The 72,089-nt window shown below is 41.4% G+C and overlaps 1 protein-coding gene across 3 annotated transcripts; it reads right to left on the bottom strand.

Annotated features, from left to right (window-relative positions):
• Positions 1–38,584: 38,584 nt before the first annotated feature.
• ZC3H12A (zinc finger CCCH-type containing 12A) lies at positions 38,585–64,704 on the bottom strand. Of its 3 annotated transcripts, none has more exons than XM_069756891.1 (6): positions 64,579–64,704; positions 59,077–59,646; positions 48,916–49,055; positions 47,391–47,625; positions 46,541–46,647; positions 38,585–41,757 (listed from the first exon to the last, which is right to left on the bottom strand). In XM_069756891.1, exons 2-6 carry the CDS (start codon positions 59,598–59,600, stop codon positions 40,832–40,834), a joined length of 1,932 nt encoding a protein of 643 aa, XP_069612992.1. In that variant the 5' UTR covers positions 59,601–59,646; positions 64,579–64,704; the 3' UTR covers positions 38,585–40,831. The 3 variants fall into 3 exon arrangements, with proteins under 3 accessions (XP_069612992.1, XP_069612994.1, XP_069612993.1); XM_069756893.1 differs by having other exon boundaries at positions 64,498–64,618; XM_069756892.1 differs by lacking the exon at positions 64,579–64,704 and adding an exon at positions 60,815–60,918.
• Between the last annotated feature and the right edge of the window lie 7,385 nt (positions 64,705–72,089).

The raw sequence follows: 72,089 nt of genomic DNA, 5'->3' as shown, positions 1-72,089 counted from the left end.
TGGCATTAACCCTTCATTACCCCATATCCCACCGCTACACGGGAATGGGAAGAGAGTGGCCAAGTGCCAGAATAGGCGCATCTTCCAGATGTGCCTGTTCTGGGGTGGCTGGGGGCAGATATTTTTAGCCAGGGGGGGGCCAATAACCGTGGACCCTCTCCAGGCTATTAATATCTGCCCTCAGTCACTGGCTTTACTACTCTGGCGGAGAAAATTGCGCGGGAGCCCACGCCAATTTTTTCCGCCAGTTAACCCTTTATTTTAAGAGCTAGAACGGCCAAATTTTGCAGATACACACTACTGACATTAGTAGTGTGGAATCTGCAAAAAAAATGGAGAGAAGACATGGTTTACTGTATGTAAACCATGTCTCAAATCATGTCGGGTTTTATGAAGGAGAAAGAAAAAGCCGGTAATTGAATTACCGGCTTTCAAGCTGTATAGCGCTGGAATAAATATTAATATATATACATATATGTGTCTCACTGACATATATATATATATATACCTATTCTATGTGTACACATTTATTATATCTATTGGACTGGAAGCTGTCAGTGTGATTTTACTGTACACCGCACTGAATTACCGGCTTTTCTCTCTAACAGCGCTGCGTATTTCTCGCAAGTCACACTGCTTGTCCGTGTGTAATCCGTATTTTTCACGCTTCCATAGACTTTCATTGGCGTATTTCTTGCGCAGTACGGTGACAAACGCAGCATGCTGCGATTTTGTACGGCCGTAGAAAGCCGTATAATACTGATCAGTAAAATACGGCAAATAGGAGCAGGGGCATAGAGAATAATTGTGCCGTATTTTTTGCGAGTTTTACGGACGTAGATTCTGCGCTCTTACGTCCGTAAAACTCGCATGTGTGACGGCGGCCTTATAGTGGAACACTCAGGAACCTCTTGGCTTAAGACTAATGAGTCAATTGAACAAGGAGTACTATTAACAAGTCTATATTACACAAATAAGTGTAGGTGCAGCACATAAGCAACAGTTCAGGAAAACACAGCAAACAGGGAGATACTAAAAGTAGTTCATATGCAGTACTGCTGCAGTCAGAGGCTCTTGGGAGAGGCATATGCTGGGGGATGCTGATCAGAAGACACAGTTCACAACACAGCTGGCAGTCTCTGAATAAGGTCGGAGTCACACTATAGTTGAACACGGACGAGTGCTATGCGATAAAAAATCGCATAGCACTCGGACCAGTATTCCTCTATGGGGCAGCTCCCATCACCGTTTATTTCCTCGGCTATTTTCAATGTGCGAGTGAAATCGCAGCATGCTGCGAGATTGTCACCGACACTTGGCCAAGTCTTGGCTCACTCGCACCCATATAATCCTATGGGTGAGAGTGAGACAATGCACATCACTCGGATATGATCCGAGTGATGTGCGTTATACGCTGACTCCAGCAATGGAGGAGATGGAGAAATTCATTTCTCCGCCTCCTACGCAGCTGTGCTCTAATCCTCTCTGTGCGAGAAGCTTGGAGCACAGACGCATGACACTCGGCTCCGGCTCGCAGCAGAGCAGGAGCCAAGGGTCGTTAGCATATCGCATCCGATGCTTTCGCATCCGATGCAATACGCTCGTCTGACGCCGGCTTAAGAATCCCAAAAGCAATGCAGAGCAACAAGTCTTTAGGAACTCCAAAACAGTCAAACATACTGCCACTGCGCACAGACAAGATTAGCTGAAGCAGGCTGAGCTTACGTGTCCTTTGCAGGCAGGATGAGGCAGATGCAGAGAAACTCTTGTAGCATGAGAACCACTGAGAGCTGGGAAGGTTTGCTGGAAGGGATGAAGCTGAACCGGATTCTCTGGAGAGAATTAGTCTCTTGCAACACAGAGCCAGGAATTCAAGCAGAATACACAAGCTTGGCTGGAGGGCAAACTCGGGTTGTAAAGACAGAGAAGGCAGACCACATGAGCACGAATGAGGGAGCAGACGCCATCTTGAAAAAGGGCTATAAAGCACAAAAGATGAACTTGAAATCCAGAGTCCTGACAGTGGCAGTGATTGTGTTGGCGGTGTGCAAGGGATCATGAAATGCTCTTTTGGTTCACAATACTAATGGGTGGGTCTCCTACACTGGTAAAGTATGTGCACTTATTTCAAGGGATGGCAAAAATGAGGAGGAAGCACTCTTTTACCCCTTTGAAGAGACATAGTGGAGGGTCTCAAAAAACCTTTTTCCCCCTTATTAAATAGAGGGTACCTTAGACTGGTAATGCCCATGCACTAAGTGCATGGACTGAAAAGCATTTACCCATGGGGAGTATACATATATATAAAAGAATGTTCGAGGTAGGCCTCTAAAAATTGTTAATGCGTGCATCATAAACAAGATTAAAAAAATTATAGCAAGGGTAGCATGATCATACTGTTGATATGGTGGTGGAAGAGGAGGAGGACGACACAAGAAAATGAAATCCTGAAGCTTATACCCATATTTGGGTGGGAAGGGGTGCATGGGAACACGCCAGAAAAAAAAACTGCATTTGAGTTTATGTTCTGCTGCTGTCATGCAGTGATGTACAGAAGTCTTGCCCAATTCAGCCCTTGTTCATTTTGATAAGAGTCAGTCTGTCAGCATTTTCAGTTGACAGACAGATGCACATATCAGTTAGAATACCTCTGGCAACACTAAAAACTTGCTCTGATAAAATGCTGGGCAGGACCTCCAAGATGTAGAGAGAAAATTCATGCCACGTGTCTATCTTGGATACCCATTAGTTGGCACAGAGGAATCATGGAGGATGCTGTTATGGTTGGCCAGGTACTCCTTTAACATCTTCCAACACTTTTCCCTCCTTGTCAGAGTACCTCGTGCATTAGGGCCTGGGGGATAGGAGGGCCTGAGAAAACTGTCCCATTGTGACCTTTAAATGTGTTCCCCTGCCTCTGCTGCATCTGATGTGAGTCTCCCTCATCTCCACTCATTTGTTGTCTAAGGAACTGTGACCTTTGCCGCCAGCATTGTCAGATGGAAATTTTTAAATAATTCTTCAACTAAGGCCTTCTGGTACTGCAACACTTTTTTAGACCTCTCTGCCATGGAAAGGAGAGATGTAAAGCTCTCCTTGTAGTGTGGGTCTAGAAGGGTGAACAATCAGTATATAATGTAGGCCAAAATGCATACAATGCGAAGGTCAAATGAAAGGCAGCAGCACATAAACTCAGCTATGTGTGCCAGACCATCAACAGCCAAGACTTCTCTGTCCCCACCAAGAGGACAACTGTCCATGTTGTTCTCCTCTTCCTCCTCCTCCTCATCCTTGGGACAAGGACGTGGTTGCTGACAGTAGTTGCAAATGTGTAATGATAAGAACAGGGTGAGAGGAATCTTCGCCTCCGTCATTGACAGGGGCTTGACGTGCACATAGTACAGGGGAAAGGCAGTGGCATCACCCGCAGACACTGTTTCTGAAACCTGTCATTCAGCCCCAGTAGTTGAGTGCTTTGCTTGGATGTGCCTTAGCATGCTGGTGGTGGTCAGGCTGGTAGTTGTGCTGTCCCTGCTGATGTTGGCATGGCAGAAAAGGCAAATGACCTACTGGACTGTATCTAAAGAAGCGCCAGACTCAGGAACACTTGATAATGATGGACTATATGGTGGTATAATGTGAGTACACATACAGGTTAGCTTCACCCGGTATGAAGGAAGCGAACCCTGTTACGTCACAGGGCTGCGATACTGCACAGGACGCGCAAGCAAGGCGACACAGAACACTGCCCAAGAACCAGGGTAATAGTCCCTCTAGATCTCTTGCGCTTGACACCGCTAAAGCGGTGCCAGGGAAACAACTAAAGTAAATATTTACCGCACAGGAGTGCGTGCAGCACCATTCTGGCGGACGCCACTAACCACCCTAACTAGGGCCAGGAAAGCGCACTATCTGCGCACGGCGCCGCCCTGTCGGTCGCTGCTAACTGGATTCAGCAACTTGTGCAATTGTGCAGGATAGCACTGTCAGGCGCTAGGTAGCTCTAAAGAGAAGGAGATCCAGCTCAACGAAATAGTGAAAAATCCATAATTTATTTCACTTAAAATATAGTGAAAGGACAAAACATCAGCATACAGAAAAAATTATAAAAACAAGGTCAACGCGTTTCCGGTGACTAAGCACCCTTAATCATGATACCTGGTACAAGACATGTCTATACTTTTATACTAGTATCCGGTTATCACTCCAGTGTTGCAATTGGTAGAATTGTCTAATCAAGCAAAAATAGGCACACATGGTAATGAAAGCAAGACAAGCTTGATGGAAAGACAAAAACAAATGTTTTGGCTAAACATAAATGCAGAAAAAACAGAAATAACACAAAATACAGGAACTATATGAAAAAATAAAAAAACAAAATGACATTACAATAATCATTAAATAAATCCAAGAATATGATAGAAAAATAATATAATAGTATGTACAGTGTCATATGTCATGAACCCACATAACAATATAGAAAAAAAACTAATATTAGCAGGAATCTCCCAAACAGGGAGCTGTAACAGCCAAAATAGGTTGGAGCAAATAGGTGAAAGCACAGCTGCAGATGCCGTGACAATGTAACAGCGGCCAGCAAGCAAGGGAAAAAAAAAAAAAAAGAAAAAAAAAAAAGGCTATCCTTAAGTAGACACAAACTCATATGAGTTCTGGAAAAAATGAGACATACATGTAAATCTTATAATAAATAAAACTACAAAATTCCCTGGTACCTTAAAAAATAGTGAGCTCACAGACAACCATGGATGGAAAAACAGAAAAATCAATGGCAGGAATCTCCCAAACAGGGAGCTGTAACAGCCAAAATAGGTTGGAGCAAGTAAGTGAACGCACAGCTGCAGACGCCGTGACAATGTAACAGCGGCCAGCAAGCAAGGGGAAACAAGGGGAAACAGAAGGACAAATTGATAGCTGTTAGCCTCACAAAAGAGTCATTAATTATACGGGAAATATGAACTACAAATTTAGTTACTAGATGTCAGAAAAGCAACTTCATTGTTTGTAAACCCTCAGAATACTAATAGAAGAGCATGAGATCTTTCCTTTTGTTTAAACCATGTGGAATTCTTGTTCCGAGTTTAAAGATCCACCATGATTCCCTGTTTCTCAGGGTCACCTCGATGTCTCCTCCTCTAAATGGTTTATGAATTTTTTCAATCGCATAAATTTTGAGTGACTCAAGGTTAGATTGATGATAATTAATAAAATGTTGTGAAGCTTGTGAAGTATTCCTATTAGCACTAATATTTTCAACATCGTAAATATGTTCACGAATACGTGTTTTTAAAGACCGTATGGTACTCCCCACGTATTTAAGATGGCATGCCATGCATTCCATAATGTATACCACATTTTTGGTGTTACAGTTCATGAAAGTCTTGATGGGATAAACATTTTGATTACTGGCATCAGTGAAATTGTAGCATTTGCTCGAAAATTTGCAAGTTTTACATGCCATCGCACCACATTTGAAAAAGCCTTTTGTGCTGAGCCAATGAGAAGGTTGTGCAGGGTGGGCATGAAGAGAACTCGGAGATAAACTAGAGCCTAAAGAGGGGGCTCTTCTAGACACAATTCTGTAGCCATTACTCAAAATTTGAGCTATATCAGCATCTTCCTTAAGAATAGTCAAATTATTAGTCAATATTTTTCTAATTGCATTAAATTGATTACTGTACTGGAAGACCACAGTGATTGGATTTTGAGGAGATAAACTTTGGTTTTGTTTACTATGAAAACGAGGTCGTCGAGCGACAATTTTTTCTGCTCTTTTTAAATGCCAGTCACTGTAGCCTCTCTGCACAAGTCTGTCCTTTATACCCTCAATCTCTTGGGAATAATCTTCCAATGTGCTACAATTACGTTTAGCTCTTACCATCTCCCCTATAGGGATACTTTTGATAGTATGTTTAGGATGGTGACTATTTGCACGCAAAATTGTATTCCCTGCTGTGGTTTTCCGGAAAGTGGAGGTAACAATCGGGGTATTAGGTATCCCCTTTAATTTTAAATCTAGAAACTCTATACACGTGTGGTCTTGGCGTGAAATAAATTTGAGATTGAATGGATTATAATTTAAATAGTTTGTTAAATCCTGTACGGTAGATACATCAGAACTCCAGATAAATATCAGGTCATCAATGTATCTACCGTACCATCGTATACAGTCTTTAAATGGATTCTCATCATTATATATGTAAGATTCTTCCCACCAACTCATAACCAGATTAGCAATGGAAGGTGAATATTTGGCACCCATTGAGACACCACTGGTTTGCATGAAATATACTTGGTTAAAGCAGAAAAAATTTGTAGTCATGAGAAAAGAAGTGACCTTTATGACATAAGACTGTAAATCTACGGAAAAATCACTATACTTCTGCATGTGAAATTTAAGAGCAAATATCGCCACTTCATGTGGTATAGAGGTATATAACGAGGTGACATCTGAAGTGATCCAAGAGAAATTAGACTGCCATATAAACCCCTCCATGAAATTCAGGACATCAGTACTATCCCTAAGGTGCCCAGGTGTTCTCTGGACGAGAGGCTGGAGGAGCAGATCTAACCACTCTCCCAGCCTCTCACCCAGAGACCCAATACCCGACACGATCGGCCTCATGGGTGGTGGGTATAAGTTTTTGTGGGTCTTAGGTAAGGCATACAGAATTGGAGTTACTGGATTACCTACCCTGAGATAGTCACTTTCTTTTTTGTTAAAAAAACCCAAACTGAACCCTTCATCTATAAGATTGAAAATTCTGTTCTGTATTAGTGCAGTGGGGTTAGTAGACAGGCGCTTGTACACAGTCAGATCTGTAAGCATATCATTGACCCAGGTGATGTAATTAGCCTTATCCATTACAACAACTAACCCACCCTTGTCAGAGTTTTTAATGACAAGGTCATCATTATTTTGTAGTTCCTGTAGTGCCTTCTGTAACCTAGGTTTAAGATTACTACTGTGCAAGCGTTTATTCCGCACACTTTCAGAAAGGCTCCTCAACTGAGACTCTATCACATTTTGGAATCTGTCCATGGCAGGTTTACGTGCCTGAACAGGATAATAGTTAGGATTAGGCACTTTAATTATATTTTTGGGAATGAATGAATCTACATTAGCCTCTAAACTTTCTTCCTGTAAATCTGATAGACACATGAGTGACAGTTGGTCTGAAAAATCGAGAGACCTAAAATCATTACTTTGGGGGTTGATGTTACATTTTTTCTCTGTTGAATCATCCTTGAAATGCAATTTGAGAGCAATATTTCTAATGAATCTGTTCACATCACAAATTGTAGAAAAAAGATCAAAATTGCAACTTGGTACAAAGTTAAGACCATGTGATAAGAGTTCTAGTTGGTCATCTGTAAGAACCAACGTTAGGACATTTTAATGTTGTTAACATGTCTTCCTTTTCCCTTACAGATGACCAACTAGAACTCTTATCACATGGTCTTAACTTTGTACCAAGTTGCAATATTGATCTTTTTTTACAATTTGTGATGTGAACAGATTCATTAGAAATATTGCTCTCAAATTGCATTTCAAGGATGATTCAACAGAGAAAAAATGTAACATCAACCCCCAAAGTAATGATTTTAGGTCTCTCGATTTTTCAGACCAACTGTCACTCATGTGTCTATCAGATTTACAGGAAGAAAGTTTAGAGGCTAATGTAGATTCATTCATTCCCAAAAATATAATTAAAGTGCCTAATCCTAACTATTATCCTGTTCAGGCACGTAAACCTGCCATGGACAGATTCCAAAATGTGATAGAGTCTCAGTTGAGGAGCCTTTCTGAAAGTGTGCGGAATAAACGCTTGCACAGTAGTAATCTTAAACCTAGGTTACAGAAGGCACTACAGGAACTACAAAATAATGATGACCTTGTCATTAAAAACTCTGACAAGGGTGGGTCAGTTGTTGTAATGGATAAGGCTAATTACATCACCTGGGTCAATGATATGCTTACAGATCTGACTGTGTACAAGCGCCTGTCTACTAACCCCACTGCACTAATACAGAACAGAATTTTCAATCTTATAGATGAAGGGTTCAGTTTGGGTTTTTTTAACAAAAAAGAAAGTGACTATCTCAGGGTAGCTAATCCAGTAACTCCAATTCTGTATGCCTTACCTAAGACCCACAAAAACTTATACCCACCACCCATGAGGCCGATCGTGTCGGGTATTGGGTCTCTGGGTGAGAGGCTGGGAGAGTGGTTAGATCTGCTCCTCCAGCCTCTCGTCCAGAGAACACCTGGGCACCTTAGGGATAGTACTGATGTCCTGAATTTCATGGAGGGGTTTATATGGCAGTCTAATTTCTCTTGGATCACTTCAGATGTCACCTCGTTATATACCTCTATACCACATGAAGTGGCGATATTTGCTCTTAAATTTCACATGCAGAAGTATAGTGATTTTTCCGTAGATTTACAGTCTTATGTCATAAAGGTCACTTCTTTTCTCATGACTACAAATTTTTTCTGCTTTAACCAAGTATATTTCATGCAAACCAGTGGTGTCTCAATGGGTGCCAAATATTCACCTTCCATTGCTAATCTGGTTATGAGTTGGTGGGAAGAATCTTACATATATAATGATGAGAATCCATTTAAAGACTGTATACGATGGTACGGTAGATACATTGATGACCTGATATTTATCTGGAGTTCTGATGTATCTACCGTACAGGATTTAACAAACTATTTAAATTATAATCCATTCAATCTCAAATTTATTTCACGCCAAGACCACACGTGTATAGAGTTTCTAGATTTAAAATTAAAGGGGATACCTAATAACCCGATTGTTACCTCCACTTTCCGGAAAACCACAGCAGGGAATACAATTTTGCGTGCAAATAGTCACCATCCTAAACATACTATCAAAAGTATCCCTATAGGGGAGATGGTAAGAGCTAAACGTAATTGTAGCACATTGGAAGATTATTCCCAAGAGATTGAGGGTATAAAGGACAGACTTGTGCAGAGAGGCTACAGTGACTGGCATTTAAAAAGAGCAGAAAAAATTGTCGCTCGACGACCTCGTTTTCATAGTAAACAAAACCAAAGTTTATCTCCTCAAAATCCAATCACTGTGGTCTTCCAGTACAGTAATCAATTTAATGCAATTAGAAAAATATTGACTAATAATTTGACTATTCTTAAGGAAGATGCTGATATAGCTCAAATTTTGAGTAATGGCTACAGAATTGTGTCTAGAAGAGCCCCCTCTTTAGGCTCTAGTTTATCTCCGAGTTCTCTTCATGCCCACCCTGCACAACCTTCTCATTGGCTCAGCACAAAAGGCTTTTTCAAATGTGGTGCGATGGCATGTAAAACTTGCAAATTTTCGAGCAAATTCGAGAAGAGGGGACGGGAAGAAAAACATTAGACTCGAACAAAGACGACCCAGGAAAACATACTCTGAAGGGAGGTAAGAACATTTCTAAAACAATCCACAGTGAGGAGATTGGAAGAAAACAAAATCCTCTAAACTGCATGCTCGCAAACGCCAGAAGCCTGACAAACAAGATGGAAGAACTAGAAGCAGAAATATCTACAGGTAACTTTGACATAGTCGGAATAACCGAGACATGGTTAGATGAAAGCTATGACTGGGCAGTCAACTTACAGGGTTACAGTCTGTTTAGAAAGGATCGTAAAAATCGGAGAGGAGGAGGGGTTTGTCTCTATGTAAAGTCTTGTCTAAAGTCCACTGTAAGGGAGGATATTAGCGAAGGGAATGAGGATGTCGAGTCCATATGGGTTGAAATTCATGGAGGGAAAAATGGTAACAAAATTCTCATTGGGGTCTGTTACAAACCCCCAAATATAACAGAAAGCATGGAAAGTCTACTTCTAAAGCAGATAGATGAAGCTGCAACCCATAATGAGGTCCTGGTTATGGGGGACTTTAACTACCCGGATATTAACTGGGAAACAGAAACCTGTGAAACCCATAAAGGCAACAGGTTTCTGCTAATAACCAAGAAAAATTATCTTTCACAATTGGTGCAGAATCCAACCAGAGGAGCAGCACTTTTAGACCTAATACTATCTAATAGACCTGACAGAATAACAAATCTACAGGTGGTTGGGCATTTAGGAAATAGCGACCACAATATTGTGCAGTTTCACCTGTCTTTCACTAGGGGGACTTGTCAGGGAGTCACAAAAACATTGAACTTTAGGAAGGCAAAGTTTGAACAGCTTAGAGATGCCCTTAATCTGGTAGACTGGGACAATATCCTCAGAAATAAGAATACAGATAATAAATGGGAAATGTTTAAGAACATCCTAAATAGGCAGTGTAAGCGGTTTATACCTTGTGGGAATAAAAGGACTAGAAATAGGAAAAACCCAATGTGGCTAAACAAAGAAGTAAGACAGGCAATTAACAGTAAAAAGAAAGCATTTGCACTACTAAAGCAGGATGGCACCATTGAAGCTCTAAAAAACTATAGGGAGAAAAATACTTTATCTAAAAAACTAATTAAAGCTGCCAAAAAGGAAACAGAGAAGCACATTGCTAAGGAGAGTAATACTAATCCCAAACTGTTCTTCAACTATATCAATAGTAAAAGAATAAAAACTGAAAATGTAGGCCCCTTAAAAAAATAGTGAGGAAAGAATGGTTGTAGATGACGAGGAAAAAGCTAACATATTAAACACCTTCTTCTCCACGGTATTCACGGTGGAAAATGAAATGCTAGGTGAAATCCCAAGAAACAATGAAAACCCTATATTAAGGGTCACCAATCTAACCCAAGAAGAGGTGCGAAACCGGCTAAATAAGATTAAAATAGATAAATCTCCGGGTCCGGATGGCATACACCCACGAGTACTAAGAGAACTAAGTAATGTAATAGATAAACCATTATTTCTTATTTTTAGTGACTCTATAGCGACAGGGTCTGTTCCGCAGGACTGGCGCATAGCAAATGTGGTGCCAATATTCAAAAAGGGCTCTAAAAGTGAACCTGGAAATTATAGGCCAGTAAGTCTAACCTCTATTGTTGGTAAAATATTTGAAGGGTTTCTGAGGGATGTTATTCTGGATTATCTCAATGAGAATAACTGTTTAACTCCATATCAGCATGGGTTTATGAGAAATCGCTCCTGTCAAACCAATCTAATCAGTTTTTATGAAGAGGTAAGCTATAGGCTGGACCACGGTGAGTCATTGGACGTGGTATATCTCGATTTTTCCAAAGCGTTTGATACCGTGCCGCACAAGAGGTTGGTACACAAAATGAGAATGCTTGGTCTGGGGGAACATGTGTGTAAATGGGTTAGTAACTGGCTTAGTGATAGAAAGCAGAGGGTGGTTATAAATGGTATAGTCTCTAACTGGGTCGCTGTGACCAGTGGGGTACCGCAGGGGTCAGTATTGGGACCTGTTCTCTTCAACATATTCATTAATGATCTGGTAAAAGGTTTACACAGTAAAATATCGATATTTGCAGATGATACAAAACTATGTAAAGCAGTTAATACAAGAGAAGATAGTATTCTGCTACAGATGGATCTGGATAAGTTGGAAACTTGGGCTGAAAGGTGGCAGATGAGGTTTAACAATGATAAATGTAAGGTTATACACATGGGAAGAGGGAATCAATATCACCATTACACACTGAACGGGAAACCACTGGGTAAATCTGACAGGGAGAAGGACTTGGGGATCCTAGTTAATGATAAACTTACCTGGAGCAGCCAGTGCCAGGCAGCAGCTGCCAAGGCAAACAGGATCATGGGGTGCATTAAAAGAGGTCTGGATACACATGATGAGAGCATTATACTGCCTCTGTACAAATCCCTAGTTAGACCGCACATGGAGTACTGTGTCCAGTTTTGGGCACCGGTGCTCAGGAAGGATATAATGGAACTAGAGAGAGTACAAAGGAGGGCAACAAAATTAATAAAGGGGATGGGAGAACTACAATACCCAGATAGATTAGCGAAATTAGGATTATTTAGTCTAGAAAAAAGACGACTGAGGGGCGATCTAATAACCATGTATAAGTATATAAGGGGACAATACAAATATCTCGCTGAGGATCTGTTTATACCAAGGAAGGTGACGGGCACAAGGGGGCATTCTTTGCGTCTGGAGGAGAGAAGGTTTTTCCACCAACATAGAAGAGGATTCTTTACTGTTAGGGCAGTGAGAATCTGGAATTGCTTGCCTGAGGAGGTGGTGATGGCGAACTCAGTCGAGGGGTTCAAGAGAGGCCTGGATGTCTTCCTGGAGCAGAACAATATTGTATCATACAATTATTAGGTTCTGTAGAAGGACGTAGATCTGGGTATTTATTATGATGGAATATAGGCTGAACTGGATGGACAAATGTCTTTTTTCGGCCTTACTAACTATGTTACTATGTTACTATGTTAAATGCTACAATTTCACTGATGCCAGTAATCAAAATGTTTATCCCATCAAGACTTTCATGAACTGTAACACCAAAAATGTGGTATACATTATGGAATGCATGGCATGCCATCTTAAATACGTGGGGAGTACCATACGGTCTTTAAAAACACGTATTCGTGAACATATTTACGATGTTGAAAATATTAGTGCTAATAGGAATACTTCACAAGCTTCACAACATTTTATTAATTATCATCAATCTAACCTTGAGTCACTCAAAATTTATGCGATTGAAAAAATTCATAAACCATTTAGAGGAGGAGACATCGAGGTGACCCTGAGAAACAGGGAATCATGGTGGATCTTTAAACTCGGAACAAGAATTCCACATGGTTTAAACAAAAGGAAAGATCTCATGCTCTTCTATTAGTATTCTGAGGGTTTACAAACAATGAAGCTGCTTTTCTGACATCTAGTAACTAAATTTGTAGTTCATATTTCCCGTATAATTAATGACTCTTTTGTGAGGCTAACAGCTATCAATTTGTCCTTCTGTTTCCCCTTGTTTCCCCTTGCTTGCTGGCCGCTGTTACATTGTCACGGCGTCTGCAGCTGTGCGTTCACTTACTTGCTCCAACCTATTTTGGCTGTTACAGCTCCCTGTTTGGGAGATTCCTGCCATTGATTTTTCTGTTTTTCCATCCATGGTTGTCTGTGAGCTCACTATTTTTTAAGGTACCAGGGAATTTTGTAGTTTTATTTATTATAAGATTTACATGTATGTCTCATTTTTTCCAGAACTCATATGAGTTTGTGTCTACTTAAGGATAGCCTTTTTTTTTCTTTTTTTTTTTTTTTTCCCTTGCTTGCTGGCCGCTGTTACATTGTCGCGGCATCTGCAGCTGTGCTTTCACCTATTTGCTCCAACCTATTTTGGCTGTTACAGCTCCCTGTTTGGGAGATTCCTGCTAATATTAGTTTTTTTTCTATATTGTTATGTGGGTTCATGACATATGACACTGTACATACTATTATATTATTTTTCTATCATATTCTTGGATTTATTTAATGATTATTGTAATGTCATTTTGTTTTTTTATTTTTTCATATAGTTCCTGTATTTTGTGTTATTTCTGTTTTTTCTGCATTTATGTTTAGCCAAAACATTTGTTTTTGTCTTTCCATCAAGCTTGTCTTGCTTTCATTACCATGTGTGCCTATTTTTGCTTGATTAGACAATTCTACCAATTGCAACACTGGAGTGATAACCGGATACTAGTATAAAAGTATAGACATGTCTTGTATTAGGTATCATGATTAAGGGTGCTTAGTCACCGGAAACGCGTTGACCTTGTTTTTATAATTTTTTCTGTATGCTGATGTTTTGTCCTTTCACTATATTTTAAGTGAAATAAATTATAGATTTTTCACTATTTCGTTGAGCTGGATCTCCTTCGCTTTCCTGTTCGTCCACGCCCTGACACAGCGGTTCCGTGCTCCGAGCTCCTGGGAATGTCGGTATGGTGAGCTGGATTTTGTTTTTCCTTTGCTAGGTAGCTCTACCATTCACGAGCATGCAACAATACTAGGGATAGGAATGATTCGGAGCTTTCATCCATCAACAGGCTTTCATCCATACACACACAAGTTAATAAGTTTACACTAGCACATGGCCGAGTGGCCATCAAACCTTTTATAGCAGTAGCTCTCCACGACCTTCCTGATGGTCCAATAGGAGCCGCAACAGGACCTGAGCATGTGACCCCCGAGCTCCAGTGGGAGGTTTTCCCGTGGGCATGCTCAGTGTGGGAAAAGCAGGACTTAGTCCTTGAAATGCCTGCTCACTGCTGAACACTATTGGCTACAAAGGTAGAGCCTGGAAAGGTAGCAGTACCCAAGCGCACAGTATCAGCTTGAGCCAGACGCTGGGATCGAGGTCTCTGCTGAGCAGGTGCCACTGTGGCTGGAGGAGAATGGGAGACCGCATGGACATGGTTCGAGATTCGCTCTGTGCAGCGGCAGGAACATGACACCTAACATTACCCCCCCCCCTAGAGCCCCCCTCCTTGGGCCTTGCTACCTTCAAAGGCTGCAATGAGCAGCGGAGCCCGAATGTGCTCCACGGGTTCTGTCCTCTGGGCCGTGATCCTTGCAGTCCACCAGATAGTATTTTTTGCCACGTACCACCTTGCACCCCAAGATAGAATTCACCTCATACTCCGTGGACGAACCCGATGTCCCGGCAGAAGACTCGGAAAACCGGGACATGTAAATGGGCTTTAAAGGGAACCTGTCATCTGAATTTGGCGGGACTGGTTTTGGGTCATATGGGCGGAGTTTACGGGTGTTTGATTCACCCTTTCCTTACCTGCTGGCTGCATGCTGGCTGCAATATTGGATTGAAGGTCATTCTCTGTCCTCCATAGTACACACCTGCACAAGGCAAGATTGCTTTGCGCAGGCGTGTACTATGGAGGACAGAGAATGAACTTCAATCCAATATTGCAGCCAGCATGCAGCCAGCGGGTAAGGAAAGGGTGAATCAAACACCCAAAACCTCCGCCCATATGACCCAAAACCAGTCCCGCCAAATTCAGGTGACAGAGTCCCTTTAAGAGGGACACCTGAAAGGTGACACCCAGGCATGGAGGAAGAGCCAGACGGTAGACCACAGGATTAACCTGTTCCAGAACCTTGAAGGGACCTAAGCAGCAAGGCGCAAACTTAATGGACTCAAATCGCAGCCTGATATTACGGGCGGAGAGCCACACTAAGTTGCTAGGAGCAATGGTCAGAGCAGGGCGCCAATGGGCATCGGCAGAGACCCTCATTCTCTCCTTGGAGGCACGGATGGCATCCTGTGTGTGGTCCCAGATGTCCCGTGCTTCCACTTTCCAGGCTGCCACCCTAGAGTCGGTGGAAGACACGGGTATGGGCACAGGAACTCATGGATGCTGGTTTTAATTAAGGGGGAATGGGGTCTGCCCGGTGGAGTTGGCTATGGCGTTATTCAAGGCAAACTCTGCCCATGGTAGCCGGGATGCCCAGTCATCCTGCCTGGCCGAGACAAAATGTCGTAGATATGTGACCAGGGTCTGGTTGGCCCTCTCTACCAACCCATTCGTCTCGGGATGGTACGGTGAAGAGAGATTCAGCTCAATACTAAGTAAGCGACAAAGCTCTCTCCAGAACCGAGATGCAAACTGGGGACCCCGGTCACTGACAATCTTATCAGGCATACCGTGTAAGCGGAAGACATGTTTGACAAACAACGCCGCCAAGGCCCATGCAGAAGGTAACGGTGGGATAGGCACCAAATGCACCATGTTAGAGACATGATTGGTAATAGTGATGAGCGAATATACTCGTTACTCGAGTTTTCTCATGCCCGGGGATCCTCCGAGTATTTTTTAGTGCTCGGAGATTTAGTTTTTCTTGCTGCAGCTGAATGATTTACATCTGTTAGCCAGCATAAGTACATGTGGGGGTTGCCAGGCTTCTAGGGAATCCCCACATGTACTTATGCTGGCTAGCAGATGTAAATCATTCAGCTGCAGCAAGAAAAACTAAATCTCCGAGCACTAAAAAATACTCGGAGGACCCCCGGGCATGTTTGAGAAAACTCGAGTAACGAGTATATTCGCTCATCACTAATTGGTAACTACCCAAATAACGGTGCAGCTACGGGACTTGGGTAAGCCAACCACAAAGTCCATCCTGAACATCTCCCAGGGCCTATCAGCCACCGGTAGGTGGTAAAGTAGCCCAGCAGGTCGTTGTCCAGAAGACCTATTCTTGGCGCAGGAGAGGCAAGCCTGAATATAGTCTTCGATGTCACGGGCCATAAGCGGCCAACAGCACGCCCTCGCCAGAAGCTCTGATGTCCTCTTGATACTGAAATGTCCACCCACCCTGGACGAGTGAGCCCGAGAGAGAACCTCCGGTCGCAAATTAGGTGGCATGACAGTCTTGCCTGGGGGCACAGATTCTAGCAACACCGGAGCCACAGTTCTCAGACTCTCGGAGGGGACAATTAGCCGAGTCTCCTCCTCCTCCTCCTCTGATGACACCACGGAGCGGGAGAGAGCATCGGCATGAATGTTCTTCTCCCCCGATAGGAAATGAAGTGGAACCAGGAGAAGGACAGGGACCATCTAGCCTGGCGAGAATTTAGCCGCTGGGCTGCCTGCAAATACACCAAATTCTTGTGGTCAGGGTAAACTTGGAAGGGAAAGCGAGCTCTCTCCAGGAGGTGTCTCCACTCTGAAAAGGCCAAATTCTTTGCTAGCAACTCCCTGTCTCCAATGGAAAAATTCCTCTCTGCCAGAGTGAAGGTCTTGGAGTAGAAGAAGCAAGGATGCTTCCAACCTTGAGCGTCCTTTTGAAAGAGGACCGCTCCAGCACCAATGGATGAGGCATCCACCTCAATAATGAGGGGCTTATCTACATCGGGACGATGCAGAATGGAAGCGCTAGCAAAACGGGACTTAACAGATAAGAAGGCCTTTGAGACCTCCTCCGACCACAATTTGTGATTTGCACCCTTCTTGGTGAGGGCTACCAAGGGAGCTACCAAAGTGGAGAAGTGGGGAATGAACTGGCGATAATAATTAATGAACCCCATAAAGCGCTGCACCGCTTTGAGAGAATGAGGTTCCTGCCAGTCCATCACTGCTTGTAGCTTGGCAGGATCTATAGCTAATCCCCAGGCTGACATGATATAGCCCAGGAAAGGCAAGGACTCCTGCTCAAACAGACACTTCTCCAACTTGGCATAGAGGGAGTTTGCCCGTAGGAGGTCGAAGACTCTGCAAACATCACCAGTGCCCATCCCTGGTATTAAAAGCCATCTTCCATTTGTCCCCCTCACAGATAATAATCAGGTTGTAAGCACCCCTCAGATCTAACTTAGTAAATACCCTTGCCCCTCGTAGTCTATCGAAGAGCTCAGATATCAAAAGCAGAGGGTACTTATTTTTAACGGTGATGGCGTTAAGACCCCGGTAGTCAATATATGGACGCAATTCTCCCTTCTTCTTTTGCACAAAGAAGAACCCCGCCCCCGCAGGTGACACTGACTTCCTAATGAATCCTCTTGCCAGATTTTCCTGGATGTATAGTGACATTGCCTCCGTCTCTGGGACAGGCAGGGGATAGACTCTTCCCCGGGGAGGCTCTTACCCAGGCAAGAGATCAATAGGAAAGTCATAGGGGCGGTGAGGCGGAAGAGTCTCTGCTGCTCTTTTGGAGAATACGTCCGCATAAGACCAATAGTGTTTGGGGAGAGAGGTAAGATCTGCGGGTACCTCTGTTGTGGCAACCTGAACACACTACCTCAGACATCTGCCCTCACAAGATTTACTCCTTCCCAGAATTCTCCCAAAGGACCACTCTATATATGGAGAGTGGTAACGCAACCAAGGTATCCCTAGCAGAATCTCGTCTATTCCCTCAGGAATGACAAGAAGTGAAATGATCTCCTGATGGGATGGAGACATGGATAATGTAAATGGGATAGTCTGGTGTGTAATTTGTGAGGGCAGTGTCAACTCATTAACCACTCTTATGGTCACTAGTTTGACTAGCATAACCAGGGGTATTGCGTGCCATTGGGCGAAGGCTGAGGACATAAAATTTCCCTCCGCCCCAGAATCCACACAAAGCTCAACCGTAAAAATGGAAGGACCAAAGGTAATTGTCCCCTTGAAGGACAATTTGGAGTAAAATGCCGCTGTGTCTAGTGAACCTCCTCCTGCAGTTGCTAGACGCGGTTGTTTCCCCTGCCGCTGTGGACATTTCTTGGTATAATGTCCTGACTGGTGGCAGACAATACAGACCATGGGTATTGGAGCTGCCCGAGACTTAGGACCCGCTCGAGAAACCTCCATGGCCTCATAGAGCTCGAATGCCTGAACAGGGGGCGCCAGAGGCTTGGTGAAGGTAGGTGCCAGCCAAAACCTCTGCCTACACTGGGCTCCCTCCAACTCCCGCTTGTGAAAACAGAGGTCAATGTGAGTGGATATGGCTATCAGCTCTTCCAGTGTGGCAGGAATCTTCCTAGTGGCCAAGGCATCCTTCACATGGTCAGCCAGTCCTTTCCAGAACACAGGGATAAGGAATTTATCCGGCCACTCCAGCTCAGATACCAAAGTCTGGAAGTGAATGGAAAAATGACTGACCAAGGATGAACCCAGGGTCAAAGCCAGCAGTTCGACCGCCGAATCATGAGTGACATGAGGTCCCAAAAAGACCTGTCTCAGATAGTCCAGAAACCTTGGTGCACTCTGCACCACATGATCGTCACACTCCCACAGCGGCGTTGCCCACTTCAATGCCCTGCCCGACAACAGGAATACGATAAATCCCACCTTTGCCCGCTCCATGGGAAAATGTGCAGCCAGGAGCTCAAGGTGGCATACTGATTCACGAATCCCCGACACAGCTTACTGTCACCAGTAAACTTATCAGGTAGCGGGAGACGGGATAAGGTCGGAGCAGGGGTGGCAGTGGACAAACTTATTGCAGCTACGCTAGCAGCCTGAACAGAGACAGCGGTAACATCCACAGCTGAGATTGTATGCTCAAGAGCCGCCAACCTACCCTCCAGCTACTGGATGTACCCGTGTAGACGCTGTTCGGCCATCATTACAAGTTCAACAAACCTTATGAAAACCAACATCACACAAATAAATCTATAGGATAAAAATATCCTGTGACGTCAATAGACATAGACTGGAAATATGTCGCACATAAAATGAGCAACAAAGAAAAAACACGACAAAAACTTCCAATAAAGATAATAATTAACAAAACAATATTTTATTAAAGTGACCAGGTACAGATAACATGGGAGGAAAAGGGGAGGGGGAGAAAGAGAGAGAAAAACACCCTCTCACACATGTCAGAGTAAAAAACACTCACAGAAAGATATCACATTTCAAATAGGTACATGGGTATAAACTATTTATAAGGTAATCTAGTCATTATTGCACATAAACCCATATAGCATAAAGAAGGAAATCCGGCACCCGTATATAACAAATAAGAATGTAGCCCAAAAGGGGTTGTTATAATTACCAATAGAGCCGGGGGGTGCCTGTGAGCGTCCTTCCCGACGCGCGTTTCAGCGGTGTAGCCTTTCTCAAGGGATAACAACAGAGGGGAAGTGCGGGTATAAAAAGCCCCCCGGACCAATCAGATTCAAAATACGCCGTTCAAATCGTTAGCCACAGATGTTCGCCGTATAACCTGCACACTTCCGGTGTCATGCGAGACCATGACCGCTTCCTGTGACGCATGCGATGCCATGGCAGCAGGACGCCTCGGCGGCGGCGTCACGCACCACGTGACAGAATGTCACGTGACCGTAGTCATGCCGCGAAGAGATGCTGCAAGCCGATGAGGGAGCCGGGGCTGTCCCTCATCGGCTTGCGGCGTCTCTTCGCGCCATGACTACGGTCACGTGACATTCTGTCACGTAGTGCGTGACGCCGCCGCCAAGGCGTCCTGCTGCCATGGCATCGCATGCGTCACAGGAAGCGGTCATGGTATCGCATGACACCGGAAGTGTGCAGGTTATACGGCGAACATCTGTGGCTAACGATTTGAGCGGCGTATTTTGAATCTGATTGGTCTGGGGGACTTTTTATACCCACACTTCCCCTCTGTTGTTATCCCTTGAGAAAGTCTACACCGCCGAAACGCGCGTCGGGAAGGACGCTCACAGGCACACCTTATTCGTTATATACGGGTGCCGGATTTCCTTCTTTAGGCTATATGAGTTTATGTGCAATAATGACTAGCTAACCTTATAAATAGTTTATACCCATGTACCTATTTGAAATGTGATATCTTTCTGTGAGTGTTTTTTACTCTGACATGTGTGAGAGGGTGTTTTTCTCTCTCTTTCTCCCCCTCCCCTTTTCCTCCCATGTCATCTGTACCTGGTCACTTTAATAAAATATTGTTTTGTTAATTATTATCTTTATTGGAAGTTTTTGTCGTGTTTTTTCTTTGTTGTCCATCATTACAAGCCAGACCCTGGTGCTAGTGTAATGTTAGGACTGGTGGAACGTACCAAATAATAATTAGACACCTGCTGCTTGGTAATGATGGACTTTATGGCGGTATAATGTGAGTACACATACGGGTAAGCTTCACCTAGTATGAAGGAAGCAAACCTTGTTGCGTCACAGGACCGCGATACCGCACAGAGAGCGCAAGCAAGGCAGCAGAACTCTGCCCCAAGACTCAGGGTAAGAGTCCCTCTAGATCTCTTGCACTTGACACCGCTACTGCGGTGCCAGAGAAACAACTAAAGTAAATATTTACCACACAGGAGTGCGTGCAGTGCTGCTTTGGTGGACACCACTAACCACCCTAACTAGGGCCAGGAAAGTGCACTATTTGCGCATGGCGCCGCTCTGGCGGTCGATGCCAACTGGATTCAGCAACTTGTGCAATTGTGCAGGATAGCACTGTCGGGCACTAGGTAGCTCTACCATTCGCAAGCAGGCAACACCACTAGGGATGGGAATGATTCGGAGCTTTCATCCATCGACAGGCATTCATCCACACACACACAAGTTAAGTTTACACTAGCACGTGGCTGAGCGGCCATGCTAACCTTTTATAGCAATAGCGCTCCGGGACCTACCTGATGGTCCAATAGGATCCGCAACAGGACCTGAGCATATGACCACTGATCTCCAATGGGAGGTCGTCCCATGGGCATGCTCAGTTTGGGAAAAGCAGGACTTAGTCCCTGAAATGCCTGCTCGCTGCTGAACACTGTTGGCTACAAAGGCAGAGCCTGGAAAGGTAGCAGGACCCAAGCGCACAGTATCAGCTTGAGCCGGATGCTGGGATCGATGTCTCTGCTGAGCAGGTTCCTCTGTGGCTGGAAGAAAATGGGAGACCGCAGTGAACATGGTTCGAGATTCCCCCTGTGCTGCACCGTGCTGCGGTGGGAACTCGACACCTAACACGCTATCAGTATCATGTCTACTTCCCTGTCCATTACAATGCATCTTGCCCATTTTTAATTATGTGTGATATATCCCTGTTAAGAAAACATTGTCGTATTGCAAGAGCAGGAAAATTTGCCCAATTCAGTTGGACTTCTTAGACTGCAGTATTAATATAGCGATGCTATTTCTAACCAAACTATTTTTTTTCTGTTTTGAGGCGCAACTGGTGCACGTTAAATGCCTCATAAAATTTAACTGCTGAAAAAAATTGCAGTATTACAAACGCTGGAAAATTTGCCCACTTCAAATGGACTTCATAGACTGCACTATCAATATAGCGATGCTATTTCTAACCAAACAATTGTTTTTTTGTGTTTTGAGGCACAACTGCATGATAAATTGTGTATAAAATTGCACTTCTGAAAAAAATTACATCATTGCTGTTGCAGGAAAATTTGCACACCTCAGATGGACTGGTTACATTGCAGGAGCAATATAGCGATGCTATTGAGATTCAACCAAGTCTGTCTGTATGCTACAGCTACAGTAAAAATGGTGTATAATATTTTCCTGCTCTGAACAATTTGCAGGATTAAAAGAAAAAAGAATATTATTATTTTGCTGTGAGTTGTAGGCTGCAACATAAAGGACATGCAATTCTCCCTATACTGTCTTACGAGATCCTTTCAGCACAACTCTCTCTAAGTGCTGCTATTGATTATAAGCAGCCCTAAGAAGGGCTGTTGCTGTGCTTGAAAGAAATGCAAATGTGGTTGAATCCCTAGCTAATATGCAGCTACAATTCTGTTCCTCTTTCACCAGCACTTCTCTCTGCTCTGCTTGTATCCAAGGTACAGTGTGCCGAGCATAGCGTCACGGGTCTTACATAGCCCTGATGACACTATGCGACCAGCCAATCACAGTAATGCCACAACCAATGCTACAACATTACAGTGACTGGCAGGCAATCACCACGTTTACTGTTTGTCTAAAAAGTGACAAACATAAGGGGTGGGAACTTGAGCTCCCGCTTGAGCATTAAAAATACTCACCAAGTTAAAAGCATTTCGAGCACACTGATGCTCGAGCGAGTAACGAATAATGACAAGCACGCTCGCTCATCACTAGTAACAAAGTCAGACAAAAGAGAGCAAAATTTGGAAAACATGGCCACCAAGTGTAGAAAATCACCTATTCTGAACTGCATCACTTCTTATGGACATCCTAACTACCTCTAGAAATGGCATCAGCACAAAAACTGTTCTTCATGAGCTTTATCAACTGGGTTTCGATGATGCCTAATGCCTACTGCAAAATTTGGTTGAGGAGGCTCCTGTGTTAATTGTTTTGATGAGCCCCATTTATCCAAGTGATGGGTGAGATCAATACTGCTTCATATGAAGACATTTTACACAATTGTTAGTTTTAACTTTGTCTCTGTTCAAAAATTAAAATGAGACATGGTTTACGAAGTTTAATGTGGATGCACTCGAGTACCCTAAATCTTATCGAATCAGAGGCAAATAGAGATACTCTGGAAGGATCATAGGATTATTTCAGCTGTGAACAAAATGAGCCATGTTACGGCAAAGTGCTTGAGGTGTTAATCAGCCTTTGCCTCAAGCTATGAAAGTTTCCAATTGTGATAACTGCTCCCACTTCAAGCTCTGCAATAGGAATAACAATGGTGCAGATTTTTCAAAAGTGTCTGTGACGCTAGCTATTGTCACTTCTCATGGACAAACAGTGAGACAGGAGAGTCAAGAAGTCCATGTCAAATACCAAGAGTGTACTTTAAAGGCAGAGGGGCAAGACAAAAGAAAAAACAGGTCACAGTCCGAGGTCAGAAGTCAAAAACAGAAACAGATTGAGACAAAGGGGCTAGGCAAATGAATTCAATTAATTATGGTCTGCACCGTGCCAGGATCCATCTTAAACCCTTCAGCCAATACAATAAATCCCAAGAATGAAGTTTCCTGAACAAAAAAAAATACATTTCTCTAATTTAACACACAAAGAATTCTTTCTCAACTTTCGTAATACAAGACAGACACATTCATGGTGAAAATCCAAATCAGATAAAAAAATATATATATGATCAAGGTAAACCACAATAAGTCTTCTAATGCAATCGAAAGAAATATAATTCGTAAAGTTTTGAAATACTGCTGGTGTATTGGTTAAACCAAAAGGCATGACAAGATTTTCAAGTAGATCCTTAGAAGTTAAAAACGCCGCTTTCAACTCATCACCCTTTCAGATTGTACATTAATCTAGGATCAAGTTTAGAAAATTATTCAGCCCCCATAAGCTGATTATATACAGTCATAGCCGAAAGTGATGGCACCCTTGAAATTGTTCCAGAAAAGTAAGTATTTCTCTCAGAACATTATTGCAATTACACATGTTTTGTTATACACATGTTTATTTTCTTTGTGTGTATTGGAACACTATAAGAAAACAGATAAAAAAAGGCAATTTGGACATAATTTCACACAAAACCCCCAAAATGGCAAAAAATAAAATTGTTGTCACTCTCAAATTAATATTTGGTTTTACACCCTTACACCCTTTAGAATAAATAACTGTAATCAATCGCTTCCTGTAACCATCAACAAGTTTCTTACACGTCTCAACTGGAATTTCGGACCATTCATCTTTTTCAAATTGCTACAGGTTTCTTATATTTGAGGGGTGCCTTATCCCAACAGCAATGTTAAGATCTCTCTACAGGTGGTCAATGTCTCATTGCTGGCCACTTCAGAACTCTCCAGCGATTTGTTTCCACTCATTTCCGGGTGAATAATTTTTATTTATATAGCGCCAACATATTCCGCAGCGCTTTACAAATTATAGAGGGGACTTGTACAGACAATAGACATTACAGCATAACAGAAATCACAGTTCAAAATAGATACCAAGAGGAGTGAGGGCCCTGCTCGCAAGCTTACAGACTATGAGGAAAAGGGGAGACACGAGAGGTGGATGATAACAATTGCTTTAGTTATTCGGACCGGCCATAGTGTAAGGCTCGGGTATTCATGTAAAGCTGCATGAACCAGTTAACTGCCTAAGTATGTAGCAGTACAGACACAGAGGGCTATTAACTGCATAAAGTGAATGAGAACATGATGCGAGGAACCTGATTGTTTTTTTTTATGCAAACCCATCTTTCTGAGACCTCAAATCCTTTGGTAATCTTCAGCTTTCATGATGCCTTGCACACAGTCAATGCACCCAGTGCCAGAGGCAGCAATATAACCCCAAAACATCTTTGAACCTCCATCATATTTGTTTGTAGGCACTGTGTTCATTTCTTTGTAGGTCTCATTCTGTTTTCCCTAAACAGTAGAATGATGTGCTTTCCCAAAAAGTTAGACATTTCCTAACAGCTTGCTTGTTTGAGAATGTGTTGGGCAGTCCATAATTAAATGTCCAGTCAGGCCACAGTAGAGACAGAGTCTCAGATTGTGTCACTATTTCCTTTCTATAGAAGGAGCGTTGGCAGCTCCAACTTCCATCTGCTCCACCCCAGGTAAATGGACTTGCTCAGGGGGAATATAAGAAGCATCCTGCTGCTCACCACACCTCTCATGAATTCTGGGATCCATCATTATCACCTGGGTGATGTCCTCCTCCAAAGAACAAGGAGGAATATGAAGAGCCACTGGATCCTTAACAGCTTTAAAAAGGCCTCTATGGAATTGGCACCTGAGAGCCACATCATTCAGCTGAATTTCAAGGGACCATTGCTGGAACTCAATACTAGAGTCCTCAGCGGTGCATCTTCCCTTTGTCAGATTCATGATATTTGCCTCAGCAACCTTGGCCATGTTTGGTTCATTACAAATTAAAAATATAATAATTTGCGCTGGTATAAAAGAAAAAAGTTGTACCAAACTAGTTGCACCGGTAACACCGGTAAAGTCGACAAAAATGAAGTCTAAAAAGGTGATTTACAGCCTACCACTGTATTCAAGATACCTAAGTTGAATAATATCAAGACCCAGAGTTAGTTAAAAGGAAAAAGCAAAAATAAAGTAACAATCAAAGCCTTACTGGCAGGCGCTGAAACATGCAGCTCCGTGGTTTCCAAATGTTCCCGGAAGCGGTAAATGCGGTGAGCAGATTTCTTCCAGACGTGGAGTTGGAGAGCTGCCCTGGCCGGTGGCAGCTGATCTGTCTTTCAACTCCTATGGGGGGCAGAGATCCTGTGTAGAAGAGCCATGCGAGGTGCGAGCAGTGAAGGTGGCTCATCTAGGACCTGCGTGACGCAATGTATCAGGTGACCGCCCGCATGATTAGGAGCTGGATATGGAACGCGGAAAGGACCAAAACCAATGTGTTTTGGAAACACTTGTTTCTTTCCTCAGGGATGGTCCTTATCCCGAATAGAGATCGTTAAATAGCCTCATCAATTAGATATGCTAATAGAAGCCAAAAAGCTCAACTTCGCTATAGAGTCCTCTGGGAATCAACGTGTCCAGCATGAAGATCCATTTGCTCTCGGTCCTTGACATGGATTTAATAAAATTCCCACCTCTCCAATGGGGGTATACAATTTCAATACCTGCTATCTCCATAGTTTGGACCAGTCCACCATGATAATTAATAAAATGTTTAGAAAGAGGGTGGCCCATAACTTTTTTCTTTATGTTCCATATGTGTTCATTAATTCTCACCCTCAGCGGCCGTTTTGTACGTCTCACATACAGTTTATTGCAAGGACACTTAATGGTATATATCACCCCTGTTGTGGAACACGTGATGAAGTCCTTGATCTTAAAGTTGGTTCCCCCCCTGTCAATACTTGTCAATTTGTGCGTATTTGTTTGTTTACACATACTGCACTTGCGGCATGGAAAAATGCCCTTTAAAACGTTGTGGAAGAGGGTGGTTTGTACAGAGGGGGTTTTATTTTGGATAGTGGGCGCAATCATGTTTCCCAAATTGCAAGATTTTTTATATACAAATCTGGGGTGAGTAGGAATTTTTTCCCCTATAATCTTTTAATAGATGCCAGTGTTTTTTCACTATTTTGCGCAATATGTTTGAGTTGGCGTTATATTGCGTGATTATGGGGATAAACTCATTAGTTTCCCTCTGTACTGGAGTGGGATTGATCAATTCCTGGCGTGATTTTGTTATAACACTTTCCTTAGATCTTAGCAGTATATCCTCACACTACCCCTTTTCTAAAAATTTGTTTGTCATCATTTCCGCCTCTAAGTGGAAATCTTGAGGCCTAGATCAATTTCGATAAATTCCCATGAACTGACTTTTATGGATATTCAGCAGCCAGCTAGGGAGTTGAAAACTCTCTAGAGGAATAAAGCTGTTGGTGTCCATGGGTTTATAGTAAGTGCAGGTTTGGATCGTGCAGTTTTCAATAAAAATATTCAAATCTAAAAAGTTGATGCCAATCGTACTAATGTTGGAAGTACATTTTAAAAAGAATTCATTTTTATTTATATCCGTTAAAATCTTAGTAAGAGTATCTGGCCCATCTGACCAAATAAAAATGATGTCATCAATAAAAAGTTGCCAGAGGACCAGGTCTGCCAGCAGACGCCCCTCAGGGTATATGGTGTTCTCTTCCCACCTAGCCATATAGAGGTTAGCATAGCTGACCCTGACTAGAGAGGACCCCTGTATATACACCCTGACCGGATAGGCTTCTCCCCTCTGTCAATCCCTTCACTGGCTTCCCATTGCCCAGAGACTCCAGTACAAAACCCTAACCATGACATACAAAGCCATCCACAACCTGTCTCCTCCATACATCTATGACCTCGTCTCCCGGTACTTACCTACACGCAACCTCTGATCCTCACAAGATCTCCTACTCTACTCCCCTCTTATCTCCTCTTCCCACAATCGTATACAAGATTTCTCTCGTGCTTCCCCCCTACTCTGGAACCCTCTACCACAACACATCAGACTCTCGCCTACCATCGAAACCTTCAAAAAGAACCTGAAGACCAACCTCTTCCGACAAGCCTACAACCTGCAGTAACCACCGATCGACCAAACCGCTGCAGGACCAGCTCTATCCTCACCTACTGTATCCTCACCCATCCCTTGTAGATTGTGAGCCCTCGCGGGCAGGGTCCTCATTCCTCCTGTACCAGTTATGACTTGTATTGTTTAAGATTATTGTGCTTGTTTTTATTATGTATACCCCTCCTCACATGTAAAGCGCCATGGAATAAATGGCGCTATAACAATAAATAATAATAATAGTAATAGCTGGGCGTGAACCTGGTACCCATGGCAGTACCCCACTGCTGGGAGTAGTAGTTCTTTTCTTATAAAAAGTAGTTATGAGTTAAAATAAATTGCATAGAATCAATTAAAAAGTCGACCTGTTCACTAGGAACTGTAGAAAACTTGTTCTAGAAATATTTGGTGGCGTTACAGCCTTTATCATGGTTAATGACAGCACATAGTGATGTGATATCAAGGGTTCCAAGTATATAATGGTATTGCCATTGGACCTTATGTAAAAGTTGTAAAATATGCACACTATCCTTAAGGATTTCCCTTGACTGACTCCGTCACTGACTGGTCTGTCATCTCTGCATCTGAATGTTGCCGACTGCACTAAATGTATAGCAGGAGACCAAATGCAACTCACAGAAAGTACAAGGCAGGAACAGTCACTGAACAGTTTAATCCTTTCAAATTGAGCAAAATTTGCAGTAATGAAGGGACAGTCAATCATTAATGATGAGTGAATGTTTTCGGTGATACTCGGATATCTAGATGAGTAACTGTATCTGTGTGCTCTGATGTACTTGTTACTCGGCAAGCATTGGACAGTGCTTAATTTAAAGCTCGAATCCCCGTGTGATGGGACAATGTAAAAAAGTTTAAAAAAAAATATTAAAAAGTGTTAAAATATTTTTTTACAAATCCCCAAATAAAGAAAAAAAGATCAAATATTTTTCCAATAAATATAAAAATAAACAAGAAAGTACACATATTTGGTATTGTTGTGTTCCTAATGACCCATACTTTAACCCCTTAGCGACCGCCGATACGCCTTTTAACGGCGGCCGCTAAGGGTACTTAAACCACAGCGCCGTTAATTAACGGCGCTGTGGAAAAAGTCAATAGCGCCCCCCAGAGGCCGATTTTCTCCGGGGTCTCGGCTGCCGGGGGTAGCCTAGACCCCAGAGAACATGATTCGGGGGGTTTTTAACCCACCCCGCATTTGCGATCGCCTGTAATTAACCGTTTACGGCGATCGCAAAAAAAAAACAAAAAAAAAACGCGATCTCTTTTTAATTTCTCTGTCCTCTGATGTGATCGCACATCGGAGGACAGAGAAAAGGGGTCCCAGGTGGCCCCCCAATACTCACCTAGCTCCCCCGATGCTCCTCGTGTCTCCCGGTGGGCGCCGCCATCTTCAAAATGGCGGGCGCATGCGCAGTGCGCCCGCCGGCCGGCACTGGGAGAATCTTTGGGGTCTCGGCTGCCGGGGGTAGCCGAGACCCCAAAGAGCATGATCGGGGTCGGTTTTACCGACCCCTGTTTTGCGATCGCCGGTAATTAACTGTTTACCGGCGACCGCAAAAAAAAAAAAAAAAGTAAAGTGTAATTCTCTGTCCTCTGATGTGATCGCACATCAGAGGACAGAGAAATAGGGGGATTCGGGGACCCTACAATACTCACCTGTGTCCCTGGATCCTCTTGCTGCTCCTCCTGGCCGCCGGCAGAAGAACATGGCGGACGCATGCCCAGTGCGCCCGCCATCTGTCTCCATCTGCCGGCCGGCAGGAGAACAGCAGTTGGGGCTAAAATTAGGGTTAGGGGTAGGGTTAGGGTTAGGGTTAGGGGTAGGGGTAGGGTTAGGGGTAGGGTTAGGGGTAGGGTTAGGGGTAGGGTTAGGGTTAGGGGTAGGGTTAGGGTTAGGGGTAGGGTTAGGTTAGTGTTAGGGGTAGGGTTAGGGGTAGGGTTAGGGGTAGGGTTAGGTTAGGGTTAGGGGTAGGGTTAGGGGTAGGGTTAGGGGTAGGGTTAGGGTTAGGGGTAGGGTTAGGGTTAGGGGTAGGGTTATGGGTAGGGGTAGGGTTAGGTTAGGGGTAGGGTTAGGGCTAGGGTTGGGGCTAAATTTAGGGTTAGGGTTGGGGCTAAATTTAGGGTTAGGCTTCTTTCACACTTACGTCGGTACGGGGCCGTCGCAATGCGTCGGCCCAACATACCGACGCACGTTGTGAAAATTGTGCACAACGTGGGCAGCAGCTGTAGTTTTTCAACGCATCCGCTGCCCAATCTATGTCCTGGGGAGGAGGGCGCGGAGTTACGGCCACGCATGCGCGGTCAGAAATGGCGGATGCGACGTACAAAAAAACGTTTCATTGAACGTTTTTTTGTGCCGACGGTCCGCCAAAACACAACTGATCCAGTGCACGACGGACGCGACGTGTGGCCATCCGTCACGATCCGTCGGCAATACAAGTCTATGGGCAAAAAACGCATCCTGCGGGCACATTTGCAGGATCCGTTTCTTGTCCAAAACGACGGATTGCGACGGAATGCCAAACGAAGCAAGTGTGAAAGTAGCCTTAGGGTTAGGGTTGGGGCTAAAGTTAGGGCTAGGGTTGGGGCTAAAGATAGGGTTAGAGCTGGGATTAGGGTTAGGGTTTGGATTAGGGTTGGTATTAGGGTTAGGGTTGGCATTAGGGTTACGCTTGGGATTAGGGTTAGGTTTGGGATTAGGGTTAAGGTTAGGGTTGTGATTAGGGGTGTATTGGGATTAGGGTTAGGTTTGAGGTTAGGGTTGAGATTAGGATTAGGGGTGTGTTGGATTTAGGGTTTTGATTAGGGTTATGGTTAGGGTTGACATTAGGGTTGTTTTGGGGTAAGGGTTGTGATTATGGTTAGGGTTAGTGATTAGGATTATGGATCAGGTTGGGATTAGGGTTAGGGGTGTGTTGGGGTTAGGGTTGGAGCTAGAATTGGGGGGTTTCCACTGTTTAAGTACATCAGGGGGTCTCCAAACACGACAGCCAATTTTGCGCTCAAAAAGTCAAATGGTGCTCCCTCCCTTCTGAGCTCTGCTGTGCGCCCAAACAGTGGGTTACCCCCACATATGGGGCATCAGCGTACTCGGGATAAATTGGACAACTTCTGGGGTCCAATTTCTCTTGTTACCCTTGTGAAAATAAAAACTTGGGGGCTACAATATCTTTTTTGTGAAAAAAAAAAATATTTTTTATTTTCACGACTCTGCATTCTAAACTTCTGTGAAGCACTTGGGCATTCAAAGTTCTCACCACACATCTAGATAAGTTCCTTGGGGGGTCTAGTTTCCAAAATGGGGTCACTTGTGGGGGGTTACTACAGTTTAGGTACATCAGGGGCTCTGCAATCGCAACATAATGCCCACAGACCATTCCATCAAAGTCTGCATTCCAAAAAGGTGCTCCTTCCCTTCCGAGCTCTGCCGTGCGCCCAAACAGTGGTTTACCCCCACATATGGCACATCAGCGTACTCGGGATAAATTGGACAACAACTATTGCAGTCCAATTTCTCCTGTTACCCTTGTGAAAATAAAAACTTGGGGGCTACAATACCTTTTTTGTGGGAAAAAAAATATTTTTTATTTTCACGACTCTGCATTCTAAACTTCTGTGAAGCACTTGGGCATTCAAAGTTCTCACCACACATCTAGATAAGTTCCATGGGGGGTCTAGTTTCCAAAATGGGGTCACTTGTGGGGGATTTCTACTGTTTAGGCACATCAGGGGCTCTCCAAACGCCACATGGCGTCCGATCTCAATTCCAGCCAATTCTACATTGAAAAAGTAAAACGGCACTCTTTCTCTTCCAAGCTCTGCGGTGCGCCCAAACAGTGGTTTACCCCCACATATTGGGTATCGACGTATTCAGGAGAAATTGCACAACAACTTTAGTGGTCTAATTTCTCCTGTTACCCTTGTGAAAATAAACATTTGTGGGCAAAAAATCATTTTTGTAGAAAAAATGCAATTTTTTTTTTCACGGCTCTACGTTATAAACTTCTGTGAAGCACATGGGGGTTCAAAGTGCTCACCACACATCTAGATAAGTTCCTTAAGGGGTCTAGTTTCCAAAATGGTGTCACTTGTGGGGGGTTTCCACTGTTTAGGCACATCAGGGGCTCTCCAAACGCGACATGGCGTCCAATCTCAATTCCAGCCAATTCTACATTGAAAAAGTAAAACGGCACTCCTTCTTTTCCAAGCTCTGCGGTGCGCCCTAACAGTGGTTTACCCCCACATATTGGGTATCAGCGTACTCAGGAGAAATTGCACAACAACTTTTGTGGCCTAATTTCTCCTGTTACCCTTGTGAAAATAAAAATTTGTGGGCAAAAAAATCATTTTTGTAGAAAAAATGCGATTTTTTTTTTTCACGGCTCTACATTATAAACTTCTGTGAAGCACATGGGAGTTCAAAGTGCTCACCACACATCTAGATATGGTCCTTAAGGGGTTTAGTTTCCAAAATGGGGTCACTTGTGGGGGGTTTCCACTGTTTAGGCACATCAGAGGCTCTCCAAACGCGACATGGCGTCCAATCTCAATTCCAGCCAATTCTACATTGAAAAAGTAAAACGGCGCTCCTTCACTTCCAAGCTCTGCGGTGCGCCCAAACAGTGGTTTACCCTCACATATGGGGTATTGACGTATTCAGGAGAAATCGCACAACAACTTTTGTGGTCTAATTTCTCCTGTTACCCTTGTGAAAATAAGAATTTGTGGGCGAAAAGATCATTTTTGTGTATACAAAAGCGATTTTTTATTTTCACGGCTCTACGTTATAAACTTCTGTGAAGCACTTGGGGGTTCAAAGTGCTCACCACACATCTAGATAAGTTCCTTAAGGGGTCTAGTTTCCAAAATTGTGTCACTTGTGGGGAGTTTCCACTGTTTAGGCACATCAGGGGCTCTCTAAACGTGACATGGCGTCCGATCTCAATTCCAGCCAATTCTGCATTGAAAAAGTCAAACGGCGCTCCTTCACTTCTAAGTTCTGCGGTGCGCCCAAAAAGTGGTTTACCCCCACATATGGGGTATTGGCGTATTCAGGAGAAATTGCATAACAAAATTTATGGTTACATTTCTGTTTTTACACTTGTGAAAATAAAAAAAATGGTTCTGAATTAAGATGTTTGCAAAAAAAAGTTAAATGTTCATTTTTTCCTTCCACATTGTTTCAGTTCCTGTGAAGCACGTAAAGGGTTAATAAACTTCTTGAATGTGGTTTTGAGAACCTTGAGGGGTGCAGTTTTTAGAATGGTGTCACACTTGGGTATTTTCTATCATATAGACCCCTCAAAATGACTTCAAATGTGATGTGGTCCCTAAAAAAAATGGTGTTGTAAAAATGAGAAATTGCTGGTCAACTTTTAACCCTTATAACTCCCTAACAAAAAAAAATTTTGTTTCCAAAATTGTGCTGATGTAAAGTAGACATATGGGAAATGTTATTTATTAACTATTTTTCGTGACATATCTCTCTGATTTAAGGGCATAAAAATACAAAATTTGAAAATTGCAAAATTTTAAAAATTTTCGCCATATTTCCGTTTTTTTCATAAATAATCGCAAGTAATATCGAAGAAATGTTACCACTAACATGAAGTACAATATGTCATGAAAAAATAATCTCAGAATCAGCGGGATCCGTTGAAGCGTTCCAGAGTTATAACCTCATAAAGTGACAGTGGTCAGAATTGCAAAAATTGGCTCAGTCATTAAGTACCAAATTGGCTCTGTCACTAAGGGGATAAAACTGTCCCACTAGTTAACCCCTTCAGTAAAAACCGTAAAAAAGAAATGAGGCAAAAAACAATGCTTTATCATCATACCGCCAAACAAAAAGTGCAATAAAGCACAATCAAAAAGACAAATGTAGCTAAAAATGGTACCAGTATAAACATCATCCTGTCTTGCAAAAAACAAGCCATGATAAAGCTCCTTCAGCAGGAAAATTAAAAAGCTATAGCTCTCAGAATAAAGCGATAAAAAAATAGTTATTTTTTCTATAAAATCGTTTTTATTGTGTAAAAGCACCAAAGCATAAAAAACTATGTAAATTGGGTATCACTGTAATCATACTGACCTGAAAAATAAAGCTGCCTTACCAATTTTACCACACGTTGAATGGTATAAAAAAAAACAAAAAAAACAAAAAGCAATTCCTAAATTGCTGTTTTTTGTTCATTCTGTCTCTCAAAAATCGGAATAGAAAGCGATCAAAAAATGTCATGTGCTCGAAAATGGTACCATAAAATAACGTCAGCTCGTTCCGCAAAAAACAAGCTAAAACTTGACTTTTTCGGCCAAAATATGGAAAAGTTATAGCTTTCAAAATGTGGTGATACAAAAACTAGTTTTCGCAATAAAAAGTGTCTTTTAGTGTGTTACAGCAGCCGAATATAAAAGCACGATATAAATCTGGTATCGTTGTAAACACAAAGACCCAAAGAATAAAGTCACTTATACCACATGAGGAAAGACATAAAAAAAATAAAACCAATTCTTCACCTGCTATTGATTTTTCATTCTGCTTCCCAAAGATTGCAGTAAGAGTAGGCGCACATTTATCCTGCGCTCTGCGCTGAGCGCTTACACTGGGATTTCCGAGTAAATCTCTGATATATGTGATTCAGAGGGAATCTCTGGTGGAAGTTTACCTATAATGAGCAGATGGAGGCACTGTGGACCCCATAGGACCTGTGATCCAGTGGGTTCCATCTTTTTAGGATTGCATAAAAGTGCCATCGCCCACAGTTTTGTGCACTTCTGAACATAGGCCAGATGGAGTCAAGAGTTACTTTGCTGCCTGATTATATTGAATGGATCCATTGGGGGTTTCATCTGTCACGTCACTTGGCAATTTAGATGGAAACCCCAATGTAAATGAACATTGTAAAGCACCAGATAAATGTGATAAAAGTTATGTAAAATGTTCCCAATTAAAGTTTCAACTCAATCCACAAAAAGCCAGCCCCCACTCAAGTCTGTCATCTATTAACGGAAATAGCGGGGCATTCATGTTATTGTTACTACAAAGGCTCTGGAAAAGCAAAATGGCTCCTCACCCGTCAAAAGAAATTCAGCAAACTCTCTGCTCCCAAATCCAAATGCCCCACTCCCTTCTGAGCCCCAGTGTGCCTAAACCACATTTAGTGCCCACATGTTTGGCATTTCTGTAGTGATGAGAGCCCTCCTAATTTTCGGGTGCATACCACAAGCAGCATGGGCTGAGAATAACTTACTGCTGCTTGTTTCTGGAAAACATCCATGGAATCAAAATCGTCACTACATCTGTACATAAATTTCCAAAAGGGTATAATTTCCAAAATGGGGTCACTTGAGGGGAAAATCTGCGTTTCTGGCACGTAGGGGCTCTGTATATGGAGTCCGCAAAATATAGGAAAATTGTGCTCCAGGAGGCAAATAACGCTCCGTCCCTCCCGAGTCTCTCTGTATGGCTAAGCAATACTTTACAGCCACATATGCGAGATTTCTGCATTCAGCAGAAATTGTTGGACAAATTTTGGTGCCATTTTTACTGTTTTCTCAGTATAAAAATGTAAAATTTTGGCCAACACAATATTGGAGGTAAAAATTTAAATTATTTTTTCTTCACCGCCCAATGGTATAAAATTCTGTGAAACACCTGTCATGTTAATATAATCACTGCACCCCTAGATGAATTAATTGAGAGGTTTAGTTTGTAAAATGAGGTCACTTATGGGGGTTCTTCTGTTCTGGCACCCCAGGAGCTCTGCCAATGTGACATGGCACCCTCAAACCAGTGCAGAAAAATCTGCACTTTAATATAGCGCTACTTCCCTTCTGAGCTTTGTACTGTGCCTCAAAAGTAGTTTTTGACCACATATTGGGTATCAGTGAACTCAGGAGAAATTGCTAAACAATTTTTGAGGTCCACTTTCTCCTGATACCTTTATGAAAATACAAAATTTGGAGCTAAAAAAGATTTTTGTGTGAAAAGCATAATTTTTTTATTTTCACGGCTTAACATTATAAACTTCTGTGAAGCACTTGGGGGTTCAATGTGTTCAATATACATCTAGTTAAGTTCCCAAAGGGGTAAAGCTTCCAAAATAGTGTCATTTGTGGGGGGTTTCCACTGTTTAGGCACATCAGGAGCTTTCCAAACACGATATGACATCCACTATTTATTTCAGTAAATTTTACATTCAAAAAGTCAAAAGGCGCTCTTTCCCATCCAAACCCTGCGGTGCACCCATACAATTGTTTTCCTTCACATTTTGGGTATATGCACACTCAGGATAAATTGCACAACAAATTGTATGGAGCAATTTCTCCTTTTGCCCTTATGAAAATGCCAAATTCGGAGCTAAATATATTTTTGCGGGAAAAAATATATATTTTTTTATTTTCAAGGCTCTATGTTATAAACTTCTGGGAAGCACCTGGGGGTTCAAGGTGTTCAATAGACATCTAGATAAGTTCCAAAGGGGTCTAGTTTCCAAAATGGTGTCACTTGTTGGGGGTTTCCACTGTTTAGGCACATCAGGGGCTCACCAACCTGATATGATGACCACTAATTATACCATCAAATTTTACATACAAAAAATGAAATTGCGCTCCATCCCTTCCGAGCTCTGCCGTGTGCCAAAACAGTAGATTTCCTACACATATGGGGTATCGGCATGCTCAGAATAAATTGCACAACAAATTTTATGGTCCATTTTCTCCTGTTACGCTTGTAAAAGTTAGAAAAAAAAATAGGTCTAAATGAAAATTTTTGTGAAAGAAGAGTAAATGTTTATTTTTTTCCTTACACATTTCAAAAATTCATGTGAAGCACCTGAAGGGTTAATAAACTTATTGAATGTGGTTTTTGAGTACCTTTAGGGGTGCAGTTTTTAGAATGGTGTCACTTTAGGGTATTTTCTGTCATATAGGCCCCTCAAAGTCACTTCAAATGTGAGGTGGTCCCTAAAGAAATTGTTTTGCAAAAACTGTTTTACAAAATTTTGTAAAAAATGAGAAATCTTTGGTCAACTTTTAACCCTTATAGCTTATAACAAAAAAAACTATGCTTCAAAAATTGTGCTGATGTAAAGTAGACATGTGGTAAATGTTATTTATTAACCATTTTGTGTGATATGACTCTGATTTAAGGTCATAAAAACGCAAGACATATGAAAGAAATTTTACCACTATCATGAAGTATAATATGTCTTGAGAAAACAATCTCAGAATCATTGGGATGCATAGAAGCATTTCAGAGTTATGACCTCAACAAGTGACAGTGGTCAGAATTGTAAAAATTGGCCTGGTCAGGAAGGTGAAAACAGGCTTTGGGCTGAAGGGGTTTATATACCAGCGAAATGTAGCAAGAACCGCTTTGTAGTGTATGGATGAACAAATGAAACAATCAAAAGTTTTGGAAGGATTTTTTTTGTGGATTCAAGGATTTGTCCATATACCAATGTGGTTCTTGTTACATTTCACTGGTATATTAAACACACTATAAAACCGTTCCAAAACTTTTTAGAGATTCACCATACACTGTAACGCGATTCTTGTTACATTTTGATATATTAAACTCTAAAAAACTTCCCAAAATTTTTATGGACACAATGATTCATGCATACAGTTTAACATGCTTTGTGTAAAACTATGGTGTGTTAAAGTTTTTAAAAACCTCTTGGCCTGGTACAGTTCACAAAATATAGTTCTTTCTGCAGCAACGGCCCTAGCAGGGGGTTTCGAGTTTTCCCGCAGGGCTGCAAGTGCTTCTAACAAAGTCTATCAGAAAGTGCTGAGCCTTCTCTGTCCCAACCGGCCCCCACTCCACCTGTTGTCCTAAGTCAGGCAGACCACTGTACCGTATGCTATGGCTGGAAGTGATGGCTCTGCTCCCTTGTGTTGTTCCTCTTGCATCCTCCTCTGGTTGACGTCTCTACACAGATCTTTGGTGTTTACCTATCGGCGGGCGTCTCCTAGGCCTGGAGAAAACTCTTGATGGACATGATTTGGGACTTGACTTGGGTCAAATGCTCTGGTCTTGAACAGCGCAGTCTGAACTCTGGGTCTTGACGAGCGCAGGTAAAATTTTTGAGTCTTGACTAATGTAGTCGGGTCTCTGGATCTTGTCTGTCTTGTTTGGCAGTGACCGGCACCCTGTTGGCGCACGCTTTCCGCTGCGACCTTTCCCACTGGCTTCAGTGTAGGCTCTGGTCCACATCTGCATCATTCCTCTCCTTGGCACCAATTTTCTCTGTAATTTATAGAACTCGCTCCCTCTGCAATTCTTCTGGTACAAATTGGTTTCACCTGGCTTCGTCCTGCCAGCAGAAGGCAGTCTTTCCTCAGTAATTTCACATCATGCATGGAATTTTAAGAGGCATCATCGCTTCCTCTTACATGTGGATGAATGCCATCTTGGCCAGTGGATTTGTCAATGTTTAATTTGCTTAGATGCAGGCGTACTTCTTGTGTTAAGCTAGTTTATCAGGTGGTAAACTTTGATCTTTGCCTTGTGGAATGATCCCTGGAACAGTCAGTTCTTCCAGTGTTGTATCCCTGGTTTTCACGGATAGAACATATATCCATTATAGTCTATAGGTCAGTTGTCCATTTTTTTTGGAGACTGTGTGTCCATGCAAAATACCAGATAAATGTCTGTTTTTTACTGGCATCACAGATGAAAAGCAGCTATTTAAGTCTACAGGTCCGTGAAAATCAGAGACAGAACATGGATGACATCAGTGTGCTGTCCTTAGCTAACATTACAAAGAATAGGAGAAGCTTTGTAATTTATTTATTTATGCAAACATGAAAATCACAGATGAAACACTAATGATAGTGATTTATGATTTTTGTTTCTTAAATTTGGCATATTTAAAACTGTTTAGTCTAAGTTTCAAACACTTTTTAATTGGCCTAAATTGTACCAGAAATTTGATCCATAACTCTGGCACATTTTATGGCGTATGGTGTCGCACAATCGGTCCCTTTTCTAATAATCCGCTCCTGTTTTCAGTAAGGTCATGTCCCCTTGTCTGATAAAAACCACTTCAGAAATATGGTGCAAGTCTCGAAAGACAGATTTAAAGCAAATTATACCAGATTTCTGGCTCATTTAGCTTAGCAAATCTCGCCCAGTGAGTATATGTTTTTTTCTGTACACCTTATGAAATAAGCAGAACAACATTTAGTGAAAATCAAAATTTTTATTCACACAATCAGCTGTACACAATCTGACACAGAATGAAACTCATCCAAGTGATTTCACCCTATATTATATTTTTATGTTATAGTACAAGAAAATAATTAAGAAAGCATTTTGCTTACAATTTTGAAACATTACAGCTTACGTAATGTTGATAATCAGATAATAAAAGATTTGCATTCCGGGGTTGTGAAATAGCACATAGTGTCATTTCAAAAGGTTATATATATTATCAAGTGTAAAGGGCAACACAGTCACATATTATGTAAGGTAAGAACACACCTTGTCTGAAAAAAAGCTGGTATTGTTACCCATCACAGAGCAGCTTTGATTTTTCCAGATCAATTTACAAAACGAAAGGAGGGCTGTGATTTGTTGCTACAGGCACCAAAACGAATTTTCTTTGAGACAGTTATGAAAAATGATGACTCAACCAAATAATTTCCAGTAGACTCATTTAGCCATGTAGAACATAAATAGGTCTACTTCACAAGATGTGGTCTTGGCCTAACGGTATGTGAGCAAATCAGAAGCTTTCCTTGATAATATAAGCATTAATCCCTTTACAGGATAATAATACACCAACCACTGGTTTTTGCACTCAGGTTCTGATACAATATGTATCAACATGTCAACTGCTCTATCGCAATTGTTTTGGCTGTTTCCCCATCACAAGTTTGGCGCCATGTTTGCCATATGTGTATACAGTAACATGTACTTACATTGTGATGACGTATTAGCTTGCTTTGTGCAGATAAACTATGAATGATAAATGTACTGAATCCATAAGTAAAGGATTCCATAGAAAGGCAAATCAAATCCAAACCCTAAATACCATATAAAAATAAAACAAAATTGTCCCTAATTGTAAAATATTCTCTAATATTAGCCTTCTTTCTCTGCCTTGGTCAATCACTTCACACAAAAATCAGAATCCAGGGAGATCTTGAAAAGCTTAAAGCACTGACACTTCTGTGCAAGGCAAACATATAGTCAAATAATAGATTTATAGTTACTGAAACGCTCCAGCATAACTGATACACTGAGCAGTGAGGTAGTGCAGGCGCTGCTCGAATCCATGTCTCATGCACTCCCCCTTAGGCCCTGCTCTAGACATTGTGTGATCCCTTAGGCAAGAACTGATGATATCATACCTCAGTTAATTTTCTTCTGAAACATACAATGTTTCATTTCAGCTAAAAAAAATATAAAAGAATATAAAAACTATGGAAAATGAACTACTCAAATGAGGCTACGTTCTATAAAAACAATGGTCTAACATTACACATAATGTACCTCTGTAATGATCAATTCACAGTATTATGAACATATCTTCTAGCCAGGAATTACTTTGGTGACTTTTCTTTACAATTTGTTACTCACTTGTTTCTCAAAAATGAGAATAATGTGTTAGCTTCATCACCAGTGTTGAGCGATACCTTCCGATATTTGAAAGTATCGGTATCGGATTGTATCGGCCGATATCCGAAAAATATCAGATATCGCCGATACCGATATCCGATACCAATACAAGTCAATGGGGCACAAATATCGGAAGGTATCCTGATGGTTCCCAGGGTCTGAAGGAGAGGAAACTCTCCTTCAGGCCCTGGGATCCATATTCATGTAAAAAATAAAGAATAAAAATAAAAAATATCGATATACTCACCCCTCCGACGGCCCCTGGCTATAAGCGGTGTAACCGGCAGCCTCTGTTCCTAAAAATGCAGGGTGAAGGACCTTCGATGACGTCGCGGCTTGTGATTGGTCGCGTGACCGCTCATGTGACCACTCACACGACCAATCACAAGCCGCGACGTCATCGCAGGTCCTTCACTCGCTCATTCTTAGGAGGGGAGACTGCCGGTTACAGCAGTTTCAACCAGGGTGCGTCCGAGGGTGAGTATATCAATATTTTTTATTTTTATTCTTTATTTTACACATGAATATGGATCCCGATACCGATTCCCGATATCGCAAAAATATCGTAACTCGGTATCGGAATTCCGATACCGCAAATATCGGCCGATACTCGATACTTGCGGTATCGGAATGCTCAACACTATTCATCACTAAAAAAGTGGAATTTCATCAGAATGTAAACCAAGGACAATAATGTGTAGTTTGTTGGATGGAAGCGGTGCATAAGTTGGTTGTTTCAAGTACTTATATCAAACGTTGTGACTGCACATTAATCGTGAGACTTCTTTTCCAAGATCTAGTTACTGTTACAACCCGTTTTGAGATCTGTAATTCACTATTTCCACTGCTAAGCTTTGTGGATCCAACAAATGTGGAAACATTTGCATCACTGAATCTACTAATGAGTACTGAAAAATGGCACAAAGTCTGTTGCGCACGCTCAGTCTCTCTCTTGTGTAGCGATCAGAGTTTTGCCACTGTTGAAAATCATGGCTAAAAGGTGAAACAGAGCTATATAACGGATAGCTAGACTGAGGTCTGCTTAAGGAAGGAAGATTGGGTCCCGGTTCTGACCAAAACTCGAGCGAGTGGGTAGGAAGGGCTGCACATTTTGTCGGTAAACTGCTGGGGGCTTCTGGAGACTTTTTGACCATTTCTCCATAAATTTGGTGTGATGCATTTTGGGATGACCATGAAGAAGATGGGCTGTATTGGTAATAAGATGTTGCATGAGCATCACGTGGAACCAATTTCTGAGACATATAGTGTTGACGTGGATCACTATCCAAACCATTTCTAGGATGATAGCATGGGATCCGTTGATTGCTATTACAATAATTTCCTTGCTCAAGTGAATGGTCACATGAACTGTTAAAGTCCACTCCAGAGTCGTAAGATCTTTGAGCATGGGAATCTTTGGGGTAAACACCTTGAGAATACCATTCAGAACCTCCATTCCAATGATTTAATTTAATTTTATCTGATGTCCTAAGTTTCTGTGAAGATCCAGTTCTCTCTGATGGCAGTTTCTGCATAGAAATGGAGATAGGGTCAATTGTGGAAATCTCAGGAACCGACGCTTTTCTTATCTTTTTATCTTCTGAATAGCCATTATTCTTTGGAGGGGACTGCCTTGCATTTTCACGCAATTCATCAGCAACAGAACGTTGAGTTTGATTTATTCTCTCTGGGTGATAAAACTTACATTTCATTCCATAGGTGCATTTTTTGCCTGCAATAAAAGTGGAAAATTGAGTTAATAAATAGATTCAAACATACCATTATCTATATACTATATATAAAACTCAAAATCTGTAGTAGCTCACTCTATACAAATCCAGAGTTCTCGCTCGATTTGGGTTAAATTTGTCACGCCACCTCTCCACCCACAAAAGCAGAATACTGCGCACGTTACTTCTTGCTGGCATCCCCCCGTCATTAAATTGGGGCCCTCGAAGTTAAGCCCTTTACATATAATGGAGAAATGTGAAATCTGTTGTAGCCCGCTCTATACAAATCCACAGTTCTCACCCGATTTGGGTGAAATTTGGCACACCCCCTCTCCACCCACAGGAGGAGAATACTGTGCTTGTTAAATCTCACTAGCAACCCCCGTCATGAGATTGGGGGCTCAAAGTTAGGCCCTATACATATACTGGAGAACTGTGAAGGTGAAAATAAAAGTGCTGAGGGGAAAACAACAGTTGTGACTGACAGAGACGGATTATAGCAACGGTGCCAAAAGAGTCACTGCTAAAGGGGCCGCACCACCATACACAACACACAAACATTTCTCAAACACCATACAAACATCACACAGGCAGTACACATACACCAACCCACAAGCACAACTCCCACAAATGCCACAACACACCACACAAACACCAGACAACTCTAGACACACACAACACAAACACCACCCCACAAATACTAGAACACCACCCCATAAATACCACCTGCACACCACACACACATAAACACACACACACACGCATGGACCACACACGCATGCAAACACACTCAAATGGATGCACCCTATGCACAGGGACGAACATTACTGAACAGCAATATTGGTCAGGCGAAAAGTAGCCTGGGCGGATATACCGCCAGTTCAACCGGTGCAGCTGCAACGGGGCCTGGGGGCTCCAGGGGGGCCGTCTGGGCAGCTATTAATGAGGGCAATCTGGCCAGTTCATCTGGCCCTGAGGCTTTTGGGGCCCCTGGCCAGATTGCCCTCATGTGGGGCGGGCAGGGAGCAATCCTTGCAGCTCCGCTGCCTGCAAGAGAATATGGTAGCAGAGTGGAGCTGCAGGGAATGGATCCATCCTGCTTCCTGCCCGTGCTTCCTTTCTCACACAGCAGCGGCTGAATGAAATCATCATTCAGCACCGCAGCTGTGCGAGACAGGAAGCTACCGGCGATGGTGTGGCTTCAGGATACCATGCGCAGAGGTGAGGTGAGGTGTGTGTATGTTTGCAGAGAGGTGAATGCTGCTGTGTGTGTCTGTGTGTGTTTGCAGAGAGGCGAATGATGCTGTGTGTGTCTGTGTGTGTGTGCATGTGTATGCAGAGAGGTGAATGGTGCTGTGTGTGTCTGTGTGTGTAGGTGGAAGAGAGGGCAATGATGGGGTGACAGACAGGGCAATAATGGGGGTGATTGGGCAGAAGGCAATGTTTGGGTTGACAGAGAGGGCAATAATGGGGGTGATGGAGGAGAAAGCAATAATGGAGGTGGTGGAAAGGGCAATAATGGGGGTGGGTGGCGGGGGAGGAGGAATTGATGGAGGTGGTGAATGGGCAATAATGGGGTGGTCGGGAGGAGGAAATGATGGAGGTGGTGAATGGGCAATAATGGGGCTGGTGGAGAGGGGGAAATGATGGAGGCGGTGTAATGGGCAATGATGGGGGTGGTGGGGCAGAAGGCAATGATTGGGTTGACAGAGAGGGCAATGATTGGGGTGATGGGGAGAAAGCAATGATGGGCTGGTGGAAAGGGCAACAATGGGGGTGGTGGGGGAGGAGGAAATGATGAAGGTGGTGGAATGGACAAAAAGGAGATGGTGGGGAGAAAGCAATGATGGAAGTGGTGAAGAGGGCAATCATGGGGGTGGGGGAGAGGGCAATAATGGAATGCGGGAGGAGGAGGACAATGAGATGTGTGGGGGATTGGGATGGGAGGAAGAGGAATTTATAATGGATTTAGGAACATGGGGAGGTGGAGGAAGACGTTATTATCGATTATTATGTCTAACACAGTCCCATAGTATAAAGTGTAATCATTTATTATGTGTAGCACAGTCCCTTAGCATATAGTGTACTCACTTATGTATAGCACAGTCCCTTAGCGTATAGTGTACTCACTTATTATGTATAACACCATCCTTAGTTACATAGTTTCCTCTTATGTATAACACCGTCCCGTATTACATGCCATCCTCTCTAGTTATATATGGTGTCGTCCCTTATTATATAGCTTCCTCTGCTGTTATGTACAGGCCTGTCTCTTCCATAGTGTATTCTTGTTATTTTTGTTATTCACAGCACCCTCTTTTATTACATAGTCCCCTCTCTTGTTAGATGTAAAATGACTACTGATGGAGGAGTCGGTGACCAGACGACCAATGCATCAGTTCCTCCTTTAGAAAAGAAGCTTTCCCATGTTCCATCAGCCATCATTCATTATACAGCTAACAAGACAGAACGGTATGTAATAAAAAACAGGCAGGGCTCTGTAAAATCCAATATGTAAGGGACGGCAATATACATAATAAAGGAGACTATGTAATATATACATGCATGTGTGTGTGGATGTATATATATATATATATATATATTTGCAAAAAAGAAAAAAAAAGAGCATGAACCGCACATCCCAAAATCATACGTTGATCTAAAGCCGCTAGGCAAAAATTAATATAACTGAATATGAGGTTTTCAGTTTAACATTCTGATCAGACTGTATGAAGCCCACTGCCCCTTCACGGCAAACCTCGTAGTTGGTCCTATCGCCCTAACGGAGCGGAGCCGGGAACCCCCCTCTGCCACAGCGGCCATGCACCAGCAGGGCGGACGGCCTGTTGCCCCACAGCACCCATGCTGCAAGACTGAGTCCCCAAGACTCCAGACCGCGCCGCCCCACCAGCACAAAGCCACAGCAACAATGGCCGCCACACAGCACCAACACCAAAATGAAAGGAGCACTTAAACTCACCTTCCTCCAGCTCTTCAGTGAGAGCCAAAATGGGCTAGACCCCTTACTTTGCAGTCTCCTGCTAATTAAAATCACCTGAGCCAAATGGGAGGAGTGCTGGTCCAAGAAGAAGACTAGAACATGCTTTGCCATCCGCCCTGCTGGTGCATGGCCGCTGTGGCGGTTGGCGCCGCATGGCTCCGCTCCGTTAGGGCGATAGGACCCACTACGAGGTTTGCCGTGAAGGGGCAGTGGGCTTCATACAGTCTGATCAGAATGTTAAACTGAAAACCTCATATTCAGTTATATTAATTTTTGCCTAGCGGCTTTAGATCAACGTATGATTTTGGGATGTGCGGTTCATGCTCTTTTTTTTCATTTTTGCAAAGCATGTTCTAGTCTTCTTCTTGGACCAGCACTCCTCCCATTTGGCTCAGGTGATTTTAATTAGCAGGAGACTGCAAAGTAAGGGGTCTAGCCCATTTTGCCTCTCACTGAAGAGCTGGAGGAAGGTGAGTTTAAGTGCTCCTTTCATTTTGGTGTTGGTGCTGTGTGGCGGCCATTGTTGCTGTGGCTTTGTGCTGGTGGGGCGGCGCGGTCTGGAGTCTTGGGGACTCAGTCTTGCAGCATGGGTGCTGTGGGGCAACAGGCCATCCGCCCTGCTGGTGCATGGCCGCTGTGGCGGTGGGCGCCGCACGGCTCCACTCCGTTAGGGCGATAGGACCCACTACGAGGTTTGCTGTGAAGGGGCAGTGGGCTTCATACAGTCTGATCAGAATGTTAAACTGAAAACCTCATATTCAGTTATATTAATTTTTGCCTAGCGGCTTTAGATCAACGTATGATTTTGGGATGTGCGGTTCATGCTCTTTTTTTTCTTTTTTACAATATATATATATTTGTTGCCTTAAAAGGAGGGGGGCCCAGACACATTTCCTGCACAGGGGCCCCAAACTCTCTGTGTCTGCCCCTGCCTCATAGTAAGATTGTCATTATTGCTTATTATACAGGGAGCTTTCATCACTGGAGCTGCTGGGGCAAAGTGAAAGCTGAGTTCTGATTGATTGCTATGGGCAACTAGACAAGTCTGCCTGTGATGCGATTTTCATTACTGAGATGTGAGCTCCTTCAGGTGACTCTGAAATTTACATTAGCTACTATATCCAACAATTTAACATATTTTTCGTGAGGGAAGTCGTGGGTATTCTACTAGTCATATATAAAGCTTTACACAACATGCAAACTGAAACGTTCTGTTAATTTGACACTCAGTGAATCCTTAGTTCAGAATTACCATAAAAAAACTTTTTGTTCCTATAATGTTTTGAATGCCTTGATAGTTTTGGCTCTCCAAATCGAAGATATAAAGAAAGGTTTTAAAAGTATGCATTATAGAAAGGTATAGGAGTGTGAAAGAATAAGTGCTCTCTGGAAAACAGTGGATCCATGTAGATAGATAGATAGATAGATAGATAGATAGATAGATAGATAGATAGATAGATAGATAGATAGATAGATAGATAGATAGATAATAGATAGAGGATAGATAGATATGGGATAGATAGATAGATAGATAGATAGATAGATAGATAGATAGATAGATAGATAGATAGATAGATAGATAGATATGGGATAGATAGATAGATATGGGATAGATAGATAGATAGATAGATAGATAGATAGATAGATAGATAGATAGATAGATAGATAGATAGATAGAAAAGTTGTGTGTCATTCTAAATGTGGGTTTAACACTAAGTTATCACTGATTTGTTTAAGTTATGATATTTGCTGGTAGGAAGAAAAAAAAGAGAATTCATACTTACCATAAGGACATTGCACTTTTTTGCTTTCTGGTCCTAATGGCCGTTTTCTTAGAAAGTCATCCAAGTTTGGTCCTTTTCGGCCCATGGGATCGTCTGGTGGCATAAATCTAATTAAAAAATATGTCTCATATAAGTTAGAAGGCAAAACATTTTAAAGAAGGCTTAACGATTCCAACAACTTGCAACTAAAAGAAAGAATTATATGTATTAAAAGAAGCTACCAATCCTTCTGCCATGTCTGTTTAGCTATCAGTAGTATTTCCCATAATATACAAATTCTGAAGCATCTCATCATATAACGCTACATTATGCGGTACATCTGTTATTCCTCGAAGAAATTAACTAGGTGTTACCAGTTGGGAGGTTGGGAGCTAACACCATTTGTCACTGTCCAATTAGTATCAGAATGTGTGAAGACACACCTCTTTGATAAGAAGAATGTTAACGCACAGTGGTCAATTTATTCTTAAAATTTCAAGGAACAGAGCCAAGAAATTACATAATCCTTACTTCTAAGAAAATATGCTTGTTATTGTTTTTTTATGGAGAGCAAGTAATTTCTAAAAAAAGACATCTGTCCGAAATGTGACAGATCGCCTTTATCACCTAAAGTGTATATTATGTGAAATCAAAGCACTTTGTAATGGATAACTCAAAGGTTTTGATAGTTGAGAAGATGTGCCAAATCTCAGCTATTGTTTAGTATTCAATCAAAGTTGGTTTTACAATGGAAACATTGCAATTTTTTATTATATATAAAGAACTCATATCAAGGTTAACCATCTAACAATCCATAAAGCAGCCTTGTAAAGCAGTGGTAAGTTGAAAAAAATCCAAAGACGTGACTTACAGATCATTCACAAAAGAGTACATAAGAAGACGCTCTTCTATGAACTTCTTCCATTCTGGCTTTTCACTCTGGAGATCTCTATAGGTATCATTTGAGACAATGACCCCATCACTTTTGTAGGCCAACTTGACGATAAATCTGTCATCGTAGCACACCAGCCGTTTCCCACCAACTCGTCGAGAAGGAGTGAAAACCAAGATCTTTTTCTTCTCTAAATCCGTTAAAATGTATTGATCTGAAGAATACAATGATATTATTTAGAGTTAGCATTTCTTTTTTTAGTTGTGGATTATTGCTTCATCATAAAGGTAATTAATGATGTACAAATACATTGTAAACAGTAGATTTATTACAAGTACAGCAAGAGTATAATTTACATGAACAGAATTATATTGACTAAAAACACTGCAGGGTAATTTTTTAAAGAATTAACACAATTTTTATAGTTTTAAAAAGTCACAATGTACTGTTTATTCTTTCATTTGTTACTTTTCACTCCTCTCAACGCTTTTCAAAGAGGACTAGTATTTTATAGTAGGTTGAGGCTTCCACAGACTGTCAGATTTACCTTCATTTATGCCAGAAGTGCTACCGTAATAGTCATGATTTTCAATTTTTCGTGCAAGTGAAGCTAAACGTTTTTTTGTTAAGAGAAGCGTGCTAATCAAGCAATTTGGTGCATTGCACGCTATTGCTTTTCACATTAAGACTGGTGTATGAAACCAATCTAAATAAATTATTATTATTATTATTATTTATTGTTATAGCGCCATTTATTCCATGGCGCTTTACATGTGAGGAGGGGTATACATAATAAAAACAAGTACAATAATCTTAAACAATACAAGTCATAACTGGTACAGGAGGAGAGAGGACCCTGCCCATGAAGGCTCACAATCTACAAGGGATGGGTGAGAGTACAGTAGGCGAGGGTAGAGCTGGTCATGCAGCGGTTTGTTTGATTCCCTGTTTGTGTGATTTGTTAGCAAAGCACTAGGAATTTTACAGCAATAGGGTTGTCCTTAGGCTACATTCACACATCCGTGTAAATTTTTACATCCGTGAGGAACACTACTTTTCATCCATTTTGCATCAATTTTTTTCTCATATGTTCTCATAAACTGAAGGAGGCAGAATTTCTGAGCTCCAACTTATTCACAGACTCTTATCAATACATCAGTGGAAAACAAATGAAACACAGATGGAACTCTGGAAGTACCAAGTATGTATTGTGCTTCATCCATCTTATAAGGATCAACATAGACTTTAATGAGTTCCTCTGAAAAATAATTGGAAATGGGAAACACCTTGAGTCTCACAGATCTGTTTTTAAAACAGATGTGTATATGCATTAATACAATTTTATGGATCTGTGCGCTGTAAGAGAAAAAAACGGATGTGTCATATAGAAGTGTGAATCCAGCCTTACATTCCTGGATAATTAAGACCACACCAGTTCAAGGAAAGTAAAGATAAATTCCCCTTGTTCCATGCAGTCAACTAGGTGTCACTTATTTATGCTTACCAGTAATGGGCATGTCAACCCTAGGCTGCTCCTTTCTGAACGTTGGTACAAAAACTGTAACATCTGTATGGCCTCTTTCCAGGAAAAAATTGACAGCAATTAATATCCCCCGGCAGGAGAAAACATCCTTGTTTCCATGACTAAAGAAAGGAGAAACAATAATCATCAGCAACAGACAAAAAGTGGTATTCTGAAGGCTAATTCTAAAGATCTATCATGAACTATAAAGAACAAATTGGGCACAAATGTTGTATGGGGTGAGATGCTGAAAATAATATGGAAACCCAGTATTGGTAAAGCCAATGCACATTGATCCAGGTTACACATGTTTTGATCTATGTATTATTCATTAAAATGTGCATGTCTTATTGTTTATCTATGTGTTATATATTTTTATAGACACAATTAGACAGATTGTAATTTACCGACCACTGTTGCTGAGAACTACAACCAACTGTTTCATCAAAGGTCACTGAACAGGAAATCAACATGAATTAAAATAACCCTCTTCTCATATTGCAATCGACCTTCAACATGTAATTTCAATGTATTTTTGGTGGACTATTTCCTCGTTGAGCTAGTTAAGTTTTCACAATCACCGAGTTTTCTGTTTTAACTATTAACTTTATTCCATAATGAATCTGTCGTCAACCATGTTGACAAGTGCACTTGGGAATGCTGTACACAGCATGAAATGGATCAAGAAAGAATATTAGTTATCCGAAAAAGCATGTGGAAAATTGTATTCTGCATTGGTTGAGTTTGGTACATATATGTATTTAAATCTTTAAACCTATCATCCGTGAAATAATATATCACGTAAAGCAGGGTAAATTTAAGAAACCAGTTAGAGCAGTCTAAAAGCTAATTTAAGAAACCAAGCAATAACATCTTCACGTATACAGGGTTAGAAATGGTAGATACAAGTGGCAAATTCCAATGGATGACTACATGGATAATGAAACTGCCCTCTACTTATTCTAGATGAGGCCATGAGATAAATTAAGCACATCATTTCTGAAATCTAATAGTGACAACATTTCATCTGGTCCTTAGAAGGTCTTAAGATTTGGTAAATACAACCTCAGATGAACAAGATATGTCAAATTACACCACGATATTATTTTTTTAACAAAACCTAGACAAAATGCAGAAGCAGATTGTGAAAAATTAAACACCCCCTAACTGCTTCTGTAGGAATTAAGAGGGTAAGTAGCAGTAAAGCCCTCCTAATCAAATGCCTTTGATTAATTGTTCAACATCAAGAGTCACCACCTCTATAAAAACAGAAGTTTAAGTCTGGAGCCTTCACGTGCATGTTAACAAAATACCAAAGAGGAAACAAATCCACGGTGATCTTAGGCAATTGTTGCTGTCCATCAACATGGAAAGTATTTTAAGGCTATTTGCAAACTTGCAGTCCATCATTCCACAGTGAGAATGATTATTCATGAGCGTAAAATATCAATACAGTTGACAATCTTTCCAGGATTTGACATCTCACTAAATACACACCCAGGCTGGACTATGCAATTCTCAGAGAAATTGCAAAAAAAAATACAAAAAGCTATAGATCAGTGGCATGGGATGGGTTATACAGCATTAGAGAACTGGTAGATCTGCAGCTGATAAAACAATGATTGTATCAAAATGACAGACTAGTAAGTGAATCATTGCTGAAATTGGGGTCTCTGCCCTTACATCATGCTGCTCTAAGATTGGTTAGCAAAAATCTGGTGAAAAATTCCTTTTAACAATGTTGCACTGACCTATGGTATTCTGAGCACAGAAATCTGAAGTGAAGCTGATTAACGCTGAATGATAATAGTGAGCAACTGTTCTTAAAATGCTCCCTTCACGATTATCTAGCAGTGTAAACAGACTGCCGATCAACCGATCATCGTTCCCTGCGGTGCATCTTTCTATGTGTAAACAGAACTTGCACTGACAAGAAACATGGCAGACTATGCACATCGAGCAATCCATTACAGATCAGTGTGCATGGTTTACTTTGGTATGCCTGTGTAGGCTATTAAACAACTACCGATAGGTAAAGGCTCACCGATCAGCGGTAAAATTGGGCTGCCAGTCTATCTACGTAAGCAATTCCTTAGGAGTAACAATTTACTGGTTTTACCATGCCTCACAACTGCAGAGTGTATGGTGTTTTGTACATTCCAGAGATGGGGACCATCACATTCTTCATCACAGAGAAACTAGTAAAAATATGGGTTTCCTATTGCATTAATTTTAGACTCAAATCTTTTCAGCAAGGCAAGGGTATAGGTGAGATCTAACAGGGTCACACCTTGTACTTTAGAGCAAAGATATACAATCTTCTGCCTGGGGGCCACATGTGGCCATAATGCCATTCTGTATAGCCCCATTCATTTAGATATAGAATTGTGTAGCTGCTGTATTTTCCATGATAAGAGGAAGAGTAGTAAACATCTCAGAAACCGTAATGTATCATTAAAGCAGGGCGGATAGATTCACAGGACCCTGGTCCATCGTCCACTAGTCCTGGCAGCTGGATGGGAGGCTTGCAAATCTCTTATCTTAAACCCTGAATGGATTTTTATTAGCCAGGCATCATTATTGTGGTGTGACACACATATGAGTTTGTGCCAGCCCAGCTAATAAAAAGCAGGGATCATGGAAGGCAAGACATTTCTGAGCCTACTGTCCTGCAACTAGAAACTACTAAACTGACTGATGGATTAAAGTCATGCTAATCCATCTACCTAAACATAAAAAAAATTGGAATTAGTGCTCAGTGTAACCATTTCTCTTCATCAGGAGAATGGGGTATAAGTAACCCATGTAAGCCTCATCACTGTACACTATAACAATTGTTACCACCACTTGATGATGTAGATATGGACGTGCATGGCTTCCTCCTCTATGAAGTGTTCATTTGAGAAAAATTGGGAGCCCAATAGGCCTGCACCTACCAGTCAATCATGACATAGTTTCAATATTTCATATGTTAATTAGATGGAAAAATACCACTTTAATCTTTAATGTGTTCATTGGGTATTGTTCACTAGGTCTACATGGCCTTAGAATCAGAGAAGATTGTGCACTCCTGCTCAGGAGCGTCTGGTGGACATCGGTGATACTGGTGTCACCAACACTTTCACTCCTTTGCTGGGGATGAAAGTTGATCGTACTTATATATTTTCCCCAATTTAATGGAGTTCAGTACGATGAACTGATGAAGTCCATGTTGTGTACTCCCTTAAACTATTATTATGAAATAAAGTAAATGAACTTTTACGACTGTTAAGAACAAAATTGGAATATGCTCTATGATAGAAACCAAAACACATTAAAAAAAATACTAAAATAAAACACTATCTTCTTACCCTGCTATTCAATGTTAAAAATGGTTCTCACTCATTTTAGAGATTATATTGTGGTCCATCCAATTTAAAGGGAATCTGTTTTATACTGCCAAGTCCATGGGTAACATGAAATAGTGACCCTCATTGTAAAATATTTTACACTGAAACACAATTTTGAGAAAGAACGCATCATGGACAGCCATGTCCTCTAGGTGACATCTCTCCAACTTCTCCTGCCTGGCCCTGCAACTAATAGGTCTGTCCCTACCTTTAAGTAAAAAAAAGACTTGCAAATCAAGCCAAGTTAGACAGAAATAACATAATTAATAGACAACAACTTATAAAATTAAACAACAGCAGAAAATTGCTAGGTGGATTATTACCTGGCCGCAAACACAAGTCCACTCCGGAATTATAGCATAAGGACAGCGACAGTAGGGTGCTACAATAGTCTCATAATGCATGCATTAGTGTAGGAAATAAAATAAACTCAATTCAAGTCAACTGGCAAAGCTGCAATACCGGGCATCACCAGTGGACAAGAGTGGAGCGGTTTCTGGCTTAAAAAAGCAGGTCTTTTTTTATTTGATCTCTTATCGCCTCTTAAAAACAGAAACATGCGTGTTTATGAGCAGAACTCGGGATATGATGATGTTGATAACTGATGAACGGTACAGGTTCCTCTACTGTTTTTGCATCAAGGGAAATTGCCTTTAGTTAGTATTAACCTCATCCTAAGCAATGAATGCAACAATATACTGAGGAGGAAACAAGTTTTTATAAGCCCTTTTGAAAATTAGGCATACTTCCTGGTGAAACCTTGAAATATGTGTAGTATTTACCCAAGGCTAAAAGGTGTTAATGTCTAAGATAAGAGGCTTCAAAATTGCAAAAGCAGAAAAAAAATTCCCAGGAGGAGGAAAGAACAAGATTATTTACATAAAGCGCATTTGCATAAGACTAGTAGTGAGCTGTCGGGGCAGGCAGGTCTCCGGGCATGTGAATCAGTAAGGAACAATGTAGCAGATTAACCATACAGGAAGCAGCAAAGTGGAAATTCCCTGTGTCTACCTGACACTACTAGATTAAACCTTGTACTTTGTTCCGCAGTGTCGTCAAACACGTTTCTCTGACTGGACACAATAAACAATATCCTTGTATCCATGCACAATATCTATTTGACTTTCCTCATCCTGCATGTTGTTCCAGAAAAGAAATTAACAATCAATGATGGGAATGGAAAAATGCTTTCCATATCTGTAACCTATGATCTATAGTAAAGGATTAAATCCAGAATTATCTCATCATTACTTGTAAATAGTAATTAAACTGGGGTGTGGGGAAAGTTTCAGGAAACAAACAGCATGTGGACAGTAGAATGGAAGGAATCACAAAATATGATTAATGGATAGATAGATAGATAGATAGATAGATAGATAGATAGATAGATAGATAGATATGGGATAGATAGATAGATAGATAGATAGATAGATATGGGATAGATAGATAGATAGATAGATAGATAGATAGATAGATAGATATGGGATAGATAGATAGATAGATAGATAGATAGATAGATAGATAGATATGGGATAGATAGATAGATAGATAGATAGATAGATAGATAGATGGATAGATAGTTGCATAAATAGATAGATAGATAGATAGATAGATAGATAGATAGATAGATAGATAGATAGAAAGATAGAAAAGTTGTGTGTCATTCTAAATGTGGGTCAATGGGTTTGCAAGTTCTACACTTACGGTCTTCTGAAATAAGGTTGAAAAGCTAACAAAACCCTCTGTGAGGAAATGAATCAGCAGAGTCCTGCTTTCAAACAGCAAAACCAGAGCATTTTAAGCAGTGACACTTTGCATAGAATTGACACCCAGCCACAAAGAGCAGATAAATGATGTTTGCTTTACAGAACGTTAACTGCCCTCATTAATTGGCGTAGAGAAGTAAACAATCTCTATGACCATATCCCATCAGTACATTGCTCATATGAACTCTCGGGAGTCTCAGGGCCTAAAGCCACCATACACCTCTGATGCCTGTCAGCTAAAGGTTGGTTCAGACTATCTTTTGTCTGGCAGCTTTCCTGGCTGTTCCTCCCATACCTGATCTGCCAAGCACTCCTGGGATGACCATGTGCATACGTTGCGGAAAGTGGTGCGGATTTTTCCAGACTGATTTTGGTAAATCCACAGGATTATCAGGGGGCTTATGCTGGGTATTATTTTTATATGTAATCCTGCTCTTGCGCATTTTTGTACAATTTTAAAATAATTTTTATGTAATTATTGCCGTTTTCATAAATAAAGGCTTATTTTAATTATTCCCGTGCTCATATACTATCTGGTGACTTCTTGTTCCGTGTTGTTTCGGCATTTATCAATGGACATCTGGGTGTTACCATTCACCTAGTTTTAAAGGTGTGTTCTTGCACTGTCAGCACTGATTGGACGGTGTCAGAATATGTACGGACACACCCTTAACTGATAACACCCATTTGTCAATTTATCTATTAATTTTCTAAGATGAATAATAGAGGAGGAGTACAATGCAGAGTTGTAAGAAAATATACTCCAAGAAGAAGACATAGGGGCTGTCTGTTCGTATGCTCTAAGTACACAGATATGTGGATTTCTAAAGGTTTTTAGCATAAAGTTTATTACTGAAATAAGCTACATTTCAGTTATTAGAGCCAAGCGGAAATGCTAAAGCAATTTACCCATCTCAGTTGACTGGAATGTGTGGAGAACGGCTTGGCAATGTAAAGCACATTTTCGTTCCCTATGTTAGTGTTATTCAGGGTCATTACATAAAGGATTTGTTTCACAGGAGTGTTACTGTAATAAAGGAGAATAATAATATCCATGGCGAAACAATACACAATATTTTGTACACCTGCCAGAAGAAGGCGTGTTAAGCCTGTACATGACGTTGTCTTGCAGCCTGGATTTAGCGCGGTAAGGTTGACATGCTCAGATGACTATTGGCCACTGATTTGGCTTCTGTTCAGGTTACACAACTGTGTGAAATGTAAAATTCATTGCCATATTTGTCAGTAACGTGATGGTCAGGCACTTATAATTGCTGGACAGTTCTGCTGTACCTATTAGTTCACTTCAATATCTTGTATGCAGCATTATTTTGGGAAACTTCACATGTTGATGAGCACACACTATGGCTATGTTCACACTTCCATTAGGACATTCTGTTCGTCTGCCGTTTATAGGAACAGACAAATGGATTTAATATCCAAAATGGGCTTCCTTTGATTATTATGTTTGGATCCTTCTGGGTGCATTTATATGTCAACTTTTAGAACAGAAGAGAAAGTCCTGCATCCTGCGCTATTTCTTCCATTCAAAAAACTGACACATAATGGAACACGTAGTAATGAAATGAGTAGGTGGCACGCCCAAAAAATTAGAGTTAGCTTCCGATGCGTACTAGTTCCTCTGGAGCCAACCACTTAGCTCCTGAGGACCAACAGTAGACAGAGTGAAGGAATTTCACACCGAAAGGCCCGTGGAGATGCTTCAAGTAGGTGTGACACACCGAAAGCCTTAATAGAGTTGGATCCTGCTTGCCCTTGTTTGGGGGAAGTCTACCCTGCTCACTGAAACCCTTTGACTTAAATAGTAAGCAAAGCCTATACACCTGATGAAAGGTCTTATGACTCGAAACGTTATGTAAAATTTTGCTTACTGCGGTGTAACCAACGGATATGAAACACTGTCAATAAATTCTATCTGAAGCATCTCCAAGTGCATTTAGGTGTGCAGTTCCTCCCCTCTGTCTACATAATCGAACACAAACATACCCCATATTCATGTATTCGGCCCCTCAGCTTCTGTTTATATCAGGTATGTAATGGATTCATTTTTTATATGAATTCAATTTGTCTGTTCCTAAAAATGGAAAATAAAAGCGGCGTGTGATCCAGTATCCCTGGGGAAGACATACCTGTTCTTCTTCCCTCATATTGTCAAGAACAATGTACTGAACCATGGGCAAAATATTGATATATATGTGGATACTTTGCAGCACAGAAACACTGGTTTGTTTGTCTAACACCTCAATATTAGCACTAAAATGGCATAAGACAATGGAGGCATGTGGTAAGTATGTGGTAAGTCGCAATATCACTCAACTTTTAGAATTACGGTACATACATTTGTGTTCAAAAGTTTATATACCTCGGCAGGATTTTTGCTTTTTTGTCCTTTTTTCAGAGAATATGAATGATAACACCAAAACTTTTTCTCCCCTCATGGTTAATGGTTGGGTGAAGCCAGTTATTGTCAACCTACTGTGTTTTGTCTTTTTAGATCATAATGACAACCCAAAATAGCCAAATGATCCTGATCAAAAGTTCACATACCCTGGTGATTTTGGCCTGATAACATGCACAGAAGTTGACACAAATGGGTTGAATGGCTACTAAAGGTAACATCCTCAACTGTGACCTGTTTGCTTGTAATCAGTGTGTGTGCATAAAAGCTGAGTGAGCTTCTGGGATCCAGACAGACTCTTGCATCTTTCATCCAGCTACTGACGTTTCCGGATTGTGAGTCATGGGGAAAGCAAAAGAATTTTCACCAGATCTACTGGAAAAGGTAGTTGAACTGTATAAAACAGGAAAGGGATACAAAAAGATATCCAAGGATTTGATAATGCCAGTCAGCAGCGTTCAAACTGTGATTAACCAATGGAAAATCAGGGGCTCTGCAAAAACAAAACCACGGTCAGGTAGACCAGCAAAAATTTCTGCCACAGCTGACAGGAAAATTGTATGGGATGTAAAGAAAAACCCACAAATAACTTTAGCTGAAATACTGAACTTTCTAAAAACTAGCGGTGTGGCTGTTTCAGGATACACAATAAGGAGGCACTTGAAGAAAAATGGGCTGCATGGTCTAGTCGCCAGAAGAAAGTCATTACTGTGCAAATGCCACAAAGTATCTCACCTACAATGTGCAAAACAGCACAGAGACAAGCCTCAAAACTTCTGGAACAAGGTAATTTGGAGTAATGATGAGACCAAAAGTTAACTTTTTGGCCACAAACATAAACATTACATTTGGAGAGAGGTCAACAAGGCCTATGATGAAAGGAACACCATTCCTACTGTAAAGCATGGAGATGGATCGCTGATATTTTGGGGATGTGTGAGCTACAAAGGCACAAGAAACTTCGTCAAAGTTGAAGGAAAGATGAATGAAGCATGCTATCAGCAAATACTGGAGGCAAATTTGCACTCATCATCCCAAAAGCTGCGCATGGTACGCACTTGACAAAGTTCCAACATGACAAGGATCCAAAGCACAAGGTCAAGTCAACCTGTCATTGGCTAGAGCAGAACAAAGTGAAGGTTCTGGAGTGGCCATCTCAGTTTCCTGATCTCAATATTATTGAGCCACTCAGGGGAGATCTCAAGTGCACAGTTCATGCTAAACAGTCCAGAAATTTACAGGAACTGGAGGCTTTTTGCCAAGAAGAGTGGGCAGCTTTACCACCTGAGAAAATAAAGAACCTCATACACAACTACCACAAAAGACGTCAAGCTGTCATTTATGTTAGAGGGGGCAATACAAGGTATTAAGAAATGGGGTATGTAAACTTTCAATCAGGGTCATATGGATGTTTTGGGCTGTCATTATGATTTAAAAAGAGAAAACACAGTAGTTTGACAATAGATAGCTTCACCCAACCACTAACCATGAGTGGAGAAATTATTTTGGCGTTATCATTCATATGTATTCTCTGAAAAAAGGCCAAGAAAGCTAAATTTCTGCCCAGGTTATGGCATGTAAACTTTTGAGCACAACTGTATAATGCTTAGATAATGTTGAGAATAACTAAGAGCTTGCTGCCAGTGAATGGAAAAGTTTACATTCTGAGGCTAAAAATCATGGATGGAAGTAGGGATGAGCGAGTGTGCTCGTTACTTGAGATTTCCGAGCATGCTCGGGTGTTCTCCGAGTATCTTGGGTTTGCTCGTAGATTATGTTTGCGTCACTGCAGCTGCATGACTTACGGCTGCTAGTCAGCCTGAATACATGTGGGGATTCCCTAGCAAACAGGCAATCCCTGCATGTGTTCAGGCTGTCAAGCAGCCACAAATCATGTAGCTGCAGGACACAAGCATAATCTATGAGCACACCTAAGATACTCGGAGACCACCCAAGCATGCTTGGAAATCTCGAGTTGCGAGCACACTCGCTCATCACTAGACGGAAGAGTGCATTTTGTTAAAAGAGAAGATTCATACATTTGAAGATGTTGCCCTATTTTGACAACCTCCTTCTTATGTAGCATTAACTATTAGAGTATAGTTTTTATTGCCTAGGCAAGTTGCTGGTGTGTTCAAAGTAAAGGTGTATGGGAAATCAAATATTGTATAGCGTCAATTAAACGATTGCTAAAGTAATACATGTCTGCACAGATTTCTTCAGAGTAAAGAATTGTAATTGCTTGTGTCTTTGGCCAATATGAGTTTACCTGTAAGATAATGGAGCATGAGATAAGATGAAGTGTTTACCAATCAGTAAACTTTATGTGATGGAGATGAGGAAGACAGGTGTTTAGCCTCTTATATATGAATAATTAATATTTTATTTCTTGACAGCATGCAGCGATCTTGAAATTGATGAGAAGCTAAACCTCAGAAAATTGCAATACCTTTTCAATACTTCAATAAGCCATTATTTCTGAAGAGAGACATGATTAGAACAAACTTCAATGCTATTCACAATAAAGTTTGGATACACAATGCTGTGGGCAAAAAAGGGAAAAACAAACCTCATTGCCACGTTGCTTCCATCAATAACAATTGGCCGTAGGTTGTTACTATCATTTTCCTCTGTCGAAGATGTGGTTGGCGATGCGCCTGAGCCTCGTCGTGGGACTAGAACAGCATCACTTGGCTCTTCTGATACAACCTCTTTTTCTGGGTTACCTCCATGTTTTACTAACTCTCCTAGAACAGTATTTATATCTGCATTCCCACCAAGATTCTGCAGGGTGGTATGGATTTCTCCAGAGGAATAGCCTAGCTTCCGGAAGAAGTCTACTTTCATCCGCATCTCGGATGGGTCAGCAACATCTGGTAAAAAAGACTTTTCTGATAACCAGTCACTTCTTGTGCCTTTGAGAGAATTTCCTCTGGGTGGCATATTGTTTATACTCCGAAATCCTGAATCATAAGAGTCTTCAAACTTTACTGCACTATCATCCTTCAAATCGTCATTTTCCTCTAGGTTGTTGGGTTCAGTCCAGCTCGGAAAATCCAAACAAGGATTGAAATCAAAAGGAAGGCTATCCATTTTTGGAGTTCTCAGTCTAGAATGCTGTGATGACCTCCAGTTTTACCTGTAAGCAGAACATAAATCATTAACTAAGGTTAACATCTATTAACTGCACATTTTAAACCTGCCTTTCTCGTCTTAGATAGCTTAATAACTTTCCACTAAAGCCACTGATAAATGGCATCATTATTAATGCAAACATGTAGCTAGTTAATATTTCAGGAAAGTAATGCTGATATAAGTATCCATTTGCAAAGCTTGATCATAAAAAAAAGCTAAAACCTTATTCCATAAACATCCAGATGAGAATATTATTGCTTATTCTCAAACCTAAATGGGATCCTGCTTTTATTAACTTTTAATATGCCAGGTAAACATGTTAGAAAATGGCACTACTGGTCTTCTAATAGCTATGACAATCAGAATTCCCTCAATGAAAGCGTTCAGGCACCATTCACTCTAAAGATCTTCAATCTGGGGGTCCATAACAATATGTTTTTATATGCTTAAATTATATATAAGCAAAAAAAACCTTTTTATACTAACTGCTTATATTAAAGGTATTTAAAAAAGGTGACCTCATGAATGTTGTAGGTAATGGAAATGAAACGTTATTCTACATTTTTGCTTTCAAATTTGTAAAAATGTGGTTAGACTTCTGCTTTTTATCCTGTTTATTATACTCAATAATTTAGTTATGAGAAAAGTATGAAGAAGTAGAACGTTAGGCAAGATCTGATGGGGTTGAGCAATCTTCCTGTAAATGAGACCATGTCACCAATCTGAACACGAAAGGAATGGGTATTTCACAAAAAATACAGGTCTCGTTTCTGGCCATTAACCTTTGAATGTTTTAACGATGAAATGTAATGAATGAATACATTTTGCTGACATCCACCTCTGGCAAGCTGAAATGACATAAATCGACTTGGCTATGTGACGTTGTCTAAGACAGCGGAAAGGATATAGTAGTATTTGTATAAAAGTCTCTAAATAGGGCAAAGTAGCAATAGTAAAGAATACCAAACAGAGTGGGAAATGGCATATACTGTATGTAGGCAGAACATACTATCTACAGATACATAAACAGATACACAATGAGTATGGGGTTAAACTGAAGGGTAAGGAGAGAGTACTTTACTTGTTAAAAGTTGAATTATTATAACACTTTAAGCTCAATATGAGTTAGTAGAAGTAGTAAATGTATAGAGAGAAGAATCTCTATAGCTTACCAGAAGATTCACAACAGGCAAGTAACATAGAAGAGTTGGTAAAGCTTAAGGTCTGAGACTTGCAGTGCAGGCCGGCCTGTGACATTTCGACTCTGTGTTTTATGTAACAGGAAGCTAGAGTACAGTCAGTCGGGCGTGTACAGTGGGTGGTAATGACATAGCTGGATCCGGTGATTTAAAGATACATTCACTCACTTGTATCATATGGCTCAGATGTCAAACAGCCCAGGAATGTTATGCTACCTCTGTCCAACGTCAGTGTCTCCGATGACAATAAAGCTCAATACTAAGACATTCTGTATATATATATATATATATATATATATATATATATTAGGGTTAGTAAAGTACGGCTGAAGTATTATGGAGAATGTAACCGGCTGCTGCACATATAAAAGCTGTGTGACGCCCATCACACTAGGTGCTTATGCCGTGTTTGTCCTTGATGCATTGTTGTATTGGGCTGTATATTTATAGTCGCTTCATTGTAGCATTGCCATGTCAGCCTGTCATTCCAGGTCTGACTACCTCATACACTGATAGATTTTTCATTTCCTTGTTCCTTATTCTGCACACAGCTAGAAGACTTCATGTAGAAAAAATCCCACTGCCTCCAATAAAGATTTTTTCCATTGGAAAGAAAGTAGCCCAATAGGAAGTTTTAGCTTTTTAGTACATTTTATGAAGTGGAAACCAAAGTTTTTCTATTGAAAACATTTAGAAGGTTTTCAAGTCAGGATAAGGCAATACACAATGTAGATGTAGGCTCCCAAAAACATGGCAGAGATGTCAATGTTGACTCGTCTTGTTTTTGCCGTTTTGGCTTCATTCACATGTCGGTTTTGAAAAATGATGGAGGTTTCTCAAGCTTCGTCTACCAATCAATGAAAAAAAAAAGACATGACATCTCTATGGGGTTTTTTTTTGGTGGGGGGGATGTAAACGTGCGAGTAGCCCTACAAATTATAATGGGTGTGTATTCTATCTGAAAAACACATACTTGAAAAATGGATGTCTGAGACGATACTTCTAGACATGCGCCAATCTCAGAAGCATAAGGATTAGGGATGAGCGAATAACTTCGGATAACTAGCTATAGCGCTTACCGATTAGCTGCATCGGGAATCCGGATACCTGGAGCGCTCCCGATAATCAGCTTCTCGGCGCCACAGTTACGTTGCACAAGTGCAATGTTACCAGGAATGCTCATTTCACGATAACTGTGCAGTCTAAAGAGGCTGCTGGTCAATGAACAAACAAGCAAAATGCTAAGTCGACAGGTAAAATGAGCTATAGGTTTGCACATCCTGCAAAAGATCACTATTGTAAGCAGCACATCCTTCTCTGTAAACAGGACTTGAGCTGCCGAGAGCAATGGCACCCTATGCTGTGCACTGAACGATATGATACAGATTACTCAGGGAACATCTGAGGCATGATTGGCCAGCATAAATAGGCTATTAAACGACTACCGCCTGGCAACCGTTGCTGGTAGACAGTCATTTAACCCTGTGTATGCCAAATGGAAATGCACCCTTAAGGGGCACTGCAAAATAATCGTGAACGGATGTTAAAAATGCTCTTTTCACAAATATCTTGCCGTGTGAACAGGCAGCAATCACCTGATGAGCAGAATAAACGATCATCGTTTTCGGCGGTGCATCCTCTGATGTAAACTGGTCTGGCACTGCCATGAACGATGGCAGCTTATGCGCATTGTTTACTTTTGTCTGCCTGTGAAAACAGGCATTAAACGACCACCGATCAGTAAATGTTTACCACTCAATGGCATTTTGCCCACCAGTCAGCCTCTATAAATGTATCCCTAGTCCCTATTGGAATTTTCATGTACAATTAAGGGTGCTGAATGAACATGTTTCTTTAGCAGACAATAGCTGTCAGCCAAGCACGACATAACCATGCCTGCCATAGACTGCCTGGAACTGGTGTCATTATCAGCAATTGCATAGCTTCACTTTAACATCTACTCTTTTGGGAATTTATCAATTATTTAACTTATAGGAAATGCAATTGGAGCCTCTTTAAAGGGAACCTGTCACCTGAATTTGGCGGGACCGGTTTTCGTTCACATGGGCGGAGTTTTCGGGTGTTTGAATCACCCTTTCCTTACCCGCTGGCTGCATGCTGGCCGCAATATTGGATTGAAGTTCATTCTATGTCCTCCGTAGTACACGTGTAGAACAATCTTGCCATGCACAGGAGTGTACTACGGAGGACATAGAATGAACTTCAATCCAATATTGCAGCCAGCATGCAGCCAGCGGGTAAGGAAAGGGTGAATCAAACACCCAAAAACTCCGCCCATATGACCGAAAACCGGTCCCGCCAAATTCAGGTGACAGGTTCCCTTTAAGGAGTTTACGACCTGAAAACAATCCATGACTATATGTCCTTTTAGAACATATGGCCTTTATACAGAGGAGTCTCATGTACCGGACTCCCTCTGTAAATCAAAGCATGGTTGCTGCATATTAGTGAATCCTGTTCAGCTTCAAGGGGTTGTCCGGCCTTAGGCTACATGTCTGCAGTCGCTCCTCACGGTGTGCAGTCAGCATCACATGAGGACTCACAAGTCTGCAGTCACATAGAGTGATTAAGTGTGTGTTATCATCTATACAGTTTGGGGGTCAACTCCTTTAACGCCATTATTATATCTGAAGCCAGGCCCCCACAAATAGCATTTATCACATATCTATTCAAAATGCCACCAATGTTATTGGGAAGCAAGCCACTAAATAAAGATGTAAATGAATTTTGCAAGTACCCACTTATATTACCTTTATAATTCACTGCAATTAAATCATCATTTATATTTCTTTGTAGGAAGAGCGAATGAAATACTATGTGTGCGTCAGGAAGCCTTCCATAGGCTTCTGTCTTTTGCAGTTTATCTGTAGTTTGCTTAGTGATGAAGCAAGGTGGGTCACGTACTCTGACCCCAAACAGTGACAACAGTTCACAACCTGTCAATCGATCACAAACCTCACCCTACACTATTAGGAGCGCTAATCTCCAACACTGTGTATTTAGATAGTATTAATTATGTTAGTGAAAGCTGCCAATACAATGAACCTCGGATATAGAGCAATGTATATACTGCAGCTACTCTCCAAGAAAATCCAATTATCCCTGCAGAACGTTCACTCTTCTGTATATGGCAAAAAAGTAGGAGAGTGCAAAAACCTATTTCAATGTGGTGGGCTTCCTAACACCCATGCACTGCCAATGTGGTTCACCACTGTAGCAAATGTGGGATCAATAGCAGATATTACATTTATTCTGAAATTTGACAATTTTACTCTGTATTTTTTACACTGTAAAGGAGACGAGTGCTAAACTATATAAAAAAGGAGTGCAAATAATGCAAAATATTTTCTAAATGTATGATAACCATCAGAAAGCATAAGGAAAAATGAGCTAGGTGCTCCAAATTGTGCCATATATGTTTTTTATATGTAGATCTTTCATTTGTCACATGAACTCCTTAGTAATCTTGTTCAGCAAGGTGACATGTCTCGTTTTCTCATTGAAAAATATTATACCAATAACATTATTGACAGTGGGATGACGTTGTCATACTAATATTAGTACTAATAATAACAATTAAAAGCAGTCTTCACTTCTGCCTCATACATAATGCTGCTCAGTTTTTAGTCACAGACCTTCCTGAGGGCTTTCCCAGCTCCCACAGGCTCCACATTGCGGTCACTGGGATGTGTGAAGGATGAAGCGGTTGTACTCACAGTGGTTTCTCGGCCGGTGTACAGTCACATTGCTCTGCTCTCTCCTCAGTGACAAGTACAGACACTTCTGCTGCTCTTATACCTGTCGGGGAGGCAGCCACTCCTGATTGCAGGATTCCTTTCCGCTTCCGTTGGATCCTGCTTGCTGACTGAATGAGTTTCTCAAGGCAGTGACAGTCAGGATTAATGTATGGAGAAGTATGTGGCAGTAAATGTCTAGAAACTTATTTTGCTGTCCATATACTTTACCAATAACAGCCAAGGCACCCTCATGAACAGTGTCAGAATATCTATCCCCATGTAGGGGTAGGCAGAAGGTGCCATGCCTTATAAACAATGCCAAATTGTTTAACACTTTAGTGACGAGCCAAATTTTCCCCTTTTTCATTTTTCCGTGTTCGTTTTTCTCTCCCCTCCTTCCCAGAGCCATAACTTTTTTTATTTTTCCGTCAATTTGGCCATGTGAGGGCTTATTTTTTTTGCGGGACGAGTTGTACTTGTGAACGACATCATTGGTTTTAGCATGTCGTGTACTAGAAAACGGGAAAAAAAATTCCAAGTGCGGTGAAATTGCAAAAAAGTGCAGACCCACACTTGTTTTTTGTTTGGCTTTTTTGCTAGGTTCACTAAATGCTAAAACTAACCTGACATTATGATACTCCAGGTCAGTACGAGTTCATAGACACCTAACATGACTAGGTTATTTTTTACATAAGTGGTGAAAAAAAATTCCAAACTTTGCTAAAAAAAAAAAAAAAAATTGCGCCATTTTCCGATACTCGTAGCGTCTCCATTTTTCATGATCTGGGGTCGGTTGAGGGCTTATTTTTTGCGTGCCAAGATGACATTTTTAATGATAGCACTTTGGTGCAAATACGTTCTTTTGATCGCCCGTTATTGCATTTTAATGCAATGTCGCGGCGACCAAAAAAACGTAATTCTGGCATTTCAAATTTTTTCTCACTATGCCGTTTAGTGATCAGGTTAATGCTTTTTTTTTAATTGATAGATCGGGCGATTCTGAATGTGGCGATACCAAATATGTGTAGATTTGATTTTTTTCATTGATTTATTTTGATTGGGGCGAAAGGGGGGTGATTTAAACTTTTATATTTTTTTTATTTTTTTCACATTTTTTTTTACTTTTTTTTTTTAACTTTTGCCATGCTTCAATAGCCTCCACAGCACGATCGGCTCTGCTACATAGCAGCGATCTGCTGTTCGCTGCTATGTAGCAGAAAATCAGGTGTGCTGTGAGCGCCGACCACAGGGTTGCGCTCACAGCTGCCGGGGATCTGTAACCATAGAGGTCTCAAGGACCTCTATGGTTACCATTCTGAAGCATCTCCGACCTCTGATCATGTGACGGGGGTCGGCAATGCCGTCATTTCCGGCCGCCCGGCCAGATGCGGTAGTTAAATGCCGCTGTCTGCGTTTGACAGCGGCATTTAACTAGTTAATAGGCGTGGGCACATCGCGATTCTGCCCGCGCCTATTACGGGCACATGTCAGCTGTTCAAAACAGCTGACATGTCCCGGCTTTGATGCGGGCTCACCGCTGGAGCCTGCATCAAAGAGGGGCTTCTGACCTCGGACGTACTATCCCGTCTGAGGTCAGAAAGGGGTTAATGACCAAACCAAATTTTAGTATTCTGACCAGTGTCACTTTATGAGGTAATAACTCTGGAACCCTTCAATAGATCTCACTGGTTCTGAGAATGTTTTTTTATTTTGTGTGACATATTGTACTTCATGATAGTGGCAACATTTATTTGATATGACTTGCGTTTATTTGTGAAAAAAAATTGAGTGAAAATGTCAAAATATTCAAAATTTTAATTCTTATACCCTTAAATCAGAGAGTTACAGTGCCCTGCAAAAGTATTCGGCTCCCTGGAACTTGCAACCATTTCCCACATATCATGCTTCAAATATAAAGATACCAAATGTAAAGTTTTGGTGAAGAATCAACAACAGGTGGAACAAAATTGTGAAGTTGAACGAAATTTATTGGTTATTTTAAATTTTTGTGGAAAATCAAAAACTGAAAAGTGGGGCGTGCAATATTATTCGGCCCCTTTAACTTAATACTTTGTTGTGACACCTTTTGCTGCGATTACAGCTGCAAGTCGCTTGGGGTATGTCTCTATCAGTTTTGTACATCGAGAGACTGAAATTCTTGCCCATTCTTCCTTGACAAACAGCTCGAGCTCAGTGAGGTTTGATGGAGATCGTTTGTGACCAGCAGTTTTCAACTCTTTCCACAGATTCTCGATGGGATTGAGGCCTGGACTTGGACTTGGCTATTCTAACACCTGTATACGTTTATTTGTGAACCATTCCATAGTAGATTTTGCTTTATGTTTGGGTTCATTGTCTTGTTGGAAGACAAATCTCCGTCCCAGTCTCAGGTATTTTGCAGACTCCAACAGGTTTTCTTCAAGAATGGTTCTGTATTTGGCTCCATCCATCTTCCCATCAATTTTAACCATCTTCCCTGTCCCTGCTGAAGAAAAGTAGGCCCAAACCATGATGCTGCCACCACCATGTTTGACAGTGGGGATGGTGGGTTCAGGGTGATGAGCTGTGTTGCCTTTACACCAAACATATCGTTTGGCATTGTTGCCAAAAAGCTCGATTTTGGTTTCATCTGACCAGAGCACCTTCTTCCACATGTTTGGTTTGTCTCCCACGTGGCTTGTTGCACACTTTAAACAACACTTTTTATGGATATCTTTGAGAAATGGCTTTCTTCTTGCCACTCTTACTTAAAGGCCAGATTTGTGCAGTGTGATTGTTGTCCTATGGACAGACTGCTGCACCTCAGCTGTAGATCTCTACAGTTCATCTAGAGTGATCATGGGCCTCTTGGCTGCATCTCTGATCAGTCTTCTCTTTGTTTGAGATGAAAGTTTAGAGGGACTGCCGGGTATTGGTAGATTTGCAGCGGTATGATACTCCTTCCATTTCAATATGATCGCTTGCACAGTGCTCCTTGGGATGTTTAAAGTTTTGGAAATCATTTTGCATCAAAATCTGGCTTTAAACTTCTCCACAAAAGTATTACGGACCTGCCTGTTGTGTTCCTTGGTCTTCATTATGCTCTCTGTGCTTCAAACAGAACCCTGAGGCTATCACAGAACAGGTGCATTTATACGGAGACTTGATTACACACAGGTGGATTATATTTATCATCATTAGGCATTTAGGACAATATTGGATCATTGAGAGATCCACCATGAACTTCTGGAGTGCATTTGCTACACTGAAAGTAAAGGGGCCGAATAATATTGCACAGCCCACTTTTCAGTGTTTGATTTTCCCCAAAAATTTAAAATAACCAATACATTTCGTTCAACTTCACAATTGTGTTCCACTTGTTGTTGATTCTTCACAAAAAATTTACATTCGGTAACTTTATGTTTGAAGCATGATATATGGGAAAAGGCTGAAAAGTTCCAGGGAGCCGAATGCTTTCGCAAGGCACTGTATATCACACAAAATAGTTAATAAATAACTAGAAATGGGCGAACCCGAATAGCAAAGTTCGGCATCCGTACAGAGCACCTTCTGTTCGGGCACGAACACTGAACATTGACTTTGCCAGGAAGTCTGTGTTACTGTTTCTGTTCGGCTACCCGAAGACCAGGTGTTTGTTGCACTGTTAGCACTGCAGCCTTGCAGCGCTGGAGTCCTGGGTTCAAACCCCACCAAGGACAACATCTGCAAAGAGTTTGTATGTTCTCTCCGTGTATGCGTGGGTTTCCTCCGGGCACTCCGGTTTCCTCCCACATCCCAAAGACATACTGATAGGGAATTTAGATTGTGAGCCCCATCGGGGACAGTGATGATAATGTGTGCAAAATGTAAAGCGCTGCGGAATATGTTAGCGCTATATAAAAATAAAGATTATTATTAAAAAATAAAAAATAAAGATTATTATTATTACTGTCTTGTGCATTACAGTGCGGCAAACACCGCTTTTGATCGGCAGTGAAATCATCCCCGCCGGTCAGACAGCCACAGTTTCCACGCTGTCAATTGACAGCGGGAGCGGTCAGCTGTGATTGGAGTTATAAACTTTAATTCCAGTGACTGGTGTCAGCTGATGAGACTACAGCTCCCAACGGCCAATGCCTGCTGCAAGTAATAACAGTGAGAGCAGGAGTGGCTGAAGGGAGTATTCATCAGGCGGCTCCTGAGCTGTAAATGAATAATAAAAAAAAAATGCTGTGGGTTCCTCACTATTTTTTATAACCAGCCAGGCAAAAGTCGCAACTGGTGACTGCAACCCTCAGCTGTCAGTGTTAGCAAGGCTGGTTATCAAGAATAGAGGGGTCCCCAAGCCATATTTTTTAATTATTTAAATTATTAATTTAAAAAAGGTGTGGTTTCCCCCCATTTTTTACAACAAGCCTTGCTAAATCTGACAGCTTGGGGCTGGTATTCTCAGGCCGTTAAGGGGCCATGCATATTGACCCCCCTAGCCTAAAAATAGAAGCCTGCAGCCACCCAAAAAAGGCACATCTATTAGATGCATCAATTATGGTGCTTTGCCTGGCTTTTTCAACTTGCCCTGTAGTGGTGGCAAGTGTAGTTCATACTTGTGGGGTCGATGTCACATTTGTATTGTCTTGTGACTAGTGATGAGCGAATTTGCTCAGAAAACGTTCGCCAAACATAAATTCTGAATGAATATGGAACATTTGGATTTGTGATCGGAAACACAAGCAACATTTTATTAAATCGGAAAAAATCGGTAACATTCGGTAAAAAGTGCAGGAACATATTTGCTTGCCGCAAAAGTATTTTCAGCACTTTAGCAACGACAATGGTGGTGCATCATGAGCATTTGGCACATGTTTGATGAGGGGAGGGGGTTTGCAGAGCTCAGAGGTTCAGCGTTCTTGTAAACAGTTTATATTTTTTCCTAACTTTGTGTACACATTGCTGCTAGCCAATCAGGGAGCAGGAAACACCCACAATGTCCTGTCACAATGGCTTGTGTCATTGGCTGCTGTCTCTCCCCATATAAACAGCAGACATCTTGTTTTAGAACCATTTTGACACTGTAACAGCGCAGAAAGGCTGCTCCTGTTAGGCACTGTTAGCAGCAAGATTTTAGCTAGTTATTTTTTGCAAAAAAAACGTATTAACTAAATACCCTGAATTTTTTTTATTTTTTGACTAGCACTTGCTTATTTACTGTGACTTCTTTACAACAGAGTATTTTTTACCTCGCTGTGCTCTTTTTGTGTCTTCAAGTTTCTTGGTGGTGTGAACAGGTTTCTACAGACTTGTTCACTGTGCAAGTGGCCCATGTGTTTTTGGTTCTATAATTGTTCTCTTGTTTCTACAAGACTGGGGGGTCCACCACTCCTCTGTGGGCCATTTGCACTGAAGCTGTTCCATCCTGCATGTCCACATGGATATTTTCTCTCTGAACCCTGCTTATACAGGTACTATACAGATGATCAGGTTTTTAAATACATCAGATAGGGATTATATACATTAGATAGGACTGCTCTATTATGGGTATACCTTGGCGATTGGTGGAGCAGCTTAATATACATTTTTGTGCAAAAAACGTATTAACTAAATACCCTGTATTTTTTTCATTTTTTGACTAGCACTTGCTTATTTACTGTGAGTTCTTTATAACAGAGTATTTTTGACCTCGCTGTGCTCTTTTTGTGTCTATAAGTCAGATAGTGTAGCAAGCTAGTGTCCAGTGTGACGGTTAAATTTACCTTCCAGCATTTTTTTTCTTTGCGTTACAGAGGTCCACAGACAAAGCCGGCAGGGCACATGTCCTACAAGTGTGCTGTGCACTGCTTTTATTGTACTCTATGCAGAAGTATAGCATTCTAAATAATATCTTTTCATTAGCTAAATGTGAAACAGCCTGCTGTATCCCAGATTGTAGCTAGTTAGCTAGGCAGTTGTATATCAGTCTGATAGTTTAGATATCTAGAGTCCACTGTGGCTGTTAAATTTACCTTCCAGCACTTTTTGGTGGGGCCATTACTGAGGTCCACAGACAAAGCGAGCAGGGCACATGTCCTACAAATGTGTTGTACACCGCTTCTATTGTGCTCCATGCATGAATATAGCATTCTAAACACTATTTTTTTCACTAGCAAAATGTGAAACAGCCTGCTGTATCTCACCTTGTCATTTAGTGCTGTGATGATATGAAGCTGTCTGCAGACCTAAGGCACATTAAAAAAAGTATAATTTTTCAGTTGCAAAAAGTTAGACAGCCCGCCGTATCACACTTTGTCATTTGGTTGGGTTGAAATTAAGCCGTAGAGGCCTAATTCAGAGGCCACCTAAAAATTCTTGTGTTCCTAACATCATACAGTAGGAGACCTGACTTTCAAAGAGTTTGTAGAATCTAGTATGTTATAGAGGCCTGATCCAGAAGCCACCAAAAAATCCTTCTGTTCCTAGTGGCATACAGTAGGGGACCTGACTTTCAAATAGCTTGTAGCATCTAGTGTGTTATAGAGGCCTGGTCCCGAGGCCACAAAAAAATCTTCTGTTCCTAGTGTCATACATTATGGAATCTTACTGTAAAATAGTTTGTAGCATCTAGTGTGTTATAGAGGTCTGACCCAGAAACCACCAAAAATCCTTCTGTTCCTAGTGTAATACAGCAGGAGACCTGACTTTAAAATAGTTTGTAGCAAGGACTTTTGCACCCCAATCGCAGACGGTACAGACTAGGTGATATTGCATTTTTTGTGTGATTCATTAATGTCACGTAACTGCAGTCTGTGATTTCTTTAGTGTGTCTTCTGAGCCTGCTGTGGCTGCTGCTGCTGATGTTAATACAAATTTGTGGAAATGTGAACAGTCATGGTTGGTCTACATCTGCTGGGTTTGCTGTAAGTGAAGATGTGTTGGTCCCAATAATACTATTTCTATTCTCGTGACAGTTATTCCACTTTGGTGGTGTCAATCCCTCATTTTTTAAAATGTGAAAACTCCAGATTGGATGCCCATCTGCTTGATTGGGTGTATTGGAAGACATGTCAGTCCCTAGTATACTATTTCTGCCATGGTGAAATTGATGCCACTTATGTGGTGTAAGGCCCTCATTTGTTTAAATGTGAACACTCCTGGCTGGGTGTCCATCTGCTGGCTTGGGCATACTTGAAGACCTCACTATTATACTATTTCTACTGTGGTGAAATTAATGCCCATTTTTTAAAATGTGAACTCTCCTGGCCTGGTGTCCATCTGCTAGATTGGGTGTAGTGGAAGACCTGTCGGTCCCTATTATACTATTTCTACTCTCATGAAATCGATGCCACTTCTGTGGTGTAAAGCCCTCAATTGTTTAAATTATACTATTTCTACGGTGGTGAAAATGATGCCTCTTTGGTGGTGTCTGCTTTTTTTTTTTGGAAATGTGAACATACTTGGTTGGGTCTCCTTCATGCATATTGCCTGTAGCAGTAGGCCTCCAAGACTGTCAGGCCTCCACTTCCTTGGACTCAACTACC

Source organism: Ranitomeya imitator, chromosome 3 (assembly GCF_032444005.1).
Source record: "Ranitomeya imitator isolate aRanImi1 chromosome 3, aRanImi1.pri, whole genome shotgun sequence".
Taxonomy (NCBI): domain Eukaryota; kingdom Metazoa; phylum Chordata; class Amphibia; order Anura; family Dendrobatidae; genus Ranitomeya; species Ranitomeya imitator.
This window is presented reverse-complemented; position numbering and strand designations above follow the sequence as displayed.

Bases quoted from the DNA above. Each gene is read 5' to 3' on its own strand.
- ZC3H12A (XM_069756891.1), bottom strand. From the start codon at position 59,600: ATGGATAGCCTTCCTTTTGATTTCAATCCTTGTTTGGATTTTCCGAGC. The intron at 49,056-59,076 runs GTTTGTTTTTCC...TCCTTTCTTTAG, and splicing joins GGAAGCAACGTGGCAATGAG to TCATGGAAACAAGGATGTTT. The intron at 47,626-48,915 runs GTAAGCATAAAT...TGTATTCTTCAG, and splicing joins GGTTGACATGCCCATTACTG to ATCAATACATTTTAACGGAT.